Genomic DNA, 72,089 nt, shown 5'->3' with positions numbered 1-72,089 from the left:
CATAGCCTGCCAGGCCCATCCTCCATGGTATGCTTTTTGCAATACATTGTGCCCCAGACCTTCTGCCCAACCAACTCAGGAGAACACAACTTCAGATGAAGACAACCTTTTATGAGAAGAGCCAAGGGACATGTGTCTTGCCAGTTCAAGCTTGGGAAGGGTTTTGGAGGCTGTGAGTAGACACCATTTTGCGCTATTGAAGCTCCTCATGTTTACTAGTGGTGTATTTAAACTGCAAGACCAGTTTGTAAGTCCAAATCCTGCATCCAAGCACATGTGAGATCAAGATCCAAGAATGAAAAGGTCATCTTTCTGTCTTCCCTCAAATACTGGTTTCTATGGGAAGAAGCACACACAGATGGACCAGAAAGAAGCCATGTCATGTTTGAGTACGGTCCTGCATATGGACCAGGGCCAGCCAATGGATCATATCTGGGAGCTGTGCAGAGGAGCACATCTACCTTAGGAAGACATATCCAAACATACTGTTGGAACAGCTAAGAGGAATGGTGTACTATTAGTAGCCACGATTTTTGCAACAATTTCTAGAAAGGCTGGCTTTAGGAATAGGCAAGTGGGCAGCAAAATGTCTCTGATGCCAGACTCCTGGACAGACAGGTTCACTTTTGCTCTTGTTCCTGCTGTGGAGGAAAGTAAATAATATATCAGTGACTGGGGCATGTGAGGGAAATCCACTTTTGCCACTTGATCCTCTTCCCTTCTTTTCTGATCATCATTAAATATAGCAGTGGGAGAATTCAGTTTGGTTCTGCTTACATTAGTGGAGCATGCTGCAAACATGTCCTGTTAGTGCTCATAGGGCTCATCCAGCAAAGCCTTTTTTTTTTTTTTCAGATAATTTATCTCCCTTACTGATGTTTGCATAAAACTGGTTTAGTTCTGTTTCATTTGCATTAGTTGAAAATGCAAAAGGAGACTATAGAAAGAAAAAAAAAGCCATTTTGAAAAGTACAATTTAAGGGAGGGTTGAGTGAGAGATGTGAAAAGTGAGGGTCATTGTTGTGATTTAATGCCAGCTGGCAACCAAGTCCCACACAGCCACTTGCTCTCTCCCACACTGGTGTGATGATGGAGAGAATTAGAAGAGTAAAAGTGAGAAAACTTGTGAGTTGAATCACAGAATAATAGAATACCAGGTTTGAAGAGACTTCAGAGGTCATCTGGTCCAACCTTTCTCGGCAAGTATGACCTAGACTAGACATTAAGATGAACCTTAAAACTGTCCACTGTTGGGGAATCCACCACTTCCCTGGGAGATTGTTGCATTGGCTGATTATTTTCATTGTGAAAAATTTTCCTCTTGTGTCCCATCAGAATCTCCTCAGGACTAACTTGTGCCATCACCCCTTGTCTTTTCTACGTGACTCCTTGTAAAAAAGAAATCTCAGTCTTCTTTGTAGCCACCCTTTATATACTGGAACATGGTGATAACATCTCCCCAGAGCCTTCTCTTCTCTAGGCTGAACAAGCTCAGCTCTCCCAGCCTTTCCTCACACAGCAGGCTTCCTGGATCTCTGACTATGCTTGTGGCCCTTTTCAGGACCCTCTCCACATCCTGTTTTTTATAGCGGGGGCCAAAACTGGACACAGTATTCCAGGTGTTGCCCGACAAGTGCTGAGTAGAGTGGGATAATTACATCTTTATCTCTGCTGGTGGTGCCTCTGTTGATGTAACCCAGCATCCGGTTGGCTTTCTTTGCTGCACACTTTCTTTCACACTGCTCATTCATACTGAGCTTGTGGTCCACTAGGACCCTCAGGTCCATTTGACAGAGCTGCTCCCCAGGCAGGTAGATCCCAGCCTGTGCTGCAGTCTGGGGTTATATTTACCCAGGTGCAAGACCTTAGGCTTGTCCTTGTTGAACTTTATAAGGTTCTTGTTATCCTGCTCTTTCAGCCTATCCAGGTCATCCTGCAGGGTGGCTCTCCCTTCCAAAGTGTCCACTTCCCCAAGCAGTTTAGTATTATTGTCAGACTTCATAAAGGTACATTTGACTTCATTATCCAGATCACTTATGAAGATATTGAACAGCACTGGGCCCATATTGCTGGGGGACCTCACTCATGACAGGCTATCCACAATCATCCTCTTGGTGTGACCAGTGAGCCAGTTCCCGCCTACCACACAGATGACTCATCAAGACCGTGTCACTTTCACTAGGAAGATGCTATGGAAAACCATACAAAAAACCTTGGAGAAATCCATATAGACAACATCCACCACTTGCTTGGAATCAACTGAGCAGGTTACTTGGTCTTAGAAGGTGAACAGGTTTGTTAAGCATGATTTGGGTTCAGAAAAAGACAGTTTAATGAGTAAAGCAAAGGCCGTGCATGCAAGCAAAACAAGGAATTCATTCACGACTTCCCATCAGCGGGCAGGTGTTCAGCCATCCCCAGGAAAGCAGGGCTTCATCATGTGTAACGGTTACTTGGGAAGACAAAATGCTGTAACTCCTAACATCCTCCCCTTCCTTCTTCTCCCCCCAGCTTTGCATGCTGAGCATGATGCTATATGGAGTAGAATAGCCCTCTGGTTAGTTGGGGTCAGCTCTTCTGGCTGTGTCCCCACCTAACCCCTTGTGCATCCCCAGCCTGCTCGCTGGTGGAGTTTGTGAGGAGCAGAAAAGGCCTTGATTCTGTGTAAGCACTGCTCAGCAGTAACTAAAAAATCCCTGTGACTGACACTGTTTTCAAAACACAGACCCATACTAGATATGATAAAGAAAATTAACTCTATCCTAGCTAAAACCAATACAGCTGTGTTAAGAATATTACTCCATCTAAGGTAGAATTGGTTGGTATTTTAGCTCTCATAGTGACTTCTCAATCTTAGACAATAGGGAGAGCACTGAACTGGCTCATTTTGGGGAAAGCTTCTTCTCTCTGCACTTCAGTTTCTTAACAAGTAAAATGAAGGGATTTATGTTCTCAAGACACTCTTTAAAATGCTCTGGTGCAAGGATAAGCAAGCTATTAGTACTGGAAAGTTGGCTAAAGGTTTCCTGTTGTTCATCATCACTCATCTCCTCATCCCTCTTCCATCAAGTAGCACTCATCATTCTCACATGACAGCAGTCAGCCTCTTTTGCTGCTTATCTTTCCATCTACATGTGTTTAAAAAGTAGTAAATACTGAAATTAAATACAGTGTATTAAAATAGCTGATGCACGTTGCATACCTAATGAAGGCTCAGTTGCAGCACCTAGTGGAAGAGGAAAGGTGATGAGACAGACAGTACTGGCATCAAAGGACAATGCTTTGATACTGCAGCAATGGCTACTGTGTAAGAAGGCTGGTTATAGCCAGGCAAAAGGTATGGAGAAGTAAATGTACATGCTGAGTACAATAAACCTTTGTGCTATTGTGGACAGAAATGTATACTGTTAGAAGTCCAGCACCATACAAACATTTAACAGTCTAACTGTATATAAATGTATTGTACCAGAATTAGTCCTTAGGGAAATGACAGGAAATTCCACTAAACTCATGAAGTAGTGGGATTTGTTCTGGAGTTTAAATGTATGTATAAATGTTTAAACGTGTTATTACTGTTCTCTTTTGTATGGGTCTGCTTCAGCAAAGAAAGGTAGAAAAGAGGTAGAAGGAAAGAAGTTCAGAAATTTCATAAACACTACAAGCTATTCCAAATCAACTAACCATGCAGTGGTCCTCAGGGATTATCTAGAATTTATCCCCTAGCAAGCTAGTTAAAAATTTGTGTGCATGTGTACATATGTATAGAAATATTTCTTCTAAGAACATGATCTCATTGTGCATTGTTTTTTTACTGAATTTTCCTACCAAGTTACTAGGTCAATCCTTTCCAAAACAGGTGACAAATTATATTTTACACTACTTCTTCCATGAAGAACAGACTCCCATCCTTACATGGGTGATGCTCATTAGTACTCAGATTTCTGCTTAAGTTACAAGGAATTCAATGTTAACCTGTCTTGTTTAACATGCATAGAACAACTCACTACCTCAGTACTTCATCTCACTTACTCCTTAATGTGCTGAAAGGCCAGTTCCAGGAAGTTTCTTCAGACTTGGGTTATTTTATTACTTTTGTATCTGTCTCATGCAAAAGGTATTTAGATATAATGTGTCAGATGATAGTTATTTTTTTGCTGAAGTCAAAGGGAGAACCACAGCAAATGAAATCCAGATTCTTCTTCGTATAGTTAGCATGAGAGATTTAGTACTCATCTCCACAAAAGGTATTTTTTTCAGATGCCTAAGCCATCATTTAGGGCACATCCACAAAACTGCTGCCAAGCAACATCCATGTTGCAGCAGAGAATGAACTACTTACAACACTTAGTCCTAAGGTCTGAGTCAGCTTTCTCGGATTTAGCGTTATTGTGTTTGAGATGTGTTTTGGAGGTGTGAAGATCAAATGGAGTCTGCATGAAAGCTACATAAAGACAAAATTTTGTAACTGTGTCTATGTTCCCCACCCCAAAAGACCATAATCAGGAACGTGATAGATCTGTGTGCAAGACCTTGCTCTTGAAATAGAAGAGGGATCCCAAGCCTGTATTTTCTTCTGTTGAAATTTGGTCTAAATTGCTGAGTCTTAATGTTTCTCTGTAAGCCTTTTTTTTCTCTAGCTTTTTGGCAATGGAAAAACTGGAAAAGCGCTTCAGAAGAGGCTGCACTGCTACAATTCTTGTGCAGAGAAGAGGAATTACCTATCTGATTAGAGGTAGGTGCACAAACTTCCCTCAGTATGTCTTTTAGTTATTGCCATCCCAAGTGAGTTCTTACTGCACTGTTTTCCTCAAGGTGTTTAACTTTCTGTCTGCTCTAAATGGGAGCAGAAGTTCCTACTTTCAGGCTGAAGACTTCAGGGGATCAATGAATGTTTTGAGAATCTGATTATTTATTTATTTATTTATTTTGTTCTTGAGGATTTTGGTGTCTCAGGCTGTTTCTAAATGTTGTGAGGTCCTAAATCACCCAGTCAAGTTGAAGAATTTACCTAGAATCACTACAAACAGCTTTGGTTTGCAAACAGATCTGAAGTAAGTGACTGTGTGTATTTGAATAGTTCCATTGAATTCAACAGGATTGTTGACATGCATCAGGTTAATGTCTATGTGCTTGCTGAACCAGACCTAAACAAAGATACTTTACCAAGATTTTCTCTTCTTAAAACAATGCCTGCAGTACAGAATAGTGTACAGACATTTCCATTTCTCTTTTGTAAAAGTCCATTGTTTTGTTGTTTCTCAGTCAACAAAGCTTCCTCTGTTATTGTCCACAGCTGGCATTTTTTTTACTACCTTATTTTCCCCTTGATGTTTATAGTTCATTGATGTTGTACACATTTGTGAGGTAATAAGATTTAAAAAAAGAACTAGTGGTAAATCACAACGTTTTTCTGGGATATTACCATGGTTGTTGAGTCAGCAAAAGGCTGGATTCCTCAGTGCAATTCTAGGATTTGTGTTAGGAGAGCATTTATGGCTATATATAGATTTTTTTTTCTGGAACCATATTGAAATATGAAAACACATAAAGAAGTACATAAATAGAAAAATATGTGAAATAAGGACTAATCTGTAAATCCTCATCTTGCCATACTGCACCATCTTGCTGAGATTATTATGATTTTATAGCAGAAATGAGAAGAAATAGCTATTTCTCGTATCAGAGTAAATTTTTTTGATACATAGAATACAAATTGTAAAATAATTTACCCTAATGGGATCCAGCAGTATTCTTTGTTTATCCTACTAATTAGAAAGACACGTAATGTAGCCCAGTTTAAACATATTTTTCCTAAAGATTGACTGAATTGGTTGGTCTGTCTTACACTGCAGCATTATTTTGTTTTACGCTGTAGGGGTAGGCACACAGTGTGGCGCAGCCCAAAGGCAGATCTGGCTTCTGGTGATGCTACAGATATGAAACTGAATATCCTCAGATTGCACAGTAGAGTATTTCTAATGTTTATGTTTCTGAATGGGTTTATTGAAAACATAAATAAAATAAAGGTGAGTCTCACCTTCAATTTCTTCAAGATGGATAAGGCAGAGTGCAGACGTTTGATTTTATGAAGTGAAATAAGAAGCCAGGCGTTTGCGTCTCGTTATTTCAGGTGAATAGTTAATTTCTAAAAGCAGTTTGCATAAGTAATGCAAAGAAAAAATACTATAATTACCACTGAAGGATTTTTTGGTTGGTTGATTAGTTGTTTTTTGTTGTTTTTTGTTTTTCTCATTGTAGAAGATCAGTTAGAAGTGTTATGGTTGAAAACATGGAGACTGTTTCAGGATAGGTTTGAATTCATATCTTAGGACATTTTGCTTTAGAAAGCTCACATTCACAGAGTATCCTGAGTTGAAAGGGATCTGCAAAGATCATGGTGTGCATTTAATTCTTGTCTGTTTAGGGGGAATGTGGCTGGGTGTCTTGTGGGAGACAAATGTTTTGGGAAGAGTTACACTCAAAGATTATTTCTGAATAAGGTAAGATTTTTTGCCATTCTTGGCATGCAAAGGAGGTCCCTGTTGTCACACAGCTCAGCTTCTGTAAAAGTTTTGTTCCCAGTGTGAGCTTCTTGCACTGATTAGCTGTTGTTGCAGAAGGTGCCCATTATGAGAGATGATGGTCACAGGAAGAGGGCTCTGAGTAGCAGGGCAGGAACCTCAGGTCTAACTTTGTGTGGTGAAGAGCATGGTTAGTTTGTTGGGTTGGCAAGTACATAAAGTTCTAGATGGAGCTTTTTTGTACAAAATAGTTTGATTCCTAGATGTAATGAGGTGAGATAATTAAAACTAGAATTTAAAACACAAAAGCAAAACTCGATTAGATGCTCACAAGTTGATGATATTTGATTTCTGTCTTGGCCCTGCAAACATCCTGATGCAAAATCTTTAAGATCCCAGGCTACCAACTAGCTTAATGGGGAGACAGGTATCTTTCACCACTGGAAGATAGTTTTAATAACTGTTATTAAAATTATTAAAATAAGTGTCTCACTTTTTTTCCATTGCCTCTTATTTATGTCAAAGTTCAGGTTTAGCCTATAGTTCAGGTGGAATAGAGCTGATTCTCTGAGGTGGCCAGAGAGATATCTGCAAGAGGTCCCTCTGAGCAGCCCTGATAGCTTAGTTCTGGCTTCTCTTTCAGTGGCTGTCAAAAAACATGACAGAGGGAACTGAGTCTTATGGGACTTCATAGGTGAAGGCTTTGGCAAACAAGCCAGTGTGCTAATATAAAATATTATCTACATTTGCCTTAATGAAATTAATCTCAGAGCTCAGAAAATTGATGTTTGTGTAGAAGCAGGCACTTGTGGACTTTCATGGCAGCGGGTCCTGCAGGGAGATGTAACTTGGGTTTGGACACAGAGCACCTGCCTTCGGACAACCTGAAAAAACACCATGGTGAAACCTGCCAAAGGTGCTGAGGGCTGAGGCAGCTGACAGAGAGATCTGATGAATAAGACATTGTGCAGCTAAATACATTAGCAGACCATGAGGTATTTGAACATCCTGACAATGAAGGCTACCTAAGCACGCCAGCTAAGTTCACTAGTTTGTTGATGACACTAAGCTGGGAGGAGTGGCTGATACGCCAGAAGGCTGTGCTGCCATCCAGCGAGACCTGGACAGGCTGGAGAGTTGGGCAGGGAGTAACTTGATGAAATATAACAAGGGAAAGTGTAGAGTCCTGCATCTGGGCAGGAACAACCCCAGGTTCCAGTATAGGTTGGGGAACGACCTGTTAGAGAGCAGTGTAGGGGAGAGGGACCTGGGGGTCCTAGTGGACAACAGGATGACCATGAGCCAACACTGTGCCCTTGTGGCTAAGAAGGCCAATGGCATCCTGGGGTGTATTAGAAGGGCGGTGGTTAGTAGGTCGAGAGAGGTCCTCCTTCCCCTCTACTCTGCCCTGGTGAGACCGCATCTGGAGTATTGTGTCCAGTTCTGGGCCCCTCAGTTCAAGAAGGACAGGGAGCTGCTGGAGAGAGTCCAGCGCAGGGCAACAAAGATGATTAAGGGAGTGGAACATCTCCCTTATGAGGAAAGACTGAGGGAGCTGGGTCTCTATAGTTTGGAGAAGAGGAGACTGAGGGGTGACCTTATCAGTGTCTATAAATATATAAAGGGGGAGTGTCACGAGGATGGAGCCAGGCTCTACTCAGTGGCAAACAATGATAGGACAAGGGGTAATGGGTACAAACTGGAACACAAGAGGTTCCACTTAAACTTGAGAAGAAACTTCTTCTCAGTGAGGGTGACGGAACACTGGAACAGGCTGCCCAGGGAGGTTGTGGAGTCTCCTTCCCTGGAGACATTCAAAACCCGCTTGGACGCATTCCTGTGTAACATTATCTAGGTGTTCCTGCTCCGGCAGGGGGATTGGACTAGATGATCTTTCGAGGTCCCTTCCAATCTCTAACATACTGTGATACTGTGATACTGTGATACTAAAGCCTGTGTATGAAATTCAAGAATGTAGGATTTTGTTGAAAAATCTGGTCTCATTTAATTTAATGAACTAGTATTAACAAGCTTCACATTCCACATCTTTCACTGTCTCTCAGCTGTGTAGTATTCATTAAAAAGAATATATGCAAATTTTAACAACATAAACAGAATTCAAAATAAGGGAGAACACAACAAACACTCAAGAAAGCTTTCTGGTTTTCCTTCAGGATGAGTTGTCTGTTTGCTATATCCTGTCCTCTAGTGTGTCCTTTAAAATGCTGCCACTTCATTGATTAGATAGAAAAGGCCACAACTTCACCACTTCACAAGAGCACTGGGAAGAACTTTCCTAGCATTATGCCATAAACCAGACCTTGGTGGGTGGATCAAAAAGTATCTCCACTGGGGTCAGAAGGAGATTTGCCTGAAGGGCAAGGCTGCCCTGTGAAGCCAAATATTATTTCATACTTCAAGAACTCTTCATGGTAAAATAGAAGAATAGATAACATCCCCTTTCACTGCTTCTCCAGGCAGAGTGTAAACCTCAGTGCACTCAGCCGTAAATTCCTTAAGCATTTATGTGATCTGAAATTGCTTCGTTCATTGACTTTTGCTCAATGTGCAGCACTTCAGCCAGCCACAGTTGTAGATATCAGATGGGCAGCACAGGTGGAGTGCCTGGGTTGTATGCTTGAGTTTGGTCTTCTTTTTCTGGATGGTTCTCTTCCTCTTTCTTCCATTTTTACCTTGTCAGTTGAGTCTCATCTGTTGTCTTTTTCATGGCCTCTGAGACCTGTTATGGCAATAGATGCCCTTTCTGATGAAAGAATGGTAGTTTGTCACATTTGCCTTCTTTTTTGTTGGATTTACAGCAGTTACTTATCTATCTTACTCACAAACTGTTGTCAACTTTGGGTAGCGATAATAAAAATAAGGAACAATACCTTTTATATTCCAAGTCCTAAGGGCGCAAGATTTGTTGGGGACTTAGTGGTAAAAACAATGCTTGTGGAAGATACCACACTTGCAGTTGTGGAGGCAGTAGTCCTCTGATGGCATGGCAGAAAAACAGAACCAACACCCTCAAAGCACAATTACTCTGTTGGCGAGATGCCATTAATGAACTTGTAGTTGTGACCTTGAGTATCAAAAGGTCTACAGTCATCTATGTTTTAGGCACTAGTCCAAATGGGCTCTGCCCTCTTCCTGGACAGAGGGGAATCAACAACAATTTGCTGAGACCAAAAGCAGAATGCATGTCTAGAAGTGCAAAATGAAATTTAACTTAAGGATGGGAAAAATTGCTGGATGTACCAAGCTTATAGACAGCTAAAATGATGCATTGGCCTTGCTTTTTCTCAGTTAAAAATACTGGCTGTTTTAAATCTTTTGTTTTGTGATTTGCTTGGAAAAAAAATTCATTATTGCATTGCATTAAGTGTTAGAGTGTACCTCATTTTATTGTAACAAATGAGAACTGGGTCAAAGTAGAAATTTAAGCTTAAAAAATCATTCTTGTTGTTTAGGTGTATAATTCTTTCTTCCACTTTACATGCCTGGAACTAATGTGGCATTAAGTATATTCTAATTTTAAAGAATTTAATACATGCATAATCTGCTTTACAAGCAGAGATTAGATTTTTTTCATATTAAAATAAATTGGGACAACTGAGAAGCATAACTTAGGGCATATTCATTTGAACAAAATAGGCAAAATCTTTCATTTTTTTAACGTTCTTTTTAAAGCAATGATATACTTTAAAGAGTATTGTGCAAAGCTTTCATTGAAAAGGGCTCATGTTCTATGATTTGAAAAGAAAAATTATGGCAATACAATTGAACCTATGGGTAAGCTTGTATTTATTGTATGCAGAATGGTCTCAATATCTTAAACCACAGAAACAGGTGATATACACAGTTCAGAATGCCTGACTTATTGCAAAATTATTTGCTAAAAACTAGAACAAACTCTCAGCTTTGGGCGATTTTTGGAAATACGCAACAACTTAAGATGCCTTTGTTTTGGGTTTGGAGTTGCAGCTGGCTCCCAGCAAGGGGTAAGGCACTTAGCTCTGAAAATAAGTTTCCTTCGGAAATTATACCAAGTTCAGCATCCAAAAAATGGGGGGTGGAGAAGGTGGCGGTGCATGGCAAGGCATTTAAAAAAATTCTCTACCAGTGTCCACCATCCCTAAAACATCCTTATATTCTCTCTCTCAGTAACAGAAGTAAGTATTAAAAGCTTAAAGGCAGAAAATCATTTTTCAGACATCAGAATTGACCTGTTCTTTTGTTGCAGAACATGGATAAATCCTACCAGACTCCAGAGGGGTATGGCATTCCAAGGTTTAGATGGGAGAATGGTATTAGGGAGCTGGCATACATTTGGACTTCTTTCTAAACCTCACAAATTTCCTGCCAAAATATAAAGCATGCTTCTTTCTACAAATAATTTTAAACTATTTGGTCTTCAGTGTTTGGGAAAGTCTCAGGTTACTACTAAAAGGACTTTCAATCAGCCTGTAAGCCTTTTACAGTGTGTACCGTTTTATTTGTGCCATATCTCTTTTATCAAATTAACACATAAAAAGCTGTCATAACAGTTTCACGTACTTTTCACCAAAGTGACCTTCTGTAGAGCAGATTTGGCCAAGGAATGATATTACAGGCCTAATCCTGTTTCCACTGATGTCCTTTACAGACCTGCAGGTAAATACACTTGTTTCTGTCTCTCACAAGTCATAAACAAGAACCTGACCCTACTCTCCTTCACACACACGCACCCACACAGCCACACACCTAAAGACACTTCTACATAAAGATTGCAGGCATTTAAGCCTCAGAAAAGTCACAAACAGGACATTACCTCTCCTCCTAATTTTCTTCCCTATAAAAAGGCAAAAAAAGTTTGTGCAAGGCTTGTGGAAGCAGCCTTGACTGTATTTCCTTCTCGGCTGTTGTACTGCTTTGGTGGCATACACTTGCAACACCACCTTGTCTGGGTCTAATATGGGAGAATTTTGGGTGCAAAACATGTTCCATGCCATATCTTCTTCTTTTATATCCTGATAGCACTCCTTTTTTCCACCCTAATGTTTCACAAAGAAAAAGCTTTTCCTTTCTCTTGCTCTATTAAGAGATTCACATTGCCAGACAGTGTGCTAGATCTGCCTTTCCGCAGTTTGGGCACAGCAGGACCTGTGATGTGATGGCAAGATGTGGTAGCAGGCTGAAAGAGGTAGAAGCAGCTCCTGAGCAACACACCCAGCACTCCCTCTGGCTGGGGAATCCCCAACCTGACCCCCACAAGGCAACAGAGAGCATCCACCAGATGTTCCTGCTGAATTCACAAGGCAGCATGGATGCAATTGCCAAGCAGTGTCTCTGAGCAGGTCTACACAAGACATCTTCAGGTAGTTTTCTGTCCCGCTTGCTGCAGTGTGGCATACAATGCTGGATCATCACAGGCAAATAAATTATAAAAGATTTTCAAAATGACGTGACAGTACTTCTATGATAATGACAAACGGGGAAAGTTAGCAGTGTTGAGCAGGTTCCAGGCCATTACCTGCAGGAAATTACATTTGCCCCACTTCAGGAGGCAATAGAAGCAAAGCAAGAGCCAGAAGTAGGCAGAGATAGTTCTTGAGCAGCAGATTCATGCTAATACCTGGTACACAACTCTTTTATATTTGAGGAGTACTTCGAATCCTACAGTAGATTTATTTTTGCCAAATAATCACAGAATCACAATGATTTTCCCCTTCAAACTGGACCAGTAGTTCAGTAGGAAAGTACCAGTTTCCAAATATGAGTAGCTCTCTCCTGTATAGCAACAGGCACCAAAACTTCCGTGTTTCTGCATGCTTTTTGTGTAAACAGTGCCGTATACCATCTATCAAAAATCATAATTTGAATGCATTCAAAAAATTAGCATGGATAAAGTGAGACATGCTTTCATTTTTGACCTCTCATGTATAGAACACGCATTTTAAAAAGTAGTCACTGTCACAGCTCGCCCTTCAGATCCCGTCTGCCAATGCATACAGTAGGTGCTTGTCTTTTCTGCAAAAAAAGGGTGCCTATGTTGCACATCGATGTTTTCCTTTGGTCCAGAGAGCATCAATAATGGTTCAGATCCCTGGCAGTGTGGGTATTTTGGAACTGGGTAACCTCCTGGCTACATCCGACGGACTCTGAGGTTAATATGTTTCTAAATATGTGTATAAAGAGATGTTTTAATGAACAGAGGTAGGTATAAACCATGCATAAAGGAAAAAGGGTACTTCAATAAGCTTTGATGATCATAACCTGTCTAAAATAGGTATTTAGTCCTAATTATACTTAAACAGGGATCTATTTTCTCTCTGTTAAGTAAAAATGGAAATCTGATACATACGTCCAGAGGATGTATTGTCGTTTTGATAAAGACTTGTGTGTAAATCAGGTGAGAAATTTAGGAGAGACATTGGATTAGCTGCATTATGGAAAGCTAACACTGCTGGTAGCTTAGACATGTTCTCCATTCCTTCAAGAAGCAGTTATCTTTAAGACAAGTTAGTGAAAGTTTATGTATTAGTATCTATATTCCAATTCAATTATATGAGTCATCTCCACAGGTTAAACAGAAGATGCAAGTATTCCAGCCTGTTTCGCAATTCAGATCATTTGTATGCATTGGGTAATGTGATTTATAACCATATTTGCACTTTGAAATAAAAAAGGGACTCAGGAAAGAGATACTAACACCTCTTTAAATATAATGCTTTATTTTTCATGCCAAACCCACTTGACCTATGCAATACCAGGTTCTTTACCTGTACAAATAAATTTAAGGCTTAATCCTTAATAACACATACTGTAAACATTCAAGAGCTGCTAAAGTTATCAAATTAATATTGGTGGAAGAAAAAGAATAGCCTTCTTCAGCAGCAACAACAAAAATAAACCGCCTGCTTTAACTTAAGTATTCTCAGGGGCGGAGGCACTTTATTAAGTGAAAAAAATCAGGGAAAAAAGATTTTCAAAACAGACCAATACATTATCTTGAATTATATTTATAAAATATTTAGCTGTCTGCTAGAATGGAAAAAATACAATATTTTGATTAGACGTACTTATAAATCAGTGTTAAAACATTTACTGAAGCTTGTGGTAAATGTTATTTATAGCAAAACTGAGGAAACAATTGTTGCTATATTAATTTTTTTCATTAATGGTGAAATGCTCCAAAATCATATTTAAATCAGAAATGCATATATTTCCTAGGCATATATATGTAAATAGCGTTCCAAATCTAGGCAATATCCTTGTGTTTGGGTTTGGACTTTTAAAAATTTACTTATTTTCTTTCTAGAATTTATTTATTTTGGGATGCAGCTTTGAAAATGCAGCAACATTTTAAGGCTGCTACCTGGTTGTATGTTGGCAGTCTGGCATTTCAATCAGTGTTCTTTTAATTAGATTAGCAGATTATTATTGTACCTAATTAGAGTTTAAAATAAATTTATAAAGTAAAATTTAAGGAGCTAGGCAAGAAGTTCAGTTAGAATCCATATATTTACTTTTGAAAAAGACTTTAAAACACTGCAAGCATTTTCATTCATCCATGCATACGTGCTTCCTAAACATATATAGACGTTTCCATAATGCAACATGGTCATTTCCTTTTAAATTTGAAACTGTTATTCCATCACTGGAACTACTCCTTTGAAATTTAACTTTTAAATTAACTATAAAAGCTCATAAAAGAAAGCATCGTGTCTGCACCTAGTCAACATCATGGATTTTCCCCAAATGAGTCCCTTAAATAATACCTTTTTATAATGTTGATACAGCAGAATACTATGCAAATATATGTGATATAAATTATACACGTAATGAATATTTGGTGCAACATGTTTTTTAATATACTTTGTGCATATGAGGTACTGCAATATAGGCCATTATAATGCCTGAGTGTCTGAGAAGTTTATGAAAGTTTTTCATATTACTATTACTATATACTACATAGTTTGATTGCAAAACTGTGAGATGCTTAACCTCTGCATTCAATTTTGCTGAAAAGAAATAAAAACCAGACCACATAAAATAAAAGCTGTTTATCTACAAAAGTGTTTTCACTGGCAAAAATCCCCCAAACCTTTTCATTCAGTAATCATTGTCTTACATCTCTCTTAGTGAAATAATCTGTATAATAAAAAATTTATTTGTGACCAACAGAAAACCTATTCTGTAATTAAATATCAAACAACTTTATATGTGATATTTTGGTTTCCAAAAAAATTTATGAAATATCACAGAGATCAAGTGTTTGCTTTCAAATAACTATGACCTGTTTTGAATACTCATAACCTGTTTACTTTTAAACTAACTATACAATGCCTGTTTTGTATTAACATCCGAATCATTACTAACCTACATATTTGCTGCACACTCTTAAACTATTTGGTAAAGCAAGTATTAAGTTCTAACTGACTCTGTAATGAGAAAACAGTATTTTGAGTACTAGGGAACACTTAGGGAAAAAAAAATCCTGACTGAGATATAGCATTTATAAAGCTATGGATAATTATTTTCAAAACAGTGATTAATAAGCATCCGTTTTCATGTCATCATTGGTAATAGATGCAATCTTACTCAGGCACCCCGCCATTCTGTTTAATACAAGTGTATCTTAGTGTAAAAAGGAGCTTGTCATACTTATCTCTAATGGTGAATGATTTCTTTCCCTTTTCCTGAAGACACTTTGCACCCAATATTCTCAAATCCTATAATGCTACAGGCTGACACATAAGCTAACAACAATGTAGGTAGAAGGCTACATTTATGTGTAGGTGTATGCTCTCCAGAAGATATGTAGAAGGTAACTGGATGGTTTTTGCTTGTAAATCAGACAAAATACACATATGAAGAGATCTTGTTATGGGAACAGAGGCAAAATTTTTACATTTCAGTAAAAAATCATGATCTGAGAGAACGACAGTGCAAAGAAACACTGCATTGTCAGAAAGCGCGTGTGGGGGGAATTAAGCATTGTTTTATTATTACTTGTTGCTGCTGGAATTCTTCAAAATGCATAGAAGAAAGGATCTGTCATTATACCACTGTTGTAGTGCATACCTGCAACTTCTGCTGGTTTTCACATGTTTCTGTACTTTCTACGTTTAATTCTGTTTTCAAGCAACTGTACTGCATAAACTGGACAATTTATCCCGATTCATGGTTTAGGAGGAGCAGCTGATTAATCCCATGTCAACAGTCTTGACACTATGCAGAAAACAGAAACATAGAAGACCTGCTTAACAATATATCAAGTGTGCAGTTGCTTATACTCTCTGGTTTGTAAAATCTATAAATCACCCAGAAATTCAGAGTAAGTTAGGACAGTATAGTTCAGCCATTACTGCTTTTATCCTCTTTTTCTTCTTACACAGGAAATGTGATTTTTTTCTTTTAAATGATTTTGTGTAAAACAACCAGCATGCCATCACATTTTTTCTGTATGCTATCAGCATATAAAAAAATCTCATTTGTATTTGTTGGTTTAGGCTCATATTTTAATGAACAGGGAGATCTCCACAGCATAGTCGTCCTATAAAGGGGAGACACCACAATTCCTTTCATAAAATGCTTAAACGTCACAGCTCAGCACTGCAAGTACTGACTCATGTGAGTAGGCTTTACTCTTATGAGATGATCTATTAGCTTAATTCAGACAATTTACCCTAATGAGAGCTTGCAGAATTGGGTCCTTCCAGCAAGATTACTTTTGGTTTTGGTTTTTTGTTTGTTTTTTATTTAGGGTGCAATGTTTATAGGATATTCTTTTCATTGTTTAATATTCTAAAGGATTCCAATTCTGCCATAATGTGTAAAAAAATTGTTCTCACTTAAGTATAAACATAGAGTATCTGGTTTGCATTATTCTGCTTGAAATTGCTAGTTAAACTGAATGAAATAAAACATACATAACAGTCTTTTAAAATGTGATCATGGGAAAGAGAGAACGCATGCATTTTTATTTCCAGTAGTGAATCACAGTGACTCACCCAAGCTAGTCTGGAAATACTAATGAAATTTTAAATTTTAAGGTGTGGATTTCCATATGGCAGCTCCAGAAAAGAATGTGTCCTTTATTATTGTAAGGCATACACTCCTAAGTAAAACAAAGCAAAACAGCCAAAAATGTACATAACATAACCAAATAAAGCCAAAATCTGTGAAAATCTCCTCATGTAAACTGCATAATAGCACTTCAAATGGCCCCTTTCTGTCATCCACTGTAACCATCACATTCCCATTTCTGCTGCAGTCAGGTGAACTGTCAAAGAGCTATTACGGTTGGCTGCATAGAATTCTGAGGAAAGACAAATCTGTGCAATTTTCTCCTTGGAGAAAAAATGGTTTTTGGTGCTTTTAGGTTTTCCTAAACTATTTTGGTAAAGAAAAATATTAATTAGTTTTTAAATATTTTCTTTATTTTTTATATGTATATGATAATACTAGGGGCTTTATCTGGGCTGAAACCTTTACTATGAATGTGTAGCTCTCTGATGGATGCACATTAGCATTCCAGTATGTGGGTAAGATTTATATATTTTTTTTTCTTTTTCTGATACATAATATAGCTTCAAGTAGATGCTTAAGATGGTATGATGGCATGTTATATTTTAGTGTGAGTTTTGCACTATTAAAAGAACGAGTACACACTGAGTGGAACAACGAAATATATACACAAATGCAAAAATCATCCAATCTGTTATTCAAAACTAGTAACAACCCTACAATATTAGATGCATTTAGTTTTTCATGCCTGTTTAAAATACTGCATGCTCAGAAGTGAATACATTATTGTGCTGTGTAATACCGCATCTTCTGATAAGCCTTATCTCATAAATAAAAAAGACGTATAAATGACGTGCTTCTGAAAGGTTTTTCTTCAGAGGCAAGTATTTTGTCCAATCTGCTGAGGTATGTTGCATAAACAAAATGGGAGTTTGATTATGTCTTTCGTATAGTTAATAAACACGTGGTTGTCAGAAACCACAATGAGGTTTCTTGCTGGTTGTTTTCATCTCCTAGAAAAAATTAAGGTGTTTCAGAACTGACCTTTGCTCTGTTGAGTCATCTCCCTTTTTTCAGTTCAATTTGCCTTACTGATCAGTAGTATAAGCCAGAATTTTTATATCCTTAGAAAGAAGGTAAAAGAGAACTTGTTCCTTCAATTATTTAAGTTGGAATTTTTGTTTCTTATGTACATGATTTTGTTAAAATTTGAGACTTTTCAAATTGAAAAAGACAGCTCTGGATTTTGATTATAACTCTTTTGCTTCACCACTGAATTTCCTCACAGCAGTTGCCTGGTTTGCTGCTTTTCTATGTAGGAGTTGTTAAATAAGACATTCTTTATATTTAATTCAGTACTATATTAGAGTAGAAATCGAGTTGCATTCACTGTTTTTACTCTTATAAGAAATAGGATTTTAATTTGGTATATCTTTCCAGAAATAGCTTTGTTTACTGTATTCCACATATGTATAACTGCACCTTCCTGAAGAGTGTAAAGGGTGTAGTCCCACAAACAAGTTTAACACACAGAAGGAATGGTGCCCGCCCCAGAGTGTTTACATTTATGGTAGAAACTTACATATTGAAGCACTGTCATTCCTGAAAAATAAACCAACATGGTGCAGATAAGTCAGAGACAACCAAGCCCTTATCCTCAGAGCTCGCTTCTGCTGTTTTCAACAGACAATGTTACAGGAGAAGAGCTTTTCTGTGTGCTAATCTGATGATTCTTCCTGCTTTTTTTTTTCCCACTACACCCCCTATTTGGTTTTTTGTTTGTTTGTTTGTTGGGTTTTTTGTTGTTTTTTTTTTTTACAGTTAGTACTGTTTGGAAGTGTTGTTTGCGAGCTTACTTGCTTCTGCATTTTGTTTATAAGCAGAATATCATTCATTTCTGCATATCCGCTAGACTGGACAAATCAAGGTGACAATCCATGGTTAACTCTGTCAGGCCCTTTGTCCTGCTGCTTCTGTGGATTGAAATACAATGGAAACAAAGTGGAATACATAACAGTCCAGCTGCCTTGTGACACGGCGGCCCCGTGTTACAGTGCCTTAGCCCCTGTTTGCTTATCGATAGCCAGTTCATGAGATGACAATGCAAAGCCTGTGAAAGCTCTCCTGCAAAATAAAAAAATCATGTGAAGAAGGGGAAAAAAAAAATCAGACTTGCCTTGAAAAACAGAAACTCATTAAATGCTCTGTTCCTGGTACAGTTACTACATTCAGATGTAGGGCCTGTCTTTTTAACCATGGCATGCTTCTAAGGGATGCAGGTAGGCTCGTGCATTTAAATCTATCATATGGTGTCTGCTTACAGGGCTCTGCATTGATGTTACTTTTAAGGAAGCTTATATTTCATTTAAGCATGCAATTAATCATCTCTACAGTGTTGATATGACTGGCATCAGCAGTGTTATTTAATTAAATTTGAAATTATTGTACAGTAAATACAGGCTTCCAACTAGCCAGTCCAAATTAAATGCTGAGGTCTATTTCTTACCCATGGTGTTTCCAATTTAAATGCTCATCTGAAAGGTTACACTTCACAGGTTGAAATCATTTTTATGTTCTAACTGTTGCTAAACCCAAAGATCAACTGTACGTGAGTCTTTTGCATCTATTAGCTGTAGGAATGTGTACACATTACCTATATTTCTCACATTCCATTTCATATTAGTGATTTTATGACTGATGCTCCTTAAACACCATTTTTCTTCCGATACTTTGTCTTTTCTGTCATGTCAGCCCAGAGCTGCTTTTGTCAAAAAAAAAAAAAAAAAAAAAAGAAAGAAAAAAAAAAAAAGAAAAAAAAAAGTCTTTCCTCCATTTTGTTTCAGCCTGGTAATCAAGCAATTAGCCCACAAAATGGAGGTACGCCGCTTTTCATCCTGCATCTTACTTCGGGTGGGCTTTACCTGCATGCAAGCAGCAGGCAGAGCACTTTGCTGCTGAGCCTGTGAAATCAGCCCCTGAAGAGCGTTCACACGATGGCCCATAAGTGGCCAACGCTTAGGGGGCCTCTGGGAGGAGGGAGACCTTCCCGGTGGGATCACCAGAGAATTACGTATGGCACGTGCGCTACCTGCAAATTCTGCACCATGTACATGAGAAAGCATGTGGCTGCGCTCCTTCTCCAGCTGTACTCGCTCCCTAATTTTATAGAAACCTGAAAACATGTGGTGATCCAAACTTTAAATGGTGGGAACATCGCTGATTTTCACCTCATCTTTTCTTTCAAAAAGGAAAGAAAAGGGAAAGAAGAATCAACCAAACCAAACCAACAACACCATTTGTTTTATGTTACAGCTTTCCACAGACAATTCACAACATGTCTAGCAAGGAATCAGACCAGAAATACTGTCTCACTCCTATCATATATATAATACAGCTTTTGAACACTGGAAAATCTGTCATCCGTTAAGTGCAGCTCAGGTCTTCTGTGTGAAAAGCACAAGCCTTTTTTTTTTTTTTTTTTAATGCAGTGCTGCCGTGTCTGCACTTTTTTGAAATTGCATATTTATCAGGTTATGAATTATTTATGAGTGGCGAAGGGAGGGGGGGCGCTGGAAGGGGAAAGAAGAGTGAGAAAACATATGCTTGGGCAGAGGAATACCTTAAATGAATCCACTACCAAGTCGTTTGAAGGATTACTTGTAATTACTTTTTCATTTTGTTTTGTTTCTCTCATGTTTCTCTTGGTCATCTGCTATTGTGTTGTCGATTGGGTTTGTTTGGTTTTTAGGAAGCATGAAGGGATTGGGGGTAGTGTTTGCTATGAGTTGGATTTTGCCGTGCAAATGAATTGAGCATTTCTTTGACTTCTAAAGTACAGGGTGTTTAATAAATATTAATCCTTCAACTGTCAGACTAAATTATTGTCAAAAAGAGGCTGACAGATTGAGTATTAATGACGTGTTTTATAAATTAGAAATGAAATATCAGTGGAACGTCCAAAGCAGGGATCAAGAACGGACCAGATTTGTATCTTAGACCAGTTGAACATCCCATCTATGTCAGACTTATGCAGAAAACAAAAACAACCCTCCCTCCGTCCTGCAAACACACTTTCTGCTGTTCATGCACCAGGATCTGACATCTAGATCCCTTCTGCTTTAGGATCTGCATGTACCGAAATAGCAAATTTGTCTCAGACACCAGATAATTTGATTAGACAAAGGCAGATCCGTATCCTTTTTTTACAGTTTTGTTAGAGGAAAACTGGGGGAGGTGGAGTAATTTCTGTTCAAACATCTCAATGTCGTATTTTCCCACTATGAAAAATGCGATATCACAGAAAGCTGAAGACATGGCATTATAATGGTAAATTGTAAAAATGGTAGCTGCCTCTTCAAAAACATACAGAATTTCCAATATAAATTATGTATTAAAGGAAATATGTTTGCATAAACCAAGTAGCAGTAAGTTAATATAAGTTGACAGGATTTTTAGGGGAGGCTAATATATGTCAAAAAATATCGTGTATAGTCTTTAATCAAACTCATGATCCTCAGTTGAATTATTGCTTGTAAAGCTGATTTTACTGTATTTTCTAATTCTCTTTCTCTTTCTCCCCCTCTTTTTTTCTTTTGTGATTATTAAGGGAAAATTAAGTTTAATTTGTGTAAGACCAGGTTTGTTTTGGGGGTGGCTGAATCAAGCAGTCATTTGGGGTGCCGTTCTTTCTCTTGGCACAGAAGTATACAATATGAAACTGGGCTACCAGAGTGTATAAAAATGTTTAGCTTAATCACTCCCTAATGACAGCGACTTATGTCCTTAGTGCAGTCGATTTGTTTCCTGGGTTTTAAAAGTAGATTATTTCCATGGTGCAGGCTTAGTGTAAGCTGTTGAGAAACCACAAGCACTGCACTTCAGCCTGAGTTTGGGACGTTCGCCAAGGGTAATCTGATTAAAAGGGCATTTTTTACAACATTGTGGTGCTTTGAAAATTCTGTGCAGCCAGATAGAGTAGGGCCAAAAAAAAATTGCTTTTTCAAAGCTAACGGTTTTGCCTGAGCTGAATTAAAAGCGTGATAAGCAGCATCACTGGAATGATTCTCTTCGACAGTCTTGCAACTGGATAAACAAAGCATCCTTAGTAACACATCTGTTACAGACCCACAAGCAAATTCATGATCTATTTAATGCACGGTTTTTGCTTTTTTGTTCTTCCTTTAATGACATTTGCTTGCTGCATAGGTGTGTGGTTCTGAGGCCTTGCTTTATCTAAAAGAACTAAAATGTTTCCGTTTTTCTACAGCAGCTTTGCTCTTCCATTACGTGACATTTAGAAATGTTCTGCTATGAAAGTGGTTATTTGTGATGTGCTCTAAGAACCAGTGTTGGGTACCATCTTCCTGAGAAGTTTAGTAGATGTATGTTGTTAAAAGATAATTATCCTACCTCGAATCTTGGATTTCTTATAAGAGTTGGAATGTAATACTAATTAAATATGTCATGTTTGCACACATCAGAACATATTCAAAGGAACTGTTCTTGGATCATTTGCCTTATTGAACTACTTTCATATTCTTCTGCAGCACCTAAATAAGGAAGAAAAGATATCAGATTTCTCTCCCCTTCTTTACAGCCCTGTATTTCTCTGAATGGCAAGTTCATGATGGTCTCCACACATGCTGATAGTACAGGACTGCTTACAGCAAGACATTTGTATACACAATGTACTTCAAAGTCACCAGGTTCAGCGACACTATACAACAGATCAGACTGGCACTAGGTTCTAGTATGACAGGCAAAATTAAATTTGTTTTCTACAAAACAGGCTATTTTAGTTTGCTTAATAAATATTGAATGACAAGACATGGTTTCTTATCTCCTACTACATCACATGGCTCTCTGGAAAGGGAAAGATACATAATGAATTAAACTGAATTAAATTTTCTAACTCTTTTAATTGTAGGTGCTGACTTGTAAGCAAAGCAGGACTGCAATGCATCATAAACTACATTTTTTCCCAGAGAGGCCTCAGTGATAAAATTAAAATTGTATTTCCTTCAAAATGGAGATTTATATTTTGTTTCTCTTTTTCCACATAGGTCAGAACATCTGTATCTTGCCCTGTGCATGTGGTAAAGCATGTTTTTCCTGTCTCTAGGAGTACCTTGTCATTTTTCTACCTATCAGCATCTTAACACTAGCTACCTTATGACTACATGATCCTTTTAGATATATCACTCACAGTATTAGCTGCAATGTGACGTATAGGCAATGCTGCATTTACTGTTTTACAGATTGACATATACATCCCAAATTCACTCATCCGTACATTCATATCTACATGTATGGACACATGTAATTATACAAAAGCCATTGATTTCAGTGAATTTCTCTGATACTCAGCTTTTTCTATTTCAACTCTATCAAATATATTTGCGTCTATGTCTGTGAGATAAAAAAGCACGTAAACTGGTTTTAAATCAGGTGAATGCGGAGCTACACAACAATTCAGAAGTAGCGTTTCCATTATGGGGCTGTGTGTATCAGAGCCTTGATGGGCTGAGAATAGCTTTGTCAGGGCAGCTCAGCTCAGGAGCCTTTGATGCAGTGCTAAGTTCAGTTTAGAGTATTTACTGATACGTGTCTTCAGCAACTGTCAAAACTGCTTGGAGCTATAAGATTCAGCCTTTTCCAATCCCAGTGACCAGCCAGACTCCCGAGGCACAAAAAAAAAAAAACGCTTCAGGGTAGCTATAGCCCACAAATTCTCTTTGTTTAACCATAAAAAAAAGTGTTGGGGGAGCAATTTTACTGGGAGAAAGACTGAATGAAGGTGTCTTTGTGTCACACTTTATTTGCTGTGTTGTTACCACTGTTCCTCAGATATGGAAACAGAGCCCAGGCAGAATTAATTGAGAAACATCTGTTTACTCTGGATAGGTCGGCACAGCCCTCCTTTCCAGCATACTGAATGTTGCCAAGCATTTTTTTTTAATCTTCAAATTCAGAATGTACTTTTATTTAAAATTTTCCTTTTATGATTGAATTTTGTGCCTTTTAAAATGAGATATTCATGCCCGAAAGATGACCTGCTGTTCGCAGGGAGAGAAGGGGGAACCATTAGAAAAGAAGAAGATTTCTTGATAATCAAGGACACCTGTGATTCTGTGTTGCTTTCGAGAGCACAAAGACCTATAGATCTGCTCTTTCTTCCAGAATAAAATGTCTGTGATCCATAAGAAGCTCCAATCCTTACTTTTTTCTCACCCCAAAGAGAAAAGGAAAAGAAAGAGAATTATGCGCCATCAGATCAGCTGCTTTCCTTTAAAAAGCTGAGGATGTTGCTATTTAACATAAAACCTTCTGACCTTACTATCACGGCTGCTTTGAAACACTAGGCTATTTAATGATGCAAATTGCAAACAGAGGGAAAACATCAGAAGAACCTGTCTGGAAATTAGTGTGTTTGTCTGAAAATTAGCTAGCTTAATCGAACTTGCAGGAAGTGGAATTTCTACTCAGAAACCTGTCTTAGAGCTTTTGTCCATCGGGGCTGTTCTCAAAGAGTACAGGACCTTTGGGAATGCAAGCATTAAGGCTCCATGTAACACCCATAGTATTGTGCTTGTGTCTGATTTGCTTATATTTTACGTACAGGACCTTTGGGAGTGTAAGTATTAAGGCTCCATGTGACACCCATAGTATTGTGCTCGTGTCTCATTTGCTCGTATTTTAGACTGAAATCCTTATGATCTGAAACATGAGCCATACCTTGTGCAGTAATAAGCCTTAGATCAGACAGATCAAGCAACTGCTGTGGGTTCAGGTACCCGCTTTCTTAGACTAACAAAATCATGATGTTCAGTCAGTCTAACTGAGGGCAATATGTGTGTAGGGACGATGCTTATCCATTCATCCAAGTGTGGAGGGGACCCTCCACAAACAGATTTCTTTCTTTTTGCAAGGAAGAAAGACCTCAGCTGCCCATGTCACACTCCTCTATAGTACCAGGATTTAAATTGAGAGGAGCTCTATGGGCAAGGTGATTAAGATGAAGGAGTGAGAAGTCCAAGCAGCTGCTGGTGGAAGCAAAGTGCCTCTGTCAGCTTGTGCCCATCCTCACAACTCTGTGAAAGCATCTTGGCCAGAGGATTCTCACTCTGTTTACTATGTCCAAGACCTCATTGCCAGGTCTTTTCAGGGACAGGGTGGATATAGTACGTATGTTTTGCAAGAAAGAGGAAACTGAAGCCACCGCTCCAGGTCTTCATGGTAGATGAGTATTTTTCTGAATGCATGCATATCTCTCATTTACCACCAGCACATACTCTGTTAGGAAATTAAAGGCAGAATAAAGTAGATAAGCCATGTCCTGAGTGTCATTCAACTTAAAAGCTCTGATTGTGCCATGTACACAAAAAAAGGTTGGTTTAAAATACATACTTCAGCAAGTCTGTCTTCCATGTCTACAATAGTTGTGAATGGTTAAATGTAATTTATTTGTATTGCTTCCCTGGCATTAAGAATAGGACTCGGTATGCTGCCACAGGAAAAATAATTCGCCTAAGTAAAGGGTATGTTTCAAGCTTACAAAGCTCAAAGCTAAGGACCAAATTAAAATGATTAACAAATAAAAAGATGTAAGGAAAGATTCACACAGAAATTGTTCAAAACATTGAAATGGGAATGCTTGAAACTAGGACTGTAAATTGTCATAAAACATACACATCTGTAGATTCTGACTTCTGTTTTCCATCGTATCAGTAGGATTCTGGACAGCCACAGTCTCAAAATCAAGTTGTTTTTGTTAGGTATCCATATTTAGATTTAGTATTCTATATTTCAGCACTGTGGTTTAGATGTTTAGATGTTATAGTTTAGTTATGTTTTAATGGGAATTTCTCAGTTAAGATAATGAGAGCTTGGTCTGGGTAAGATTAGATGAAAAACAGTGTTTGTTTTGTTGTGTTTTTTTATCTTCTAAAAAAGACCAGGTAGGTTTAAAAGTGTAGAGAGATTTTCTAAGTTTTATAGGAATTTTCTGCAAAATAAAGGGCTAAATTGTATATTTGTGGAAGTTGATTAAATTGGGTAATATTTTACACTGGAGGTCTCTTCATGAGTTTCTCCATTTTGCTGTTGTATCATGCGAGTGCCATTGATTTTCAGGTGATATAACTACGTTTTATTCCTATTTTCATTTGATTCAGGCACCACATTACCAGCTGTGTCCAAGAACAAATATATCCATAGAGGCATTCATATTTATAACAATGGCTAGAGCCCTGTTGCAGAAGATTCACTATTAGGAAACATCCTGTTGCTAAATTTATCTGTTCTTCTGCACAGAGATATTTCTAACAAAGAAAGTCTAAGGAAAGAGTTGCATTGCTATAATTCTACTGTCTTGGTGTACCTATCTTTCCACTGGCATAAACAGCACAGATAAAATAGATATTTTTCACATTTACTTCCTTGGCACTGAAATTCCTATGTTTCTTAACTCCATGAAGGCTTAGGATAAAAATGGCCATTCATTGCTGAAAACATATCCTATTCTTCATAATTCTACTGGCAGTACTGTAGAATCACATCCCTTATAGGTCCTTGTCACAGTGTGATAGTGTGATACCACTTCTTTGGTCGCTTTAGACCAGCACGTCATAAATTTAACTTCCACGAAATAACTTGTATTGCAAAGTGCTACACTCAGTTATAAACTTTGCATTGAAAGGGGGCAACTCTTTGTCCTTCTTTTATAGGTAAAAACCTTGTGTTTTGTGGTAGCAAGGAATGTTTACAGGTGTAGGTGCTGAGGACATTGCTTTTCAAGCACTACAAAAACTAGCTTCCAATGATATGTATATTTTTTTTAAATTTAAAAAGCAAATAATTTCCACATGTCTATGCTCATACCAGATTAGTGGGTTATAAACACACCAGTTGAAAATAAGAGATTTGTTTTTCAATGAAAAATAGAAACCCAGTGTTTTCCCTGGAAATGTTTGGAAAAAAATAAACAGTAGGGAAATAAGAAATGAGTATATTTTATAGAGGATAGTTAAAGCGGGGGTTAAAGTGTTTATTTTTTTTTTTTTTGTCAGTGCTCTAGTCTGCAGCTTTCTCAGTAAAGCCTCTACATGTACGACTTAATTCTGACTACTATTGTTAGAATGAAACAATAATCAATGTATAATTCTTGTTTGCAAAAGAAATGCTTCTAAGCTGTCCATATGAAACACTATGCAACTAGTCTTTTGTAAACCAATGAACAGTAACTGTGATATATAGTTATCAAAAATCACTAGAATAATTTTTAAATCATCCAACACACAGAAATAGTGGGGAAAAAAAAACCTGCAGAAATTTAAGAAATTGAGTACCTGTTGTATCAAAATTTGGAGGAAATAATGAAAATTTCTTTTTGCCATTTTATCTGTTACATGCTTTATTTATGTTTTAAAGTGTAATTCACACCACTACAATGCAGAAGTTAACAATAATCCCTAAGCCAAGGGAGTGTACTATGCTGTTTCCCTGAAGACAAGGAAAGGCTTGTGAAATGTTTGGAAAAAATGTGTTTTAATTGCTGAAATAAATGGAAAATTTTAGAGAAGAAAACAAAAAGTTAAAAAAAAATTAAAAGTTAAGTATTGACAAGTCTGAATTAATAGAGACTGGTTTTCAAAAGGTTCGGTGTCAGCTATATATTGCATTTGCTCATTCAGTTCCCACACTACTCTTGAGGCAATTGCTTAATTCCTGACACTATATGGCAGAAAGAAACTTTGCTATAGAGAAATAATATCTATTTTGTTCTCCAAAACAGAGTAAAATACAAAAATTCTATCATTTTAACATTTTAAGGGGATATACACATGGGGTTATATTGGGCTCGGTTCACAAAAAAAAAGCTGTGGAGTTCTTTATTTGCATCTTCATTGAGCAGATACTAGTTCCTGCTAAAGATGGATTTTAATCCTGAACCCCTAAGTACACAACAAAGGACAGGTTAAAAAGTGCAAACAAGCACTCACTCTGAGTTACTTCCTGAGGGAGTGTGTTGGAGGAGCTTGCCAAGGAGCCTGAAGACTACAGTGAAAATATATACTTTGTGTCAAAGTATCACATCCTTTGCAGTGCCCTGAAATAATGCTGCAAGGTATTCTCCTGAGGAAGAGTTAAGTCTCTGGACAGATAACAGGCATCTGCCAAGACCTAACTGAATGCAGAAATGCTTTTCTATACTCAGTGCACTGGAGTTTTTTCAGACAAGCAATGCAGTATTATAGGCTACATACACATAGCCTGCTGCAATTTGACAATCATCCTAAGTTGGAGAAGACATTTATTAACTAAAGTGTCTTTGAAAACAAAAAACTGTGCCCAGACTATCATACAAAAATTAAGAAAATACTGACTTTTCAGGCACATAGTTACTGCAAACAGTTTGTTGTCCTTCGGGTACAATTCAAGAACTGTTACAGGGTTTCACAGATTGGTTAATGATTTTGGTGGCAGAACAAGTCTAGAGACTGTTCAGTTATAATATGCATAATATTCAGCTTGTTTGAGATGTCACAAGTTATTTTGAAAGGGCAGGGTGAGCCATATTTTGATCTTTTGATCTTTTTGATCTTGATGGGGGAGTTTTAACCCATCAGATGGTCTTTGCATCTTTATGCCATTAGGAAAACTCAGAGTCCACATTCTTGCTTTGTTTTGTGTGTTTGTTTTACCTGACACAATTTCTGTCCATGTTATATTTCCTTTTTTCCTGCTTATATAATTTAAATTGCAATATGACTGTGAATATTCATGGATTTAATACATGAAAATTTTCAAAATTATATTCCATATAATGAAATGTGAAAACAAAAATAGTTTTCCATATAGAAGACTTTAGTATTATATTTATTTCATGTCAGACTCAATTATGACTGAAACAAAAATTAATAAGATTTGTTTCTTTCTTTTAAAAATGTATTTTAAACAGAAGCTATTTGTCTCATCCTCCTCACAACTTTAGAAATTTCTGAGATTAGAGCTACAAAATTGGAGATTCTTAAAGATATGTCTAATGTACCTATAGGTAGTTTCATTAGAAATGTACGGTCTTGTCAAATTAGTGAATTCAAATGGAGGTGGCATGTAAAAACTTTGTAGCAAAACTTGTATATATTCTATATATCCCACGCAGGAGATTCTAAGTGTCAGGAAAAGATGGTTTAAACAAAACAGCTCAAGATAAAGGATCTTCAATTTAGTCATTATTTTTCATTTTTAAATCCCGCTGGACTTTTTTTTCCACACCTCCAGACTGGTGAAGGTTCCTACATACAGACATCGTAAGTGGAACAGTTAATTTGTCTCCCTGCAATTATTTCTTACAGTCAGTGGGACTGTTGCCGTGAGTCAGTTTGCAAGTTTGTTCTCATCATCTTTCTGGCAAGGAGTACCAACAGTTTCACAAGAAAGTCCGATTTCCCAAATCACGAATTGCAGCCCAATTTTGCTGGCAGGCTTGTGCTTTTTAAAGTATTTGAAAACTGAAGGTGAGTTTATCAGATAAAGAAGACCTAGCCTCCAGGGTTTGCCTTTTACTTGTCACAAGGAGATGAAAGAGTGACTTTCAAATTCTTTGGACTATACTACTTCTTCATAAGCCTGTAACTCTTTCACCTGTGCCACACTGACCCAATACTTAAAAAATGCTTTGTCTGCTCTCGCACCTGTGATCAACACGAATTTTAGCCTTGCTGATGTGCTGTTCCCAAGTATGGAGCGAATGCAGTTGGCTCTGAGCGTCTCATTGCGGCAACGTTTTGCTGTTTTTGTCACTGGTGTTTCAGGACTGTTCTTACATGCGCACACACGCCAGTTGTTGTTTCCTCACTTTCTCTAACAAAAGGAGAACTGTTGTCAACATTTTTGCCTGCTCTCTTGGTTGTATTTGTCGGGCAAAGATCATCATGCTCTGATTTAGTGTTTTCAAATAAGTATGCCCTCTGGTGCAACGCTCTATTGAGAGACAACACAGCCCAGGCAGGAGAGTTCAGCATGGCCACTAATAAAACACAAGTGCTGCTTTGTCAGGCCACGAGTGATTACTTGAACAAGTGCCAACCAAGAAACCAAACATTAGAGCGCAGCTCTTCAGACCCTCAAGACAAAGGGCCAATTGACTTTCCTCATTAGTTTTTGTGCCAAACATGTAAACACAGTTTCCTCTCTATCTTTGATGCTCAAAACATGCCAGCTTGTTAACATCTTGGGTGGTATGGTGGTTTATGAGCCTGTAAAGACTATTATGCAGTGGTGGGTTTTGTCCTAATTGAAAAGATTGGCTTATCCTAAAGACTCCCGAAACTGGCATCTTTTTGACAATTGAGAAATTCTGTCTTTAATAGGCTGGTGAAACCACCTAAAAGAAACTCAACATGCACAGAACCTTCACTGTCACACTTACACATTAAAGCTTTGTTAGAATTAGGATTGGTCTCCAGCTCTCTAAAAATAAAAACAAAAATAAACCCCCAGGTGATAAAAGTATCTTTGGCTACATAAACTGCCCAATGAAACCTCATTTGTTACAACTGTGCAGAAAGCTTACTGAGATTTTTTGCTTGATATTCTTTGTTTTACACTGCTTTTGTTTTGGGGACCTCTGACATTTTAACTTCCTTTGTATTTTACGCCAGCCTTTCTTGTTTCTAAATGCTGTGACTGTACAAAATAATGGAAATTTGAACAATTTTAAACAACCTGCAATGTTTGTGAAAGGTGTTGAATTTTAGTCAGTGCACAGGGAATGATTTATCTCTTGCAAATCCCCTCCACATATGGTGTGTCTGCTGGCATGAAATTTTACCAAAGTAAAACACTGAGAGTGTCTTAAAGTGGTCATTTTATGTATGTGTAGGGTGGTGAGCTCTATGAACTGTCTTCTCTTTCATCTTTGCAAATGATATCCATACCCCTTAGCTGAAAAGCTGAGTTTACTTTTCTTCCCCTCAAGGTTTTTAAAAATGAGGCTGATTATTAAGAAAACAAACAAACAACAACAAATCCCTCTATTTAGATCATGTTTCCAACTGAAATTGAAAAAGGTTGATTTGCCATCCTCTGTCTATATTGAAAATATAAAACATATAACCTTCCATTCATGGGTCTAATGAGAAGTTCATTATTGTCAATGCAGAAACTGTAAGAAATAGGCATGAGTAAATTATTTTGGATTTCCTTTTGAAGCACTTAAAGATAAGAAAGGAAAAGGAGAAGAAAAAGAGACAAAGACAGATAAATCCTTCTTTTAAAATAAAGGATAGAGCATGTGTGGAGTTATCTGCAGACAGAGCAGTGAGCACATTGTGCTTAGTGGGACCCCAGTTGCTGCTGGGCCTGAAGGCACTGAATGAAAGAGCTGGATTTTTGGTGGAGCATTGGCAACCTGTGCAGAGGCACAAACACGGCTCTTCTACTCCCTTACGCTGCAATTCTGGGTGATGCTAAGAAGAATGAGTACTAGTTGAACAGGAAAACAAGCGTATGGAATCTAATGGTATCTAATGCAGTATCTAATAACGAAACTCCAAGGTTTTTTTTTCCTCCTAGGCTACCCCACAGCCAAAAGCCCCTGGTGCTCACATCTCTGGTGCTGCAGCTACTGGCTTGCAGGGTATTTAGCAGGTGGCTGGACAGGCTCCCAGGCTCCTCATCCCTTTCCTGTTCCCACCACAGGCTGAGCTATGGGAGGTTTGGAGGTGCTGCCTGCAACTTAAGATATCTGCCTGGGCTGTCTGTGATTTAGGTCTCAGTCTGCAAGCTCTGCTTATTTGAGTTATCCCTGTGGTATCCTGAATTAACCCTAACCCAGTAGTAACAGCAGAGGGCTGTTAATCATCCTCAAGTGGACCATTTGTGGACAAACAAATGTTTTCTACCCAGAGCAAGCCAGTTTTCAAAAGCAATGCTGTAGAGGAACGATAACGAAGCAGGCAATCTCACAGCTACATATATGAGCCACCCGAGGGGTTGATGGTGGGTATCCTGCAACAGATTAAGTTTCAGATGTTTTCAAAGGTGGTACCTGCACTATTCACCTTGAAGGGAAACAAAGCAGAAAGAGACCTGCTTTCCTGAAAACAAAACCACCTTCGGTAGGCCACCAGGGAAAGATGAGCAAAGCTGTGGGGAGTTTGGTCTGGGGAAGGTATTAAAAACACTGTGCAAAATTGCATTTTCATGCCTAGGTGCACTGTCAGGTGCCTGTACGGAGTCGGAAGGGAATCCCAGAGGGCCTTCCTGCCCCTGGCCTGGGGAAATGGCAGGGTTAAGCCATAAGGAGGTCCATGGGCTCTGTGCTCAATCCAGGAGAGATTATGAAATAGGAATTTCATTTCCCAAGAAGGTTTTACTGAATTGCCTCCTCACACAAAATTGCACTGAGAGACTCCAAGCCAGGGCAGTGTCCAGACTCTTCTGAGGCTCTTAAGTCTTAAATTGCTCTGGGAACAGCTGCAAGTGGGACTAAAGGCTGCAGCCTTTTGAGCATCCAGAATGAAGATCTCAGCAGTTTTATGAGTTGTTGCCCAGCTCTCTGAAAAGCCTTCTGAAATTTTCTGTGTTTCAAAACTATAGCTATCTGATATTTAAGGAGTTTTCCCTACCAGTGAAGCTTCTCCTAGGTTTCTCGGTAGTATGGGTAAAATTAACTTCCTTGTGGTGCCAAAGCAGATTCTCAGTGCAAGGAGCAGTGACAGATTTGGAGGCAAAGAGATGGAAAGGTCTGTCTGAGTTGGGTGGACAGGTACTGCTGAAACAAAAGAGTCAGTGAGATTAATGGTGTTTGTGGTGATAGTCGAGAGAAATATGAGTTAAGATATCTCCTTTTCTCTCTTCCTTCCTCAAACCAACACTCCATCTCCCTTGCCCATTTCCTTGGGTTACAGGAATCTCAGCTTCTCCACATACTTTTCCCTCTCCTTCCTCTTCGCAGACTTCTACTTTCCCCTTCAAGCTGCTCACTTCCTTCATCTTGAACATCCCTCAGGAAGCAGTTCCTCTCCCATACCATGCATATAGCGTGCTCTGGGAAAGTTCAGTTCTGCCACGTTCTGGACAGTGTCTTCCCCGTGGATGTGAGGATGCCACGGCTTACTCAGGAAGAGGTCTTCTAGGTATTCCACATTTTTGAGATAATTTAGGTCTGCTTTCAAAATAAGAAAAGCCAGATACTGTCTGAGGCAGGTGATAACAGCTTTTGCTCAGGCCAAAGCTTGGGTATGTGACAGTCTCAGTCAGAGCCGCAGATGCTGCAGGACTGTGTAACTCTTTTTCTTTTTTTTTCCTTTTGAATTTGATTGAAAATATTGTGCAAACCACATTTTCTGCAACATAGTAGATTTGAAACAGCGCTGAATTTGGCTCAATGCACTCTGAATCAAATGCTGCGTTTTGTAGTTTGTTTTAAATCTTCCTTAAAGAAATAGTAGTTTCAAAATGTGTTTCCAGTAGTCATACATTTTTGATTGCCCAGTGTTCAGGGTGAGTACATTAGTAATGTTCAAAATGTGGTTTGCAGCTTTTCTGACATCTCAACACTCTGGAATTTCAGCACTTGAATTTGACCTACAGAACCCTGTGTGCAAATCCCTTGAATCGATCATGCTGCACAAAGCAAAGCCTGCTGCAGTGTTGCTGCTAAAGGGAAAATTGAAGAGTATGGTATTGGTGCTCTTTTGCTACCAAGTTCATCACGGCAAAATCATGAGCTCATGATAGACCACATAAGTATAATGGAACTCACAACATTTTGACATATAAGCCAAGACCAATGCCTTGACCTTTCAGGGCTAGTAAAATGGATACAGGAATTGTGGAAGAGATGTCTGTTCTTATCCTGAGTCAGGCAGCATAGATATAGATAGGGTCATTGTGTTCAAGAAACACTATTCTAGATGTGTTAAGATGGTTTCCCACTGTAGTTCGGCATTGTACTGACATGGTGAATTTCAGGCAAAAACTAATTTCAGACATTACTGTGACAGAATGAGCAGTGCAGTGGCGTGGGAGAGACAGTCCCTGTGAGAAATCACTTTCTGTCAATTTTGCCACCAGCTAACTATGCAAAACAAAATGACCATTAGTAGATCAGGAAGATGAAAGTTAAAGTTGAAAAAAAGGCATAGAAGTATATGTGTCTACCTTGCTTCCAGATTTAGTTTCTGTCTGACTGTCACTCATCTGATCATCTGCAGCAGAGTTTATTGTTAGAGATTTGCAGGTTCTCAGAGATAGGGAGATTGCTCAATTTTTAGCAGAAACAACTGGTCAAAGTACACATTAAATCACATTGGGAACAGGTGAAAATTACTTCTTTGATTCTTCAGGTTTTTCTTCTTTGTGTGTACAGCAAAGTGGCATGAAATGCCATTTATGATGTCTACTGGTGAGAAGAAAGTACATGACTGTAGGTGTCAAATTCTTTTCTTGGTAAGGTTCATCCTCTCTTCTTCAAATCCACAGTGATTATGTAGTGAATTATTAATGGTAAGGTAAATGCAGTTATTCTGGTGGAAAAGAAAAAGATGTGTACTGTTATTATGACTGAGAAATTGTTACATGGAAAAAGGGTAGGCTGTCATTTACAAACCATTTTTATATTTAAGGTTCTCTTATTCTCTTGTTCCTAAGTAGTTCCAAACAAAAGAGAGAGACTGGGACAAGCATGAAATTTCTTACTTTAAAGGTCACTCAGTTCAGTGGGGAGACTCCTGTTGGGCTTTTCCTTGCAGTAAGTTCTGCACAAGGCAAAAGCCTGTGCTGGCTCACATCAGAATTGTATCTAATCCCCTTTGCATCAGGGCAATAGGACCCAGGACTATCCAGGTATTTGGAATCATAGAATCATAGAATGATTTAGGTTGGAAGGGACTGAAAAGATCATCTAGATCCAACCCCCCTGCAAAGTGCAGCAACAGCTTGTGCTACACCAGGTTGCTCAAAGCTCCGTCCAACCTGGCATTGAACGCTTCCCGGGATGAAGCAACTGCAATTTCTCAGGGAAAACTGTTCAAGTACCTTACCACCCTTGCTTCTTCCTAATATCTAATTTAATGTTCTTTTTTTCAGTTTAAAACCATCCCCCCTTGTCCTGTCACTAAATGCCCTTGTAAAAAGACCCTCTCCAGATTTCTTGTAGGCCCCCTTTAGGCACTAAAAGCCTGCTCTTAAGTCTCCCTGGAGCCTTCTCTTCTCCAGCCTGAGCAACCCCAGCTCTCTCAGGCTGTCTTCACCACAGAGGTGATCTAGCCCTCTTTGTGGCCCTCCTCTGGACTTGCTCCAGCAAATCCAGGTCCTTTTTATGTTAAGGGCCCCAGAGCTGAAAGCAGTACTCCAGGTGGGTTCTCACAAAAGTGGAGTAAAGGTGGAGAATCACCTCCCTCAACATGCTGGCCACACTTCTTTTGATGCAGCTCAGGACACAGTTGCCTTTCTGCGCTGTGAGTACACATTGCTGGGTCATACTGAGCTTTTCATCAAATACTCCCAAGTCCTTCTCCGTAGGGCTGCTCTGAATCTATTCTCCACCCAGCCTGTGTTTGTGCTTGGGATTGCCTAAACCCAGGTGCAGTACCTTACACTTTGTTTTGTTGAACTTCATGAGGTTGGCATTGGCCCACCTCTCTAGGACATCAAGGTCCCTCTGGATGCTATCCCTTCCCTCTAGATGTCAACTACACTGCAAAGCTTGGTTTCATTGGCAAACTTGCTTAGGATGCATTCAATCCCCTTGTCCATGTTGCTGACAAAGATGCAACGATGTTAAACAGCGCTGATCCCAAAACTGACCCCTGAGGAGCACCACTCAACACTGGTCACCACTTCGAGCCACCTTGAGCCATTGACCACAACTTGATGTTTGGGAAAGTGGAAGCTGTCACTTTTTTTTTTCTTTTACTTTTTTTTTTTTGTGTGTGTGTGTATGTGAAATGAAAAAACAATGACTTTATAGAAGAAAACAGTTCCAGAAAGCCTAGTCAGGGAAGTGAAAGAGAGTCTAGAAATATGATCCCCAGAAAAGCAGATTATGACTACTGGTGTTTAAATAATACAGGAAACAAATAAATATCTTTTCTTCAGTCACGTCCCTAAACTGGGGGAATATTACAGACACTTTGTGATACTGACTGAGCGATTTAGCGATTTGAGAATATTTTATCTTAGGTGTAAATAAAACATTTTAAATTCTTTCTTTTTTTCTTCATGGCTTAAAAAAATATGCAGAAATCCATATTTTGTATTTCTGAATTCTTTATCACCTGTAGTTTATGTACATCATATACTTTTTTCAGTCTCCCTCATTAACAGCTTTTGTATTCTATCTGTACTCAATCCAGAACAAATAGAAATATGGCATGATGGTTTTGTCCATACAATTACTATTTATACTATGTCACCATGCCGCCTTCTTGTACAGCAACCGACAAGATGGGATCCCAATCTGCTTTCATGCTGTAAGACTACTTACTACAATGCAGTAGGCACACATTTAGTTTCTAGATGCTTGTATACATACACAGAGAATTTTCGTGGGATTTAGAGTAATATATTACTCTTCTAGAAAAATGTTCTTTTTCTCTGAAGCTAAGTCTTTTAAGGAGTTAAAATCATTGTATCTGTTTTTTGCTCTTTGTAACACACAGTTTTAGTCTACTTATGGAAAATGATCTTTTTGCTTTATTAAGCCCATAAAAACTTGAAAATTACAAAATGAACTGGACAATATTTACACTCAACAACGCCTTTTCCTAAGTAGCAGTGAGGGTGACTGCACGGTCAGAGTTCAGATCTGATCATTTATTTAAACTATTACATGACTGAATTTTGTTCTGGTTTGTATTCAGGCAGCTTCCTCAAATATGCTAGAGATATCACATATTGAAATTCCAAAGTGGGTGCAGGGCTCCCTACTTTTGTTCTTCTGCACTGATAGTTTTTAAAATGAAAGCTTTAATCTGTATTATATAGGATCATTAATTTCTGCATTTTACACTTGAGCAATAGCATTCTGATTATCTGCTGCAATGAAAAATAAGCAGCCCTACTCCTGCAGACTTAATTACTTACTGCAGGGCCCATCCCTTCCTAGTTATGGCACGCAATTCGCAAATGGGGTCAAAAACATTATTAAAAACCAAATTACCCACTGGATGGAGAAAACAAACATGCAGTTGTGACCTAGAAGACCTCACTAAACAGGAGATAAGCCTAGCTGCACACTTTACACAGCTCGACAGAATTTGCTAAGGAGCTCTGTTCTCAGTTAGACAACAAAATAAGTGCCCAAATGAGGTCATCACACAAGATAGCCATGCATGCTATCATTATATAAAGTGTATTTTGGCTAAGGGTTTTATATAGGGGGGAGGTGACTAATGTAGGAATACACCAATGTGCTTTGGAAAATGAGCCTGCTTGACAAAGTGTCAGGTTTCTAGAAAATCTGGCTTTGGCAGCAAGGACCAGGAGCATATCCCTAAAATTGCTCTGCGTGGCCCTCTTGAAAATTAAGCTCTGTATGCCAGATCCTTCTAAAATGTGATTCATCCTTGAGGAAAATTACAAATAGACTTTAAATAAGTTAAATAATACATAGACTGTATCTACCATTCTTTAAAAATAATTCTGGTTGCATTTAAAAGCAAGCAGTAGGAGTTATGAGGATTTGAGAGATTTTAAAAGTTAATAAAATACATTATTGCTTACAGAAACACATGAAAATGGAACAGCAAACACAACCAAGAATGAGTCATTTGAAAAAATAATAACCTATTTGTTTAAACACAGTGTAGAAGAACATGCCATAATATTTATATGGTTTCCTTAGTTGAATGGATGAAAAAATGGGTCTGAGATAAGATTTTCCACGTCTAAAAGTCTAATGGATGGTAATAGAATTGTAAACTATAAATGAAATATTGATGTATTTATATTAACTGAGATATAATATTTGCTTGCAATATTTCTACCAATAGTACGCTGATCTAATTTATAAGACAATGGGCTAAAGAATCTATTGTTTTGAAATCGCATAAAAGCAATAATAAAACAATAAAATATTTAAAGTGCATACAAGGAAAAGAAGTCCATAAACCACACAGTTAACATTAAAAGATCATTCAGTACCATTTGGAATTTGTCTATTTGAATACATTGTATTTAATTAATTGTAAGAACTGGAAATTGCTGAAGCTTAAAAATATTATTCAGTCCAGCATATCATAGTATAATATTTTTTATATGAAATAAAAACATTATAAGTTATAAATAATAAAACTATGGAAAATTATCAGGTTACAACAAACCAGTAGTAAGTTATCAATATGCAAAAATATGAGGGACGCAGACAGCATATAATTATCTAGATATCAAGAGCAATTCCACAGTAAAGTTTGTGCTGTAATTTAAACTTCCATCAGGATAAAAATAGTTTTAAAAAATTGCATTTGCTGAATTCCATCTGCAAGTCCTGCAGAATGAATCTTCACGGGATAGGATTTTCTTTTCCTTTAACCACCTACTAAAGTTTTTCTATGATCCTGTGCTGCTGAGTCGCTGGTCTGCTTTCCTGACAAGTCCATCTGAATGGATATCCATGATCAAGACTTCTCACCCACTGAATTGGTATTTCAGCCAGAAGTCACACAGGCATTTTACTACTGAACACAGGAGGGCTTGTCCTCTTTATACTGGAGGGTTTGGAGCCGTGGGCCTCGTTTTTGGTTTTTGGTGCTGCATGTCTCTTCCCAAGCTCAGTGGCAGCGTCACAAGTGGCAACGAGCCCCTGAGAGGATGGAGATGGTGAGGGGAAGGATAGGGGTGTGGATGCAGAGCTGGGGGAGAGCTGCAGTGCTCCAGCAATCCAAGGGGTGGCACAGGGAGGTTAGAGAAGGGAGAATGTTCCTTAAGACAGATTTTGAATAAAATAGGAATTTGTTCAAGGGCTGGGAAGGTCTAGCAGGACTAAGGGCGGAGGGGTAAGGACTGTCTTGCCATGTATGTAGACAAGGAGGCCTGATAGCAGGGACCTGGAGCTGTACTTAGGGGTGGAGAAAGAGAAAACTCCAACTGCATGTGAGCAAAATCAAGGTAAAGATGTGCTCACAGCTTCCTCTGATCTGTGGATTCAGGTGGCAGCTTGCTGACCCGGAGTTTGGCTCAAAATCACTCATCTGCCCTGGCCTTCCTGCACGGCCCTGTGTGCAGTGCACCAAAGCAGGACCAGCTTTAGGGTGAGACCCAGCTCACTGAACTATCTGAGAGGCTCCGCTCTGCCTGGGGAGAGCAGCGACTTCAAAATCCATCCCCACGTTCCCCTGCTGTGCATCAGTGGCTTGTGGTGCTCCCTGTGGGGGTGGCTGTGGGTCAGCCTGAATCAGGTGTCTGCTTGCAGGAGTCTGAGGGCAGAGCCCCCACCCCAGCCTTTGCTGACTCCCCTACCCTGGCATGGCCTTTTGATAGCTCCTCAGGTGCTAATGCAAAGCTCCACCTTGACTATCCCCCACATCTCCACCTGCTTCTGCACATGAATCCCTGACATCAGAATGAAAATGCAATAGCCCTGTCAAGTCGCTGAACTGCAAATGAGAAGAAATGTTTCAGAAATACAAGATGATCGCTGCAACAACCTTTATAACTGACAGTGCGCTCTCTATTTTTGCCTGCTGTAATCCATTGTTGGAGGGACAGCCTTTCAAGGAGAAAGCCTCAAGTCCTGTTCTTGCTGGTGTTACAAGTGTTACTTCCTCAAGTATTTTTTTAATATTTAGGCTTGTCAGGTCAGTGTCTGGTTTTGCAGGCCAATACCTGATATTCATATTCCTAAGGCCAAAAAAACCCTGCCAAGCCATGAGGTGAAAGAAATTAATCCAACCTATCACCAATGCCTTGCTACATGCTCCAGGAGGAGTGTTAAATCAAATCACACATTTCCTTAACATTTGCACAATGACAGCAGAGTTTTTGCTTCCTCTCTATCTCAAAACATTCCTGGAACAAAACGCACAGCAGTGGTTGCAAAGCTCGGTCCTGCAATAGCAGCGTGAAATGATTGTGCAGAGGCCCCAGATTTTTCACTCTTAGAGGGAAGAGTGGGAGGAGAAAAATAGTTTCTTTTTCATTTCCCTAGAGGGCTTTGGAACTTACCTTGACATGGTGGACCGAAGACTACTTTAACTCCTCTGCATATTTAGTGGAAGCCAATTGTTGCTCTCCTTTTTCTTCCTTCAGCAGAATGCAGGGTCTCTCAGCTTTGCTTAAGTCTTCCAACTCTCTCACAGATCCTCTTATTGTAATTCCTTGAGATTTCTCCCTCAGCCTCTAGACCAGTTTTGCTCTGTTTCCATTCTCCTTGCTGTGGCTTCTTTAAATACATGGAAGTTTCTCCCTAAATTCCCAAGTTAGATATTAGTGCCCTTGCAAAGAAAAGCTGCTTTTTATTGGCCAGTTAACTTCATTACCAATTGAGAATTTTTTCTTTTGTCTTGCTATCTGTGTGTCCTTTCTGCTGTGTAATAAATGTTTCAGTATCTGCAGTTTTAAATTGTGTATTGGCCCATTTTTAAAGTATGTGTATATTAGCAGTGGCTCATTTCAGTTACTGACCATCTTGCCAGTGAACCTCTTCAAGAGATACACTGTTTTGCTGGTAGAATTGAAATCATGTCCAGAAAGTCTCCATGTTTGTGATCACACAGCATCAAGAGACTACATTTTTGTTAATAATTGCATGGATTTTAATCTTTATCATGAAACACCAGGTCCTATGCACCTGAGGAGATGAGAATCCAAACTTTCAAAAACACTTAAAGAAACCCAAAACCTTTTTTGTGACACAGAAATTTAGAGATTACACTGCAAAGCCTCAAAACTTAAACATTTTAAAAGAAGGATCCCAAGGAAGAGGGATGTACATGTATGGAGGGGAGAGGGTGCTATTTTTGCAGTTCGTAAAGAAGTGAATTATGGCTTGTAAATAACTTGGAATAAGTAGGCTCCTCTCATGTATGAAATATGATGCTGAATGCACATAAATAAAGAGGAGCAAAGCTGTATGGAAACATTGGCTGTTATGATTTTCTTAGTTGTATGCTTTGTGTTTTATTTTACACGGAAATTCTTCCTTTCTCTTTACTTTTTCAGTGGTCAGTGGTGTATGGCCTAATCTGTACGCAGAAATTAGCTTCTTGCTTTACTAATAAGATGCTTTGTGGGTACTTTGTGGGTTGTCTTTTAGTCATTCCATTTCTAGAATGAAAGCTCAGCAAACAGCACTGAGACAGTTGTACCATGAGGTCTGAATACAGCTCCAGGGAGAAATAAGTTATGTTTCATTCACAGACAGTGCTGGGTCAATGGGTTTTGTGGAAACGAGGGTATGGGGACTCTAGCATGCCTGATACCATTTTCAATGACAAACCAGACATACCATGTCTTGCACAAATTCCTCACTAAAATAAGACATCTGACAGTGGGACTCAGCCAGGTTTGGGTTTAAAACCTGTACAAATAATGTAACAGGGTCATTTTATTCTGATTTACTTTGACTTTTGCATTGAGTGATTTCTCAGCCTGTGCAATGTCTACCACTTTTGTTTAAATAATGTTAATTAGAAATTATTTCCTTTTAGGTCCATTTTCTTATTATTTTCTTATTATTATCATCCTGTTCTGTGATAACTGATGAAACAAACTTTCAAGACTTGGGGCCAGAGGAGAAGAAGAGGGGAATGAATTCTGAGGAAGATTTTGCTTAGCTTAGTGCTGTGCTTATAATGGATAGTGTTTATGACAAATCAGTTAATCGAGTTGTTTCAAAAGGCTATAGGAACAATGTCCAAAGACTTAATAAGAATTTGTTTCAGGTTTAGAAGAAAAATTACTCCTTGGAAAAGTAAAATTGCTTCATTGTAGGAATTAAGCAACACTGATCTGATTTCAGAAGCCCATTTGGTATTTGCATCAACATCTTCTAACAACACAGACTTTAATTTTTTTCTTAAGCTGTAAAGTAAAGCCAGCTCAAGTGAACTTCTGAAGTACATTTGTGAAGTTTCATGGTAGACTCAAAATTAAAAAATAATTTGCTTAACTTGCATAAAAGATAAATTAGGCCTATCCTAGCAATTAAGAGCTTTTCTGTTATGAACATAATGTTTAAAATGAAAAGCAGTGTATATTTTAAGTTAATATTTTCAGAATATTTTCAAAATTTTCAGGCCATTAGATAAATATAATATGTGAAATGAGATGATGAACCTTGCAGAGTACTTATTTGTATACTGCCATAGAACGGACCTAAGTAAATTGTCAGTAGATACAGAATGCAAATGGAAAGAAATACTGATAAAGACAAAACCATGCATGTCAACAACACTGTTAAAACCAGCGTACTTAATTAAAAAAGTGAAGTCAATTAAAATCAAAACAACAGTGCAGCGAGTACAAATGCTGGAATAATCATTAGCCCTTGCTGAATAATGGAGGAGTATAGAATTTTTTTTTTTAAGTGAAACAGCAGGGGTGATACATTACACAAAGCAACAATCTACAACAATATGACAATAGAATTACTTCAGCCCCATTAGGCAGGTGCAGAAGAATAATTAACATGAATTTTTTCAATGGAAAGGAAAAAAAATCCCAACTTTTGTCTTGTATAAACTAGTTTTTGCCTCCAAAATGATGAGAAAATATGACAATGAGCAGAGTGATTAAAATGAAACCTTTATGTTTATCCTCTTTGTGAGTTTGGTTAATCATGAAATAAAATATGTACACTGTGTATTTTCTTATAGTCTGACAATGTTAAAACCGGCTGTGATGGCTCATACCAGCTTTTGGTCTTCTGTTGAGGTATAAGCATTGATTGCTCAGAATAAAAATAAAATATAAAAGGCAATGGGTTTTGAATTTTTAAACTTCCTGATATGAGATGTATTCAGTCATGCCTTGGATTCCATTCAGTATCTTTTTCCGTTTCAAATTCAAAACAAATCTGTGACACTGTTCCCAGGCTGGAAGTCAAAACACAGCACTGCACCAGCTACCACAAAGGAAAAACATGACTGCTACTGCTGAACCCAGGACACCTCCAATTTTAATCTGAACAACTGTTCTCTAAAATGACAATGTCTTATGAACAGAGCTTATTCTTAAAATCCAGCTCCTTTTCTGAAGTTTTGGAGTTCTATTAAAATACTTCTATTTAGTTTCTGTGAAAAATATCAATTTGGAGACAGACAGCCATGCGGTTTACTGAGGGACATTTGATTTTCTTCTTTTAGAAACAAAGAACTAGGTAAACACTACTGGTTATATTAGAAATATAGATAAAATATTTGGATAGAAGATCTCAAGTGATCAAGTTAGCATATCTTAAGAAGCTGCTGCTCTGCAGCCAGAGAGACTGCAGAAGGATGAATGTTCATTTTATGAGCCGAAGTTGCATGCTCTGGTATCTTTAACTAATTCATTCTACCTTGTGTACGCAATAGCCTGTGAGGAGCTGAAGGGCCCCATGTCTTTCAAACAATTCATCCTGTCTATACCATCACCCACCACTCTCTTTCCTCATGGCCTTTAGGCAGCTGATGGGCTACCAGTCTGCTAGTGCCAACCTCCATCCTGTACTGAGCTACTGTCTACTGGTGTATGTCTAGGCATCTCATATGCCTAGAATGCATATGGCTCACCTAAGTATATATACTCCTCTCCTCCTCTACTACTTGAGCAGACATATGACCATAACATAATTTTGCTGTATTAGCCTGGAGACACTTGCCATTCATGTGAGGCAAGTTGTTAGGACCATGTATTGCTATGATCAAATTTCCACTTACTTTGAAGAAGGAACAAGTAGCTACGACCTCTCAGTCAAATGAGATTAATTTCCGTTTGAGAGCTGGGAGTCCCACAAGTATTTGAGGCTGCTGTATGAGCTGGTTACATAGATATTTTCAGGTTTATTCTTTTGAAAATTAAAAACTTGCCAAATTCCATCATCTTTTGTGTTTTCCTAAAAAAGTCAAATACTATAGACCTTTAGAGAGCTGGAACACTTATTTTGAAAAGAAGTCATGCTTTGGGATGAACATAACTTTTAGAAATGGGATCGCAACATGGTAGTTACCAAAATGCAAGCAGATGTTTGGTACTTTGTCCTCATTTGTGCATTTCTCCTGCTGCTATTTGAATCAGGTCTTTAAACCACTGATTTCTGGAACTGAGAATGCTAATTTTGTAACTGTCTTGCACTTAATACTCATTCCCTGCATAACAGCGTTGATGGACCTTTGTTCTATCCTTGCGCATCTTATGGCAGGCACATCTAGAGTGATCTCTCTGCTACAGTGACTTCTAACGTTCTGAGACTCTGCTGATGGCATCTAATTATCCCATTTAAATTTTGATGCCCTTACAGATACATCCTAGTTTTCATCCTATAATTTCAAGTTATAAAAGCTATGTTGACAGCCTGGCAGAAACTATGGCGAAACCACAGACAAAGAATGGACTGGTTCAGCTGCAATGACTGACATGGAAATGTCAGAGTGGACAAGTATCTCTTAAAGCAGGTGATGCAGAGATAAAACTCCCAGGACAGTTTCCAATGCTACAAAAAGTGCTCCCTCAAAGAATTTATACTATTGGAGGTTCTGCTACTGCTCCACAGGACTACTCCCTGAAAATGGTAACACTAAAAGCTGTCATTTCAGAGAAGATGAAAGAGCCAAGGAGGGCTAGCATCCCTTTCCTGCACAAACTCTGAAGCAACCCACAAAGGGTAGAAGCTGCAAAAGCATGCAGATGCCCAACATGTAGCTGAGATGGAGAAAGAGAGAGAGACACATGACTGACAGCCATTTGTACTGCGCTAAAAACACAGCGGTCTATGAAAGTGTCATGCACATTTTGCTCAAGGTAATAAATGGCTGTTGTTTTTTCTCATCTATCTGGACTTCTTAGTGTGTCTAAGCCTTCTTCTACCACTGATCCATCTTCAAAATAGGATTTAGGCAGCTAGAAATCTATTTTACGTGGACTGTTTTTCTAGAATGAAAACTTTAGAAACTTTTATTCCACAGCCTCTGACAAAACCATTTAACCATTTTTTTCTATCCTGTTTTTAGGCTGCTGTATGACCCTTCCAGCTAACTGCCACCCCTTCCCCAGAGAGCTCAGATGTGCCCTGTTCTTAAAGAGCTACAGGTCTCAAAATCTTCAAGCTGATGGCAGTATGAAACCTGCAATGAATAAACATTCAACCATGCTTATTAAAATAGCCGATACAGAATGGAAGTGATCTGTACAAAAACATTTTGTTGCACAGATTGAGAAATGCCTTGGGTTCCTAGCCACCTTTGCTTTTATGGGTTGTATGCATGACTATAGGGTATTTGGCAAGCTTCTACCTCAGCATCATTAACCTCTTGGGTTTGAGCCATTACTGTCACAGCTGATTTCTTTTGCAGCACACCGCTTGCAGTCAATAAAGCAATAGCAGACATCTGCCTGGGCACAAGCATTAGGCAGTAACACTTACTACTAAAGAACCCAGGATTTGTTCTGGGGGTCTTTACAGAGGGAGCTTAAGGGGAAAAACATCTGCAAGCTCAGCCAAGAGTAGGGAGATGTTGTGAGGTGGTTGCCGTGGTGATTAGACTCACTACAATAACCACTTCTTATGTGTTTCAGCTGCTCCATCCTGTGCAGATACCCAGCAGCCAGAAATATGGTATGCCTGGAGAAATCTCTGGTCGTGAAAAGTGAAAGGAATACAGAAAAGGTCATCTCTAGAAAAGAGGAGAAATAGCAGCTAAAAATAAAAAGAGTAATAGAGATATGAAGAAAAAACAAACAATTGCAGGAGCTGACACAAAAGTAGGCAATGCTCAAGAAAGCTGCTTCGTTCAAAGGTCCTGTTCTGCACCTCAGTTACACCCTTGTCATGCCATGCAACCTGCTGAGAAGGGCTCTGTCTGGCAGCATCATTACACTATTCCAGATTCCTGCTACAGACTCCTCCCTTTCTGCACCCCAGCCCAGTGAGAACTCACCTTCATTTTCTCAGGTAGAAGTACCTTCTTGCAGATTTCTGTCCCTTGACTCATTGACCTATTATTGGAATATGATGCATACTCATTTGTTAGCAGACCTGAGCATGTGGGTATGGGTGCACTTTCTAGAGCTCAGGTACTGTACTTTTCCTAGGGCTCAGATATCATATTTTTCCTTTCAATTTCGGGAGGAATACATTATTTTGTTGGTGATGAGCCACAAGAACAGTCTGCCCTGCCTTGTGCTCAGTGATGACTACAGAGTCAGTTCATGGGCAGTTACCTGTTTCAGACTGAAATCCACAAAAAAGCAGCCCATGAGAAGAGTTTTCTTAACCCAGCTTCTGAAATCCTGCCTCTTCAAAAACTTACATGCCTGCCTCAGCATTTTGGAGAGATTTTCAGCTGAAAAAAGGCACAATGGACCAAGACCACTTTTATTTACATCCACTTCTGAAAGCAAAAGTGGTTGTTAGTGTGTTTTGTTCTTGGAGTCCATCTTTCCCTCCCATTCTAGAACATACTCCTGGACAATAAAGAGAATTAGCCAGCACTCCTGTTTGTTTCCAATCCTTATTGCTTGCATTATCCATTCAATCTCTGAAAATTTATAAGAACAGAGTAAGTGGCCCATAATACTATAGCCTAAGGAAACGAAGCTGATGGAGAAGACTTTTTTTTATAAGCAAACCAGCTGAAAGCATTGTTATTTGAAAAAAAAATTCATGGAAAAGAAGAGGCATTTACTTTTAATAGGAATAAATATTCAGGAGATTATTCACTCTGTGAGCAACGAAAACTGAACACTAAGTCAAGATGCATTTGCCTTATGACCAGTTTTACATAGAATACATGAACCTTTGGGTACAGCCCTCTATTTCATAGACTCCACTGAACTGGCTGTCTAGATCACTAGATTAGAGAGTAATACTTGTTGGCTTACTTATCATCTTTCTTTATGGCTTCCTAAGGATAAAAATTATGAAAGTACCTCTCCCATGATCCTGCTATAAGGGTGCAGCTTCTGAGGTGGATGGGTTTGATTCGTATTTAATAAAGAAGGGAATCAAATCCTGGATACACATCTAATTTCCAACCTTTGTTAGATGAACCCCCTGAGATTAGTTTGATTATTGTGATGAAGGAGAATCAGCACCTGAGTGGGAGATAATACTTCTCTGTGGAAGTTTCTTTTGGGAAGTCTTCATATGGAGCCAGAATGAAAAATGAAGGCTCTGTATAAATCAAATAGGCACACATTATATCTACTCCAGGGTTAATGTTCCTGTGACAAATATTTGGACACAACTGCTATTTAACAGACAATGTTAGACTGACATACAAAGTCTATATTTGTATCATCAAAAATAAATTCTAACTTGTACTAAATGTACTCATAGCAGGGGTAGCCATTTTTTGCCTTCATCATGTGAGTGATCACATGGCGTTATTTCTTTTGATAACCTGACATGAACATCATACTTTGGAGGTGAACTACATTCATGTTATCTCTGAACACCATGTTCTTCCTTCCCCACGTCTCACCTACAGTTTATTTGGAGAATAATAAAAAGGCTTCTTAAAACTGGTACAGAGTGAATAATCTCTTGAATATTTATTCCCATTAAAAATAGATGCTTCTTCCTTTCTATGAATATTTTTCAAAAAGCAATGCTTTCAGCTGGTTTGCTTATAAAAAAGGCTGCAAACATTACTAAAGGAATTGGCAGCTTTTATTCGCAAGAGAGTTTTCCCTGGAAGGGAAGTGTTTGGTGAATCCTCTTTCTTGCTTACCCCCCAGCAGTTATCACTGCATATAAAGAGGTTGGATGAGCCCTGAAGGTAGTAGGAATATTTGTCCCTATACAAGCATTTTAGAAATGCCAAGTCAGTGTGACTAATGGGTAAGACAGAAAGCAAAGCCGGTGATCTAAGATGAATAGAAGCATTAGAGGAAAAACAGGAATGCAAATCTCACATTGTTAAAAAAACAGACTTTATGTCTGCTCCAGAATTTTGTTTCAGCAGCTCTTATAGCTCATGGGCTTTTTCACTGTATAGAACGATTGTAAAACCTGCAAAAACTGGGAGAGATAGAGCCTGTAGAAGCTGCTGTTTGTATTTAAAGTTGCTTGATGGAAGCTGCTAAGCAATACTGAAAATGCTGGCAGGAATCCCATAGTTCAGAGGGAATTTCCATGTGCTGACTCAGACGTGAATTTTAGCTCACTGGAGTAGTACAGCTGATCCTACTGAGGTTATGAAATCTGGAAACAAGGCTGAATTCAAGGTGAACTACTGCAGTTCTTACAAGCACACATAGAAGACACAAAAAGGAAGAGTGATGAATGTAAACAGAGTATAGTTCACTATCATCCAGAGTACTGCTCTGAGAAAAAATTACAAAGACATTCAGCTGAAGAGTAAGTCAAGTGACAACATCTGGGTATAGGGACAACAAAGTTCTTGCCCTCCCAAATTAACAAGACAGATAGATTATCAGGTGTTTAGCCACAGGACTGATGGCCTTTAAAGGCTGCCATTTCCTAAACTGTGCTACTTTTTTATGCGCTACCTTTAGCAAAACAAACATATACTTACATTTCAGTATGGATGTTAAATCTCCTAATAAACTTTTCTGATACTTTAGGGTATAAGTCCAAAATTACTAATGCAAAATCAATTTTCTAACAATACCAGTGAAAATGGAAATTCTAGATTCAGTGTAGATGCAGAAGTAAGATGATTTTTCTGAAAAAGGACATGCAGAACCTAACCCAGCCCCTGTGAGAGCAATTTAATCGAGCTGCAGGGCAGTAACAGGAAGAAGCTCTTCTTTAACTAGTGCTTATGTATTCCTATGGGAAACTTGCAGACAAATTCTCACAATCTTGCTTTTTCTATTTCCTTTTTCATTGTCAAGAAAGTTTCTGAAGAGCTACTTGCTGGTTATATTTTTATTATTCAGTAATACTTTAAAACATTTTGACATCTTTATTTGTATGGGAAACATCACCCCTTTCCTTCCAAAATCTTTGAAAACTTATCACCAACCACACCATCTGCTTTTTCTGGTTGGTACTGTTTGTGTCTCAAGCTAATAAAACAATTCAGAAAAATTCATTCGATAAGATATGTCCCTGTCCACTGTGGCTCATCAAACGCATCATGGGTTTCTCAAATTTCTTGTTGATTTGGAAGTTTTGTGGAAAAAACAACAAAACAATGAAAAAACAACCCCACACAGGGTTCTTCATCTTTCAGTCATTTCTCAGCAATCTTTTGCAAGCACTGTGTTTCAGCATCAAGCCTGTGATTGGATGTAAACCAAGAAGATTGCTGAGACTGATTAGAACCTCTTCTCAGAGCTAACACTTGAAATTACAAATTGGAAATATTTGTGGCTGTATAGAAGCTTGGTTAATTATTTTATTTTTCCTTTTCCTGGTATTAAAAATTTCAAATAAGACTGAAAAGTTTAATAAGCAGCTGATTATAGACGTGATAAAATGGTCTTGCTATCACAGGCAAGATTTTCAGAAGCAAAGTAAAGTTTTCATCCATTGAGGTCCATGATAAAATCCTGTGTGGACTCAGTGGGAGTGGGATTTTAAGCGTTGCCAAGTACTTTCCAGAATCAATGAATTCTTTTAGAAAAAGGAAGAAAGATTTAACAAACAAGTGGCAGCTTTCAAAAACTCTTAGGCAAGTGCTATTGTGTGCTATTTTGCACACTGAGAAAGGCAAATACCTATTTTCTTTTCTGAAATGACACTTATCTTACACATAATAATAGCTTGTTTAAAAGCAAAACAAAACTGCATTGAAATATGTAGGTTTTTTTTCCATTTGCTTATTTCAACTTCCATGCCCTTTAACTTCAATGTCACTTTCTTTCCATTGAGCTACGTGAATTTTATTAAGGTTTCTTTTTACTTGGTGCTAAAATATTTGTGTTGACATAATTAGATCTTATGGTCATGAAATAACACTTATTCAGCTGAATATTCAGCATTTATTCACTACATGTCCTGTTTCATCAACAAATTCTAATCTACGGCTCTTCCTCTCTAAAGACAGAAAGCAGAGTTAATGAAATTTGCAGTAAATTTTCTGTGAATGAAATCAACTGAAAACAGTGTGGGTTTTGACAGCAACTGTATTGCTTAAGGGAAAGGAAATTTCTGCCCAATTTTGGGTGGCAGCTTTGGGGGATTTTGCTTAGAAGCAAGATTTTTTTTTTTTTTTTTTATTTTTTAGTTAAAATTCACATCACCCTTTCTTTCTAGAAGAAGATACACTGTGTTATTTTCACACAAGGCTAGGGTTAGGTACCAGCAGATTAATGCTCTTTCTAGCAAATACTGAAATGACATCAGGCTTGTGTTTCAGAGAGAGTGCTCTGAGGGATTAGCAGTTCTGTGTGGACATGGCACAGGCTTAAGCCATGAGGAGCCTCCCCAACAGGAGCAGAAGGCCATAAACTATTTCTACAAAATACTTCTAAGAATTCCTCCAGTATGAAGCAGTTGCTTACTCATGAGTCACCTTGTCATGTGGTGTAGGCGACCTACTGCAACAAGCTAACTTGTACCCAGACTCTTTTTTAGTTTTCTCACTTCCTTTCAATCTGCCTACCAGCTTCCAAGAGCTAGACATGTCCCTGTACATGTGAGGAGGCGAAAGCTACAGTTCATTACCAAGTGGGTGGGTATTTGTGGGTTTTGAGAGATGGACACAATATTTGCACAGATGCAAGCACAGGAAGAGTTCAGTCTTCAGCAGGAAACTTATTTAAGTTCTTCCGTAGGTTTATTCACATTAACAGGGGACTTCGTGATTTTTGACTCAGAGAGTTCTCTCTCTAAAGGTCTGTAAAAAGAAGAAATAGAAACTAATACAGAATAAGTTTTTGGTTTAAAGGAGTACATTTCTCAGTGTAAAAACTCACTTTGTTCCTCTAAGATAAGCAAAAACTTACAATTAATTGGGAAGGGAAAAAATATTGCAGCCAGCATAGCTTAACTTAGTTGTGAGATAGTGGTAGGGTACATCTACAGAGTATATTTTCAGGCAGATTTGATCTCACCGTGCTCATTCCCTGAGCCAACTGAAAACCCAAAGCTCTGTATTGGCAGACATGTAGCTGTAGTTCTCACAACACTCACTCTAAACTAATAAGTCTGGCAGAGGGAGAGAGTATATTAGCTCATTCTTAGTTCCAGCAGCTACCCAGAAGGCATTACAACACACTTGAGAGATATCTCATACAAACTACTGATATGTCCCCACCACACAGAAGTGACTGCAGTGTGCTGTAGGGACAGCTGAGGCACCAGGAGCTGTGACAGCTCAAAGTGAGGTATTATACCTTACATCCCAGGCAGACTATTACTGAGTTAAAGCTGGTTTAGCTGTAACTCCTGTGGTTGAACCTGTGAAAATAATCCAGTTTCTTCCAAGCAAAACTCTAGTAATCTCAGAGCAGCATGCATGATTTCTATTCTTGGGCTCAACAAGGTCTATTTTAGCCTCGGGTACCTCTGAATATTTCCTGGGTATAGAGTTCATGTGACATAACTTCTAAAAAGTGCCTTGCTTACAATCTACCAGGCCAGGAAAAAAAGCAAACAAAAAACTATAGGAGGGAGATGAGCTAGGATAAAGTATAACATATTGTCAGAGGAAATAAATTGTCATCTTGTTGCCCCTATCATTAAAGAAGACCACACATTTCAGAAGCTGGTAAGTATAATTTTTTTTCTGTCTGGGGCTGTCAGATGAATTCAGGACTGAACTCGGGATTCCTGATTCAGAAGCAGGGTCACCAGTACTGCAGCGAGGCACTTTGTTTACTCCTTGTAGAGACACAAAGATGTGGATGCTAGAGCAGAGGAGCATCTCTGCTGTGAGCCTGCTGTGTGCCTGTGCAGCCAACAAGCTAAACAGCATCCTGGGCTGTATCAACAGCAGCATCCAGTACATCAAGGGGAATCGTCATTCCCCTTTTCTCAGCACTCCTTAGATGGCACCTAGAGTACTGTATCAAATTTTGTCCCACCCGGTACAAGAAAGACATTGATCAAATGGGCAAGTTCAGTGGAGGCCCACCAAGATGGTCAGAGGCTATCCTTTGGGGCAGAGACCAAGGGACCTGGATTTGTTTGTCCGGGAAAAGGGAAAGCTCTGGGGAACCTAAGCAGGGCCTTCTAGTGCCTACGAGGAAGTCATTAGGAAGACGGAGTCAGGCTGCTCACAGCAGTGTGTGGCAGAAGGAAAAAAGACAGTGAGCATACATAAATAAAGAGGGTTAGATTACATATAAGGGAAATCTTTTTCACCCTAAGGGCAGCCAAGCAGCGGAAGAGGCAGTCTAGGTTCTCATGCAACCTCCACTCTTGGAGGTTTGTGAGAGGTGACTGAATAAAGACCTGAGCCATGTGGCCTGATCTTTTAGCTGAGCCTGCTCTGAACAGGAGGCTGGACTAAAGACTGTCAGAAATCCCTTCCAATCTCAACTATTCTATGATCCTATTTCTTCAACAGCTTTTTAGGGAGGTTACAGGCCACTTCACCAAAGCACTTACACATACTTAGACTGCTCTTAAAGGCTTTCCTACAGGCAGCAACTGCAAGCAGACATGTTTTGATCAAAGTATTAGCCAAAAATACTTTCATTCACTGTTTACTTTGGGGTAACACCTTATCTTTGCACAAGTTTCATTCTTCATTTCATAACAGATGAGGGGTTTTGCCAGTTCTTTTTCACTGCTTAGTTCCTCAAATGCATTTTCATTCTCTTTCAATTTTTTTTTCTTTCCATGTTTTACTTTGTTCCCAAGCTCCTACTACATGTAAATATAACTTCTTTTACTGAAATTCGTTATAGTAGACCTTATTCAAAGATACGCACAAGGGCAATTACTGCGTGTATTACCAAACATCAGCTAATCTTCAGCAACTGATAGGCTGTTGCAAACTTTCTAAGAAGGTTATCAGCTTATGTTTCTTCGTGTAAGCAGAAGTCTTGCTTCACCGTTGCACTGGAATGTGTTGCCCAAGGAAGTTGTGAATGCTCCATCCCTGGCGGCGTTCAAGGCCAGGCTGGGCAGAGCCCTGCCCGACGTGGTCTAGAGTAAGGTGTCCCTTCCCATGGCAGGGGGTTGGAACTGTATGATTTTAAGGTTCTTTCCAACCCTAAACATTTTATGATTCTCTCAGGTTGCTACAGAAAGCCTTAAAACAGGTCAATATGATACATATTCAACTGGCATCCAAGGAAAACACTTCTGATTTTGGTGTCTTCCTGGATATGAAATGCAGTTGGTAGAATCAGCTTTATTAATTTGGTTATTTATATACTCAGAATGTATCTAACTTCATTTATCACGGCATGTGACTTCTATGCATAATGCTCTTGTGTATTGTACTTCAGAATAAGCTGTGTGTCAAATCTTTGAGCATTCTTTGCACAAGCTATTTTGAACTTTCAACTGTTAAAAATGTAAATATTTTTTTTTTTAAAAAGGTAGTTTGATCTGAGGTGAGTGCCTGTCGTGGTTTAAACCCAGTCAGGTAACTTGTTCACTCACTCCCAGTGAGTGGTGCCGAGCTGACAACAATCAAGGTCCGTGTCCGTCTCCCCCCCCCCCCCCCCCCCCCCCCACTGCACCGGGCCTCTCCCCTTCCCCGCTCCCGGAGGAACGGGGAGGAGGATCGAGAGAGTGCAACTCCTACGGGTTGAGACAAGAACAGTCCAGCAACAAATCACCACCGCTACTATCAGCTAAAACAATGATAAGGGAAAATAACAAGGGAAGAGAATACGATACCACCGGCCAAGAAAACGAGTTCCACCCGGAAGCTCCTGTCCTTCCGGGTAACTCCCAGTTACCCCCCACCCCGGGCATGACGTGCTGTGGTATGGAATACCTCCCCGGCTAGCCCGGGTCAGGCGCCCCGTCTCTGCTTCCTCACAGCTTCCCCTCTTCCCTGGCAGAGCATGAGCCTCACAGAGTCCTTGGTCAGGGTAAACATCACTTAGCAACAACCGACAACATCGGCTTCACCAACGCTGTTCTCAAAACTAGAAGTCAAAACACAGCACTGCACCAGTTAACACAAAGGAAAAAACATGACTGCTACTGCTGAACCCAGGACAGTGCCCTATTCTAAATTTTTTTTCTCGAGTTGTCTAAAATGTACCAAAGTACCTCCTCAGCATAGTTCTGGTTACCTGCCATTTGCTACAAATGGGACTTAATCACACCACTCTTATTCAATATAAATCAAAACTGTCCCTAGACCTTAAAACTTGTAGTTTCAAAGAAACATGAAAGATTTAGGCATGTGCAGCCCTTGGACTTTTATTGGGAATAACAGCATTGCGTTGCGAGAATCCTTGAGTATTTCAGCTTTAATTCTTCAGCTCCCACGTCATAGCTGTGCTCAAAAATAAGACAGGTTTGGTTTTGGTTTTTTTTTTTTCTATTTTATTTTTATTGCATAAAAATGAGTCATTGTGATATTTAATTCCTCAGAAATGGACATGCACCATGAAATGAACTTTTTTTTTGTTCTCAATTAGAACAACCATTTGTCTTTAGACTGAGATGTTGATGTATATTATTCTGCCTGCACAAATATATTTGGTCACTTCTCATTCATCTTCCTCATTGTTATTCCTATGCCCTTAGGTAGCTAGCTAAATGTTGCTGAAATCGAATTATCAGTTGACTGAATGTCGACCTAGTATACTGACATAACTGTGAGATCACACCTAGAATATTGTGTTCAGTTTTGGGCCCCTCATTAGAAGAAGGATAGAGCAGGTCCAGAAAGGAGCAACAAAGCTGGTGAAGGGCCTGGAGAATCAGTCTTATGAGGGACGACTGGGAGAACTGGGGTTGTTTAGTTTGGAGAAGAGAAGGATCAGGGGGCACCTTCTTACTCTCTACAACTATCTAAAAGCAGGTTGTAGCAAGGTGGGGGTCAGTTTCTTCTCCCAGGTAACAAGCAATACTTGTTACAAGCTGCACCAGGGGAGGTTTAGATTGGATATTAGGAAAAATCTCTTCACAGAGAGGGTGATCAGACTATAAACAGGCTGCCCAGGGCAGTGGTGGAATCACTGTCCCTGAAAGTGTTCAAAAACCGTGTAGATGAGACCCTCAGTGACATGATTTAGTGGTGGTCTTGGCAGTCCTGCATGGACTTGATGATCTTAAAGGTCTTTTCCAACCTAGCTGATTATATGATTTTATGATTCTATGATTCTAACTGAAAGGCTGCATAATACCACCTGTTTAGTCAGATGGCAAAATGGTATAATTTGTTATTTCTTTTACTTTTATTTGAATGCAACAAATTTAATTTTATAAACAGGGAATTAAGTATGGAGACTATTCATAGGTTTCTTGTAGAAGAGCTTAGCATAACGAGGTCACCTGGGCTGCAATTGATATCATTGCTTGTGTTACATTGCATGTAATTAAGTGAATAGCTTGAATATGTGGCTACAAGGTTGGAGGTGCAAAGTGGTTAACACTTCTGGGTCACATCTTCAGTCTTTGTGTGCTGTTGATAGAAAGCACTCATGCAGGCAACTAAATAGACAGGAATTTCCCTAAATAAAAGTGACTACCATAGAACAAGTTAAAAAAGTTAACAATAACTTACTTTTACTGTCAATCAGTGATAAAATGAACCATTACCAGCTGCTGAGAGAGTTTTCTAAATGCTTTTTTTTACAGATCACAACTTAGAGCAACCCATGGGCTGTTCTAACCTCTAACAACCTGACTTTTCTTTGGCATCTGCTCAACACTCCCCACTGATTAGCTTAGCCAGATCCTCATTTGTCTCACTGGCTTACAGAGATCCTATTATGAAAAGCCAAATTATTCCCACCTGTAAAAGGCTAAAGTGTCTAACTTGGGGCTGTTGATGTCAAGATGCTGAAGATGTTGAGATGAATGGAACCCAGGTATTTTTTGCCAAGCCTGCAAGTGAAAGTCCTATAGTGTGTTTAGCTGAAACAACCTTGACACTCTGTTTTCAGCTGCAAGCTATCACTCTAACTCAGGGATGGCTGAGTACATCCTCTGAGCACTTCTTGGTGCATGAATGCACAGGCAGGTGGATCTTACATGCTTTAGCTACACACCTTGATAGGTCAGTGCTTAGGAAATCTATATCTTACCCACTTTATCTACTGTCAGTCAGGATTTGTTTCAGTCTAAGGGTCTGGTCATGGGATTTGTGATGTTGCATGGCCAAAGCAAGAGATGAAGATAGCAAAGGAATGGTCATTTTTCTTCTGTAGAGGAGTTCTGCAAAGTGGGCACAGCAAAAGTAAGTCACCCATATGGAAAACAATTAGTGAGGAGGACAGGAAGATCTTTCTTGTCAGCAGCCTACAACTTGTTTGTTAGGGCATTTAAAATTAGACAAAGTCAGCCAAACTAAGACTTACCTCAAATGAATATTCAAAGTGAGAAGCTAGATGTTGTGCTGTGCTGCCTTCAGGCTGATGAAGCAATAAGGTATTCAGAGAGGTAAGTCTTAGAGCATTAAACAAACAAGAAAGTACCTGAGAAAGCCACGAATCAGAGGTTTGATTGTTGTCAGAGAACCTGTCTAACCTGTCTCTCAAGCTGCTTATCTGTGCTAAAAATTGCTTTGAGCACTTCAAATTACAAGTGCTCAATCTGCATAAAGTGGAAGTAATACGCTGGCAAAGTCCTGTACAGGTAGCAATCAACATCATCCTGGACAAGCTACAATATTCCTAAGATGTTTTAAGGAAGACCTGCCAGAGAAGCATTATAGTTATTAACCCTGATTGTCAGAATGTTGGGCAGGCTTGAGTCTCAGGAGCTGAAGCATTCAAATAAATAAATAAAAGATTACTTGATGTGCATCACTGCTTAGGGACTGTGAGTCTGAAACCAGCATCCTGAGTCCATAAAGATAACAGCTTGCTCACAATTGATGTGAATGGATGGCAATAGGAACCTTTAAAGGTGATCAGCAAAGACAGAAAAAAGGGGTATTATACTGTTTTCACTATGTAATGACTAAAGAAGTCCTGAAACTTTCTTCCCCCCATTCTCACATTTCACATTTTGTATGACCTGCTTTCCTGGATGATTCTATAACAGATTAGAGGGAAAGTATAATTATGACCCCACATTATACCACAAAACCAATACTGAGTTAGGAACAAAAAGAGTCATGGTTTTTAAAATTAAACCCACTGAACTCTTGGAGTTCATATTTTTGTTAGCAGCTAGTTAATTCCAATCTCCTCTCTTAGAGCCTTAACTTCTATCTCTGTCAAAATTCAACACCTCCAGTTCTACAATAAAATGATAAAAAAATGCCAAATCCATTTCTTTGGATATTCCACAGATGTCACCGAGAAAAATAAAACTAAACCTGATATTACCAGAATGTTTAGTCAAAAAATAAGTATAAAATAAGGGTGAAGCTGCCACTGTGTTGGCACACAGCAAAACAAGAAATGATGCTAAGTGACATAATGCCATTATCTCTGCCATCTTTGAATCTGTAATGCTACAACATTAAAAGATGTGTGTTTAAGCTCTTAAATGAGATCTCATGTAAATAACATCAATATCTGACACGTTAGCATGCAAAAGTTGCTGCAACAGCTTATTTAGCATGAGTAACTTAACAGAATTGAAAGAAACTTGGAGTTCAAAGACATGCTTCAGAAAAAAAAAGTACATTGCACAAAAATATAAAACTAAAGGGCTGGGCTTTTTTCTGGCAAATTACATTCTCTTCTGGTATCTTATAGATCAAGACTGGTTTCAGGAAGCTCTTTTGTGACTAATGTTATTGCTCAGCAACAGCATTTACTCCCTGAGAAAGAGAAGAAATAATCAAAGCTGATCCAAACAGTATAAGCAGATATTCCACATGGGGTAAAAATCTGAACCATTTATGATAGCCAAAGCATTCCTTAAATCTCTCCCAAAATAAGCATGGATAAGGAAACAGTCACAGATGGCCAAAAGATGAATCAGAAATAACCTACAGGAAGCTTAGTTCCAAAAGTAATTGACATAGTCATCAAATCAATTTCTGTTGGTACAGACACTTTTGCACTCAATCTGTTTCCTCACCCTGTAGATCATTTGGCATGTCGTTCAAATCACTGCTGCCCAATAGGAGCAGTTATGAGAGGTTTGGGTACTTTCTGGAGTTCACTTTCCACATACTCACAAAGATGTCAGGTGAGGACCAAGTTATTCTTTCTGGTAACTGAGCATTTGTTAAGATATTTACTTTTGAGATGTAGTGTTTTCCCCAGGTATTTTCCATTTTGTGTACAGGAAGAGAGAGCCCTGGGACACTGTGAAACTTTGGACAAGATGTTCCTTCACAATGATTACAGTAAGAGAAAAAATGCACAGACCTGGTTGCCAATGTGCTTTTCAGGCTAAGCATTTAGGTCATTAGTCAGAGCAATAGCAGTGACTTCTTCCATAGTTCAGAGATTACTGCACAAAGTAATAAGGAAGAGTATTTTGTAAAAAGAAAAAAAAAAATCTATTCTTTCAGCATAACTAAAGCACTTTTCAAATTGTGAGAGATTTAAAAGTAAAAAAGGAGTGTATTGCCATAACTGGCAGGAAAAAGGAGAAAGAAGGGAATTCTACCTGGAGAAACACCCACTGAGGAAGTGAATCAGAAACTGAGTTTAATGCTTCTTTCAGGCAGTAGATTGCCAGCTGAGTAGGAACATATTTTGTTTGCTGGGTTGATCAGTAGAAATGACACATTAGTAATTTCCAGCTCCCTACCTGTCTATAAAGTGCCTATCTGTGCACTATCCAGAAGTTTAAAGTTGTTCAGAAGCATAATAGTTGAAAAATGTTTGAGGTACTGATGGATATTTATTCCTGTTCAACTGAGGAGATGGTTCCTCTGCTTATTTCAGTAAGACTGAACACAAAGCTGTAATGGGTTTTGGTGTGCTTGTGCAATATAAGAAACATACTGAGTGTCCTAACAAGTGATATATCATGCCAAAATACCTCGGTGATCTAGGAATCTGGTATGTTTTGCAACTAGTTTATATTTCTGTCACTGTGGGATGAAATTGGAATTTTTGGACCAAAGAGCCATTCCTGAATCATGAATTCTTGCTCTCCTTCTGGGAACGAATTGTATAGAAAGAGCAGGCAGATGCCTCTTCCAGTGGAATGCCAGGATGAGAAGAAACTTGCTGCATGAAAAGAAAATAAGAGGCATCATTACAGAAAACTAAATACAATAGAAATAGAGGGCAGGTTGTGCTAACCAAGATGATATTATTCACCGTAATACATTTACAAAGACAGCACAGAAGGCTGAGGTGCCAGGGTCCCACTACCGGCCTGAGCACACTCAGTACATATAATAAATCTACTATCTCAAACCTGTGTCTCTACAGCTGCTCAACAGTCACCTGTATCTGGCCCAAGGGATAGACCCAACTATTTCCAGCCCACAAGTGTAGGTTCCTGAACCCTGGGCTAAAGGAAAATGTCATTGTGTGTTGCAACACTGAAGTTTGTAATCCCTGAGATACATACATACATAAAATATGCCACAACTCTCAGCTGATCTCCAGCTATATCAGTTTGCTATTAGGTAGCAAAAGTAAACAATTTAAAATCTTGTAATCAAAAGAAGAAAAATGAATTTTTCTCCAAAAAAGTTAGAGTGAAATTGGATTTCAAAGTGCATTTTCCAAAGAATTATTTCTTCTTAGCCTGTTCATACCACAGAACTAACAGGAAATACAATTGACATCCAGAGTGTCTGCTCCAAGTAGGGAAATCACATTTGTACTAGATGAGCCTCAAGTACTTAGGGGTAATTAGTAAAGACATCAGGTGGAAAAGGCTTTCCTACAGAGCGAACAGTGATGGAGTCATAGAAAAAACAGACTTTCACAGAAAATAAGAGCATCATTTGAGAATGCCCGAGGGAAGAAAGCAAAATTTTCAAAATTCAGATCTATTATCAGAATAAAGAAATATAAGATGGATCTGATGCATGCAGGCCAATCAGTAACACAGTAAATAATATATAATTCTGGTCTATATTGCATTTGTGTAATTTCACTTACATTTTAAGTCCAGGATGTTCAATAAAGAGTACTGATTTTGGATGTACAACGTTGGATGGTCAACTGCTGAGATGAGTAGCTCAACAGAGGACGCCTTCAACACCGGAACGGGGCGGGAGGAGATCAGCGTCCAGGAGCCTCAACTCAGAGCGACAAGAGCCACCGAGGGACCCTCAAGTCCTCGAGAGGACCTGCCCAGGAGCCGGCAGCTCAGCTGGCGACAGCGAGCAGCTGACTCACACGGAGCGGAGCCAAGAGGAGCGGCACCAGCCCTGACTGGGTAAAAACCTGCCTCAGGGAGCGCGATAGAGGCAGCTTGCGCCGGGTGGTGAGCACTCGTCATGTGAGCAGGGCCCAGTCCGGCAGCTCTGCTCTGGCTGCCCCGGCTGCCCCGGCGGTGGCCAGCGTAGGCACCCAGACAGAGCCGGTGAGAGGGGAGGCTGCAGTGCAGAGCTCGGGGTGCAGAGAGTGCCTGCACTGGTCTGGTGAGGGGAGGGTGCACAATGGGCAGGGCTGCACTCGGTGCTCCCTGGTGGAGGTGCTCCCGCAGCAGGTGGCTGAGCTGCGGGATGCTGTTAATAGGCTGCAGGATGTCAGGGAAGCTGAGAGGAAGCAGGAATGCTTGCTCCAGGCCCAAACTGTGCAGGGGCCTCGAGCTTCCCCTCTACCTCATGAAGGAAAGAAGGAGACCGTTAACCCGGGAAGCTGGGAATTAGTGACAAAAAAAAAAAAAAGAAAACAACAGAAAAAGGAGGAAGAGGATAATTAAAAACAAGGGGCTTCCTTCTAAATCTGTTGTCCCCATGCAGAACTGCTTTGCTGTCCTGTTGGAGGCTAATGAGGAAAGGCACTCGCACCAGAAACAGCTGACTGATGCATTGCTGTCCTGGGTTCAGCAGTAGCAGTCATTTTTCTCCTTCTTGGTAGCTGGTGCAGTGCTGTGTTTTGACTTTTGGCTTGGGAACAGAGCTGATAACAATGATGTTTTGGTTTGGCCAAGGACTTTGTGAGCCTCATACTCTGCCAGGGAGGAGGAGAAGCCAGGAGGAAGCAGAGACAGGACACCTGACCCAAGCTAGCCAAAGAGGTATTCCATACCACAGCATGTCATGCCCAGGATGTAACTGGGAGTTAGCCAGAAGGGTGGGGAGTCTGCAGGGTTGGAGGAGGTATCAGTCAGTGCTTGGTTTGGTTGGGGGGGCAAGTTATCAGTTGGCTGGTGATGAGGTGTTGTATTCTTTTCTCTTGTTATTTCCTTTATCATTATTATTATTGGTGGTAGCAGTAGTGATCTGTGTTATACCTTAGTTACTAAACTGTTCTTATCTCAACCCGTGGGAATTGCATTCTTTTCGATTCTCCTCTCCATCCCTCCAGGAGTAGGGGGGAGGAAAAGAAGGGGGGGGGGGGGGAGTGAGTGAACGAGTTGCCTGACTGGGTTTAAACCACAACAGTTCTTTTTGGTGCCCAACGTAGGGCATGAGGGGTTGAGGTAACAGCAGATCTGACCAGATTAATAGTCACTCGTCACAATGCTGATTTATTGGCTCTCAGAGTTGTTCCTCTTGATCTCACAGTTTCAGAATGTAGTACATTACTTAGACCCGGTATTTGCTGTGTTAGTGTTTATCAAGTGTGGAGCTTGGGCTAAGGTTTTTGTTTCACTGTATGGCAATGGCTTGTAATACGGGTGGGCTCCAGCAGCAGGGTGGGACGGACGTGGCCGTGGACTTGTACCTGGCCGTCCGGCTGCTCTTCACCGTCCTGGCCCCCGCCCTCGCCTCCGTCTTCGTGAGGCCTCGGGGAGCCGAGGGGGAGCAGCCCCGGGAGCCGGCGGCTGCTGAAGAGGCCCGGGAGAGCGGCCCCGGGGACCAAGCGGCGGCGGGAGCGGGGCCGGAGGCCGCGAGGGGACGGCTGCCGGTGGAGGAGGTTGGGGCGGTCGAAGAGCGGAAGGAGGCGGCTGCCGAGCAGCGGGAAAAGGCGGTGTAGGAGCCGAGCCCCGCGGAGGAACGGAGCCCCGCAGCCGAGACCAGCCCCGTGACGGCCGAGAGCGTTCCCCGAAACATCTCTACTGGTGCGGCCAGGAAAAAGCAGCGGATCGTAATAGTAGTAGGGGACTCTGAAAGGTACAGAAGCACTTGTCTGTCGGCCTGATCCGGTCTCAAGGGAGGTGTGTTGCCTACCAGGGGCACGGATCAGGGGTGTTGCAGACAGGCTGCCTGCTCTAGTAAGTCCCACGGACTATCACCTGCTTCTAGTGACACATGTGGGTGCTAGGGATATAGACAGTAGTAGCCTGGGGAACATAAAGAAGGACTACAGAGCCCTGGGAGAGGTGGTTAGAGGCTCTGGAGCTCAGATGTCTTTTCATCAATTCTCCAGAATACAGGGGAGGACCTAAAAAAAGCTAGGAGGATTGGCCAGGTTAATAAATGGTTAAAAGGGAGGTGTCATAGTCAGGGGTTTGGGTGTCTTGAACATGGGACCCAAGTTTGTAGGCCAGGTCTAGTGGGGGCTGGTGGAGCTGCTCTAAAGAGCAGTTTTGGTAGGAGGCTTGCCAGACTGGTCAAGGAGGCTTTAAACTAGATGTGTTGGGGGAGGGGGGCATCATTCCATCCCAACACACCCAGTCAGTTGCCAGAACCTATAATAAATGCTCAGAGCAATGTAGAGATATCCCAGCCCCTCCAGCCAATGAGCCGGCTTCATTTGGAGCTCGGCTCAGATGCCTCTATACAAATGCCTGTCGCATGGGGAACAAACAAGAGGAATTAGAGATGTGTGCACGTCTACGGGGGTATGATATAATAGGCATCACAGAAACATGGTGGGATGGCTCCTATGACTGGAGTGTTGGAATGGAAGGTTACAGGCTCTTTAGAAAAGACAGGCCTGGCAGGCGGGGAGGGGGAGTTGCCCTTTATGTTAGGGATAGGCTGGAGAGTATGGAACTCTGTCTGAGGGCAGGTGAGCAGTTAAGGGAGAGTTGGTGGGTCAGGGTCAAAGGGAAAACGGCTACGGGAGACATTACTGTGGGGGTCTGCTTCTATGATTCTAACCTGTGGATGAAGCACTCTATAGACAGATAGGAGCAGCCTCATGCTCACAGGCCCTTGTTCTCATGGGGGACTTCAACCACCCTGACATCTGTTGGAAGGATGGTACAGCCCGGCACAAGCAATCCAGGAGGTTCCTCAATCGTGTGGAAGACAACTTCCTTCTGGAAGTAATAGAGGAGCTGACAAGGAGAGGTGCCATGCATGACCTTGTGCTCACCAAAAGGGAAGGGCTTGTTGGAAATGTGATGCTCCTGGGCAGCCTTGGATGCAGCAATCACAAGATGGTCAAATTTGAGATCCTCAGGACAGTGAGAAAAGCGTGCAGCAAGCTCAGTGCCCTGGACTTCAAAAGAGCAGACTTTGGCCTCTTCAAGAACCTGCTCTAGTAAGGTTCCATGGGATATAGCCCTAGAGGGCAGGGAGGCCTAAGACTCATGGTCGACATTCAAGGATCACCTGGGAACAGGAAGTTTAGGTTGCATGTAAGGAGGAAATTCTTTCCTGTTAGGGTGGTGAGGCACTGGAATAGGTTGCCCAGGGAGGTTCTGAATGCTCCATCCCTGGCAGTGTTCAAGGCCAAGTTGGATGAAGCCTTGGGTGAGATGGTTTAGTGTGAGGTGTCCCTGCCCATGGCAGGGGGGTTGGAACTTGATGATCTTAAGGTCCTTTCCAACCCTAACTGTTCTGTGATTCTGAGATGAAATCCTGTAATTATTCAGTGTCCAGAAATTATGAGTTCATACCCTTCCCTCCACCTTCAATGCTCCGGTCAGTTTTCATATTTCTTTGTTGAACAAGTCAATAGTTTCTCCTCACAACCCTCTTACTGCCCATAAAAGCTTCCCTTTATGCCCACCTGTTGCTGAGGAGAGACTTCAGTTCACAGACTCCTGGTGCAACAGCTTTAAACAGTTCCCTAAAAGCAGTCTACTGTTATGTCAATATAGTTGCCCTGATGCAGTAAGTATTAAACTGAAATTTCTCACAAAGAATTAGACCATATGGTTTCTCTGCTAGGTTTAGTGAATTAACTAACTCCCTCCTTTGTAACTCGCAATAAATAGCTATAAAACCTTCTGCTGTCTTTTTAAAGAATAGTACAAAGTACAAACACTGCAGAACTGGTTTAGCTCTTATCAAACAACAAGAAATGTAATTATATTGCATTTCCCCAAGAACTATTTTCTTTTATTTAACCCTGTTCCTTCAAAAAGACAGAAGAACTTATTGGTCTTACATATACTGCAGCCGGATTCAACAATCCATTGCAATTGCTGATTTTTTTCAGAGGCCTGTGCTCCTCAGCTGGACCACTGTGGTTCCCTACTTGTGCCCTGTTATTTCAGGAAAAATCCAACTGGACCCAATTTTTCTGTGAAAGTAAGGGCTCTAAATTGAAATCAGCTTCTGTGTCTCCCTTAGATCTCCTTTTACATGCTGCTGCTTTGCAGAGTCTTGTGTCACTCTCCCAGGACTATGTGTATTTCCTCTCATTCAGCTCTTGCCCACTGATCAGGTAAGCTATCTGCTATATTTTGGACCAGTTGCGTACACCTGTGTTTTGCATTCCTGTAAAAGGTAATTTTGATCTTATTCATTCTTTTAGCTGTGTATTCTTCTTGGAAGAAAAGGGATGGAAAATCCCACACTGACATGCGGTAATAAAAGGGCAGAACAATTTTCAGTTCCTATTGCTGCAAGTAATTTCTTTGTACTCCCAAATTCTGCCCCTGTCATATTGTCAGTAGCTGGTGGCTAGCAAGGTATCTTGAAGTTCAAAGCAGAGGTCTGCACATTCAAAAAGGTGTTGGAACAGAAAACCAAAAACTTTACCTAAATAATGGTGAGGATAGGTGACCTGTTGGAAATAAAGAAATATTACTTCTAAAGCTATCTGGAAAGAAACCAATTGACCTCAGTGCTTGCTCTGCCCTGAAGAATATCCAGGTAAATTTTGATGCTATAGCATTGTAAGCAAAAAACTCAAATGCCAACCAATTCATGATTGCAAATCATGGAAACTGTTGGAACCCAGGTGTCCCTTTTAGCACTACTTTGCAGCTTCTGCAGTATCACAGAGGTGGTCCAATGAGTAGGACTGGAAAATAATAGATAATTTGAAAACTCTTAGAAAAAAATCATTTAATTACTTTCCATTTCTCCTGCTTGCACCTGATAAATGAACATATTAAACTGTGAAGACTCAAGAGCCTTCAAAAGCCTTTGATGTGTATTAGAATAATCTAATAATTAACCTAATAATTCACCAGCATGACTCATTGAGGTGAAGTGAAACAGTGCTTATGATGAAGGGAATTCCAGATCTGCCAACCCCAAGGTACCAACCTGGCTTCATTCTCCTCTCCTTTGCCGTGGAGAGCTCTGAGCTCCCTTTGATCTACATCTTGCTGTGTTTTATTCTTGGTGAGAGGTTCTTTTTTCGATGCAGATATTTTAAAAAGCTGGGAACATCATGTTTAAAAAGGCAATATTAAGATATTGAGAAATAACATTTGGCTTTCATAATATAAATGTAAAAGAAGATAAATTTTCCCCCTGGGCTGTTTTTGTCAGTACCTGATATTAGAGAACACTGTTCAATCCAGAGTACCTATTAAATATTTTGTATTGATGTGGTTACTGGATCTAAGTGTGAGCCCTCTCTTTAAAGTAAGAAAACCTACCCTCACAACTTACCCTGCTTCTTTGTCTAATACGATAATATTGGTCTTACTTCTGTTCTAGAGGATAGTACTTCAGCTCCTCTAAGTGCCGTTAAAGAGGTGCCTGTTTTGCATTGATAAATTGCTCCCTTTGCCTTTAACTGGAGGCATAATGATCCATAATAATATAACTCTGTATTTGTACCAGGACCAGAAGTGATCACCGATTTTATGTACTCAGATTAAATAAGTACTTTTATCCTGATTTTGTAATGTACTGGAAAGCTTTGATGCCAGTTGGACCAAATGGTAACCGAGGGCATCAGCAGCTCCCTGAAAATGAACACTCAAAACCTGGAATTGATTAAGGAGTGGACATTTAAAAACCTGGGCAGCAGTTTCTGTTGTCTGTGACTCTCTGAGTGCTTTTATAATATACTGTGGGAGCCAAGGTATTCCCAGACTCAGTGAAGAGGACCACAACTGTGACTGATGAGCCAGGGTCACTGTACAGCTTTCATTCACAATATGATTCAAAAGGGAGAAGCATACCCTCTCTTACAGCTGCATGGGCATATCCAGAGCCTCCTCCATGGTAAATCAAAAGACACATTAGAATGAGATGCAGCAATACCACTGATAGGTACAAACTGTGAAGCTGGAAACACCCTAAGTCTTTAGAGGGCTGTCTGGGAGAAACCAGGATTGGGAAGGACTACCGTTGCTGAACCAAGGAACCTTTTGAGGTGTCCAACAGTGACCAACATTTTAATTTGGAAAAAAAATGAGTTTCATTGTGCTTTGAACTGGGGATCTAAGCCTCATAGAAGCCCTAGAAATTGTTTCTCAAGGAATAGGAAAGCTGTTCTCTTTCTCTCTCTCTCTCGTGAATAAGCTATATTACATATCATTACATATGTCTCCATTATAAACTAACTGCCACTCAGTGCAGTTCCAGGTCCAGATCTTCAAGATCACTGACACACCAAATTCATCCATTGTTTTTTCCAACACTTTCATTTCTCAGAGCATTTGTCTTTTAAAAACAATGCGGTTTATCCAAGCTAAAGATAATATGTTCCTTCTGTTAAAGTGAAGCAGCAGATTTATTCAAAATAACACTTGTATTAGGGCAACCTGAGATACAACTGCCTGGGTTAATTTTCTTTCCATCTGTAGTGAGTCTGCCTGAGTCATACTAAAACTGAAATTATAATTATTTTTACTGCTATCAAAGGAGCTCCTTTTAGTACTTGAACGCGATGAAAAGTCTCAGATGAACTGTAGTTAATAATGGTTTGTGGTGAATTTGGGAGGGCACTTCAAGCAGGGATATCTGCTTTTGACCATGTTCTGTTCAATACTGTCACTGGTGATGTGACCAGCAAAGCAGGGAGAGCGGCTGTATTACTTGAGGTGAAGTATCTGAAAAACTACACAGGATTTCAAAGCCAGGTAAGCATCTTCATTCTGAAAGCAGCAAACCAGAGATTTACAAAGGACAAGTGGAGCCTCGGAACTTGGGAATGAAGATTTAAAACGGGCCAGGTAGTAACTAGGCAGAAAAAAAATCTGCAGTTTACAATGTGCCACAAATGCATTCGAGGCTGCTGCAAAAGATCAAATCCCATTCTGGGATGTTTCTAAGAGCACTGTTGGATGTAAGACAGAGGAATGAAATTATTCTGCTCTACTTGCCACTGGAGAAAGCTCAGTGGAAGTACTGTATTCGATGTGGGGCATTGCACTTAAAGACAGATGTATACCAACTGGAGATAATCCAAAGGAAAGCGGCAGGATTGATCAGTTTCTAACAAATGTGGCAAAGGAGGAATGAGCCTCATTTCATTTAATAAAAAGGAAAGGAAGAAAGAAGGGTGATAATGACTCCCCAAGTTGTAAAAGTTTGTTATAAAAAAGAGGTGGTCAGTTATCCACTAAGTCCAAGACAGGAACGCCCAGAAGAAATCAGCATTCTTTGCAACAAATGAGATTTAAATTATTCGTAAGGAAGAAAAATCTAGTCACAAGATTTATGAACACATTAGAACAAGATAACAAGATGCAAGTTAAATTCCAATTAGTGAAGATCTTTAAGGACAGTTTAGGCTTAGGTGTGGTGAGTTAGGTATAACTGATCCTTGTTCTTTGAAAGGGTATGAAGAAGGTGACCTCTTGATGTCCCTTCCAATACTGAAATTTCTAAAGGGTGAATTACACCCTTTCCTTTCTCTGTGCAAAGATGTAGAGTGGCGGTTCAGAGGTGGTGCTGCGATGGCAAGTAAAGATAGTAATTAAATTTTGAAAATAATTATCTGTTGTCATGTGTGCTTCAAACATGCTGTCCCATATCATGGCATCATAGAGTTTGACAAGAAATTTGGATTGAGGACAGCAAATGATGCAAGTTTAGGACCTGAAAGAGATTTATAATCCGTATCCCTAGAGCTAGAGAGTCTGAATTCTTCCTGGCTGCTTAATGTCCATCTGAAACACTACTTAGAAACATATCCTGATGCTATGATGTTTTCTTTCCTGTTCTTAGGGGAGCTGTTCTCACAGTTGTCTGTGAGAAGATCAAAGCAGATTGCCTGCATAAAATGCTCTAACTTCCAGACTGTGGGCTGAAACGGATATATATTTTTTTTACAATTATTATTCAAAAAGTCCTAATGGATGTATTTGAAGATTTTGCCTAGAGATGAAATCATATTGTCATGCAAAGACATATCTAATCAGAGTTAAACAGCCAGCTAAAATTCACAGGATAACTTTCTACAGCAGGGAACTTCCACAAGAACAGCTATGCCTTTCATAGGCTACAGGTCCAAGTGAATATGAAAAGATAAATTTGAAATCTAGTTATTCAGCAAATAAACATGGAATCTCTGAATCAGCACATTTAAGCCTTTTTTCTAATCAACACATACTAATTATTAGTATAATTGGTATCATCCAGAAGGCCTGGAAAGTGTTATGTAGGGTTATTCTGGAAATTGCTGTCTAAGGCTGCCTTAATCTGGATATGACTGGTTTTGAATAAGCATGTGTAAGTCACTATCAATTTTCATCAAGTTGGTCCAAGCGTATTTATCCTTTCTCTGTATGTGATGACAGGCACTGCAGCCTAGGTGAAAATGTCCCATCCGCCTCTCTTAGAAAAGCTTAATAATTTATTTGTAGTCCGCCTCATTCTAGACTGGTGCATACTGCGTATTCTCTACACTGCACAGCTGGCTTTTAAGGAAGCAGTACTGCATGCTACAGACATCTTTGCCTGGCATCCCTCCATTTTTCACAATATTGGTATGGAACCAGTGTGTGAAGTTAGCATTTTCAAAACAAAACAGAATGAAGAATCGATACTAGTGCTGGGAGAAATGTCATGACCTTGATTACAACTAGTACAATTCAGCAACCAAGACGCAAAAGCAGTTTCTCCCCACTATCACCAAGGTAAGGATGTAGAGGAAAGAAGGTGCCCACTACATGACTTCCATAATAGGGTGTTAATGCTGTGAAACTAGTGGCAGCTCATTAGCTTCCTTCTCTGTCGTGCTGACCCCCTCTTTGTTGTGTAATAATGAATTTGGCAAAGGAAAACAATGCTTTCCCTTTTTCTTTCTTTTAAGGAGCTTTGGCTCTGTTTTACCAGACCAGTACATTGCTGCATTCCACCAAGAATTGACTCGTGTGACACCTGAAATCCCAGTGCACTGAATGAGGTAAGTCATGTAGTCTCGCTCCTCGGGTTTCCCTTGCTTGCTTGCTTTTCTGAGCAGGCAGTCAGCTATTCAACTTCAGGCTGCCATCATCAACTCTGCATCCAGATCTTTAAGCTCGTGGGGTGCAGCTGCTCCGTGATTCAGCAGTTCTGCCTGCAGGAGGTTTGTGGGATCAGGTTGCTTAACACTGTAGGTGCAGCCATCCTGTCTCTGCCTCTTCCAGCAGCAGCCAGCTGCTGTGCTGCAAGGGGATCCCATCACATACTTGTTGCGTTACTGCAGGTCAGACACCCTGTGAAATCTGACTTACCCCACTTACCCCACCATCACTTTTAAAGCATGTGTTTACACAATTTTGAAATGTACCACTCTTGCCTCTGAGCAGTGCTGAAGACCCAGGATTCAGAAATAGGAGAGCATTTCTGAGCCAGGCAAGATGGTCTGGGTTTGCAAAACTGAGCTTCAGGGCTGCGCGTACAGTCTCACATCCAGACTTCCCTCTTGCATCGAATAGAATTACTGAATGAAGAAAAACACAGCCCCAGAGGGTCTATCTGGGGCTGAATAACTTTGCAACTATGCAAACAGAAAGAGGGTTGGCTTTTTCACATTATTAAGTTTGCAGTGTCTGACATCTGTGAGTTTCATATCCCCTGCCTCAGCTTCGTTGCACTAAACTGCTCTTCCTCAGGTCTTCTGGGCATTTTCCCCTCACTGCCTCCCTCCTCTTTCAGAGACCTTCAGTTACGGCAGTGTCCAGTTTCTCCCTTTCTAGAGCACACTGATTTTTAAGGTTTTGGTCTTCTATACTAAAAGGCCTGAAATCCTGTAGTCTGCTTGGGAGAGTTTGGTGGCTTAGGACAGCTAGGGGCAGGTGTTTTCCTATGGACCTGAGACTTTGCCTGTGATTTATGAGTGGCCATTTCTAGACTCCACAAGGTTACTTCTTACCCTGTTCACCCCCTTCAATTTCCCTCTCTGTGTTTTGGTAACATAATAGTTATCAAAACCATATATTTTTATGCTGACATCTGGACTGATCATTTGTGCATTCTATAATACAAGGTTAAAGAGCAAGCAAAATGCATGTGTCACTGCAGGGTAATAAGTCCTAACGTTCAGAAAAGCCAGGTTACCTTTTCCCCCCCCCATGAACTTGACTGCTCTTCCAAACCCAGGCTTAGGCTATGTTCTTGCTGATAAACTAAACAGCACTAGGGCATTTCCCCTTTCCTTGAGAAACCAGGCAAAACCATATATATAACTGTATTTTCTTACCCTCCAAAATAGCCTCAAACTGTCAACAGGGAATGATCTCTGGCCTGTGCTGACTCACAGCTGTGTCCAGGAATTGCTTGTGAGAGAACCAGTTAGTCTTGACCGAAACAGCAGCAGGAGCTGTGCCAGCCACTCGAGCGTATGGGCATGAGCGTGCCAGGCTGGGGGCTGTGCTCTGCGTCTGCCTGCTTTATCAGTACAGACGTAGCCTGAGGGAGCCAGGGACACTGGATGCTGAGGTATGCACATATCAGAAGGCTGGTAAGAGAGACAAACCCACAGATCCTGAAGACAGGATGGCACACCTGTGTGGAAATGCAGACTCATATCTGCTACTCAGTTCATACAAGGAGCAGTAACAAGGGTCATACAGTGGCATGGGCACCAGCTTTGCTAGTAACCAGAGGAGGCACAATGGGTCCTCGGCAGCAATATGTTTGGATTTGCATTTTGTAAAGCCAGTTCTGTTGCACTCTCGCTGCTTTTTTGTACCTATACCAGTCTCGACGACCTAGCAGAATTGTACTAGCTCATGCTCTAATTGAGCCCTCATTTTACTGCACAGACAGCACACATGTTGGATTGCCTACAGTGCAAGCAGGACCTCCCTCATAAGCACATATTGGCTCAAACTAGAGGTCCCCTTAGTCCATTTCTCTGTCTCTCATAGTGGCCCATAGCAGATGCTAAGGGAGTAGCAGGGCATGCATCATATATCCCAAAGACAGCAGCTGAGCAAATCTGGGACAAGGAAGAGTTGAATGAAAAAGTGTGTTTATCATTTTTAGAGTTTGGGTTTTGTCCATGTGCTCTGGCAAAGGGACAGAGTTTTCTGTTTACATGCATCATATCACTTCTGTCATAAAAGCAAATGACTCTTTCTGGCCTGTTGCAATGCAACAGCAGAACTGGTACTAACCAAATTAAATGTTGTATATTCCTCCATAGTTCTGCCCCTCCACACAAGCATGGTATAGCCTGGATCCTCACTAAAGCCCACTGAAGCAAGAAATAAGTGTTGCTTCTTGGTTGTTTTGTGGCAAGATCTGTAATAGGATTTAGGTCTTGCAGCAACTTTGAGTCTGGGGGTCACTGCATGGACCAGGATTTACAAAGCTATAGATGGCCCAGGTCAGGCTGGATAAGGGCATCCTCCAGGATGCTTTTTTCTCCAGCAAAAATCAGATCAGGAGCACTATGCACACAGACATTTCTGCTCTGGAACTGGACCCCACACATCTCTGGCCAAGGAAAGCCTTGCAGCCCTTGGCTCTTCTGCAGCAACCCTGTGAGCCAGCCCTGTTACCACTCTGTATGCCCCAGTTTTCTCATGGCTCTGGAGATTTGATGGCAGATGTCCTATTGTGCATGGAAGAGGGCACCTCAGAGAGTCCCTCCACTCTGCAGTATTCTGGCTTTTTTTCCCAGAAATCAGCATAAAGCAGAACAGGCCAAAGGGGTTTGCCTGAATAAATGGGAGTTCTTACTACTACTACCTGAACCCATACCGAAGAAGCATGTCTAACTAACAGAGGAGAAAGCATGCAGGAAGAAAGGTGAAAAAGAAGGAAGATGATAATTTAATAAATCAATTTCCTA

General features: G+C 39.9%; 1 long non-coding RNA gene across 1 annotated transcript; it reads left to right on the top strand.

Annotated features, from left to right (window-relative positions):
- The first annotated feature begins 16,940 nt into the window (after positions 1–16,940).
- Positions 16,941–64,630, top strand: LOC130608374 (uncharacterized). The gene is made up of 3 exons (XR_008974523.1): positions 16,941–17,053; positions 64,247–64,340; positions 64,431–64,630. It is a non-coding gene; the product is annotated as an uncharacterized LOC130608374 (long non-coding RNA).
- The last annotated feature ends 7,459 nt before the right edge of the window (positions 64,631–72,089 follow it).

This window comes from Pezoporus wallicus, unplaced genomic scaffold, assembly GCF_028554395.1.
Source record: "Pezoporus wallicus isolate ANWC-B61680 ecotype Strahan unplaced genomic scaffold, APGP_CSIRO_Pwel_v1 contig_4131, whole genome shotgun sequence".
NCBI classification, from domain to species: Eukaryota; Metazoa; Chordata; class Aves; order Psittaciformes; family Psittacidae; genus Pezoporus; species Pezoporus wallicus.
The sequence above is the reverse complement of the archived record's forward strand: the minus strand, read 5'-3'. Positions and strand labels throughout refer to the sequence as shown.